The following is a 65,581-nucleotide window of genomic DNA, read 5'->3' on the forward strand; positions in this document are numbered from 1 at the left end:
TACAATTTTACATGATCTTATTATTTTGGTACTGATCGTCGACAATCCCTCCTTGGAACGCCGCCTTGTTCCTCCGGATGAATTCCTCCGCCAGCTCGTTCACGTCAGGCACCGCCGCCTTTCCACTGGCGGCGGTGGCCGGAGAACTGCGCCCTGCCATGCCCGGCGGAGGTAGGACGGTCGCCGCCGCCGTCCTCGGTGGCGGTACTTCGACTCCGGTCACGACCACCTCGATCTTCTCCACCCTCTCAACATGGACTTCGCCGTCCACGACCACCGGCGCTCCATTGTTGTTTGCACCTCGCCACATCTTGGACGACAGATTATGACTCCACTATTCTTCTCGCCCTTCTGATCGCGATCAATCGACGATGGTGCGCTCGAAAACTGCGAGATGGATACGGGTGATGCGCGATCGTGTTATTTATAGGCTCCAGCAGCTGGTTTGTGTGATGCGGCCTGTTGCTTGATCGATCGTTGCGCAACTCTTTCTAACGATCGATCATGTGAACACAGGTTCAGGTTGGCAGATGCTGCCTTATAGATGGTTAAAAAAGCTGAGTAGACTACCGCGGCTTAACAAGGACAAGGACGGCATGTGCCCGCATTAGTCATGCTTCCGTTCAAGACTTCAACTAACCAAGATCAGCACGTAAAGCTAGCTAGAGATAGACATGGTTGCAGAAAACGTGCATGCTTAGGCACGAAGCTGGTGATGAGAAGTCCAACAGTAGAGTTTGGTTTTTTTCACTTTTCAGAGCGACAGAAGTTAAAGGAAGCATGGATCTAGTGGCCGGCTGGAAATGCAGAATCATCGCTCGGTTATATTGGACAATGTGCTGGGTTTGGATTGATTCCTTCCTCAAGGAAGCAATCATATATCCGTGTGTTTGGTTGCGGGATGAGTGGGTTGGGTTGGATCCAACCCTCATTTTGAGAACGGAGCCAACCCATTCATTGTTTGGTTGTAGCTCTGATTTTAGGGATGGAGTCAACCCATTACGTGTTTGGTTGAGGGAATTGGGAATTCGGGATGGATGACAAGACTCACTCCGTTAGTGGGCCCCACATGTCAGTCTTCTCTCTCCCTCTCCTTTCTTCTTCCTACTGCCGGACCGCCCCCCGCCGCCCCGCTCCCGCCACCCCGCCACCGCCCCCGCTGCCGGACTCGTCGCCCCCGCCGCCCCCCCACAGCCGTTGACGCGCGCCCCCGACGCGGCTCCGCCCGCCGCCCCCGACGCAGGTCCGCACGCCCGCGACGCAGCTCCACCCTCGCTGCCCCCGACGCGGGCCCGCGCGCCCCCGACCAAGCTCCGCCCGCCGCCCCCGACGCGGGCCAGCGCGCCCCCGACGCGGCTCCGCCCGCCGCCCCCGACGCGGGCCCGCGCGCCCCCGACCAAGCTCCGCCCGCCGCCCCCGACGCGGGCCGGCGCGCCCCCGACGCGGCTCCGCCCTCGCCGCCCCGACGCGGGCTCGCGCGCCCCCGACCAAGCTCCACCCGCCGCCCCCGACGCGGGCCCGCGCGCCCCCGACCAAGCTCCGCCCGCCGCCCCCGATGCGGGCCCCTCCGCCTTGCCCTGCGGCCGCCGCCGTGGCCGGCCCGGCCTTGGCCTTGGCTCGCTCCGGGAGGGCGCCGGGTGGCCGGCCCGGCCTCCTCCGCCCGCCGCCACCGCGGCCGGCCCCGCCTCCGCCCACCCGCCGCCGCAGCAGCGCCCAGAGGTGCTAGGGTTGGAGAGCGCGAGCGCGGGGAGCGGGAGGAGGGACGCCATGGGGGGGAGCGTGAGGAGGGAGGCGGCGACGCGAGTGAAGACGGACCCAGACGGAGGAAACGGGGGTTGGACTCGTCCGCTGGATTTTGACGGACGAGTACAACCCGCACCTCAGCCGAATATTCCCCTTCGGGTCGAACCCAACCCTCTCCAACCTCCATCCAAACATCCGAAAAGGGGGTTCAACCCATCTGGGTTGGACCCTACCCTTCAACCAAACACACGGTATGTGAGCGCATTTCAGATCTTCAGGTATTGTTGTGGGGCAGTGTCGTACTAGCTGAATCGTGAACTGATCTCCCGGCAAAGGGCTACGGTATTGGTACCCGGTTTCCATTCCGCGTGAGAGCAACTTTCTGGATAGAAGATATTCGTGTCATATACCACGTTTATCTAACTCGATCCCTAGTCATATGTAAACGTTGATTACGTACAACTGAAGCATATATATCTAGATTTTGACTATCGTCATCCCTATTCTGTTCACATATTGAGATTATAAACATAAAAGAAATTAAAGTATGCACCATGAGCTTGACCTCTGCAGAAAGTTACAGATCACATAGGCTAATGGAAGTCATATTGTCAAACACCCAAGTGTCGGAACATTTTTTTCTTGTTAAATATATTTTCATTATTCATTGAACATTTTTTCCTGATGCAAAATTAGAAGAAGCCTTTTCCAAGTTGGAATATGGAAAGAAAAATTGTTAGAGAAAGAAGGAAAATATTTGTTCTGCTGGTTGTGGCTGGTGCTGATTTGTTGTGAAAGAAAAGTACTGCTGGCTGGCTGGTGGATGCTGTTGATTTGATGTGAGAGAAAAATACTGCTGACTGATTGGTTGACAAAAATTATTTCAATCGGGAGAACTAAAAAATATTTTATTGTATAAAATAGAAATTCAGATTTATTTCTTTTAACTTGGGCAACAGAATGACTTTCAAATAGCTTTTGCGATGTCTCGTACGGGCCATATTATGACGACGAGGAGGTGTTGGTCCCTCAGTATTGTCTCAGTATTGTGAATATATCAGGTGCAAACTAATTGTTTCGTGCAAATCCTGCAAACTTCAATCTGGGTCGCCGGATTAACATTCAAGGGCTATAGGGGATTGAGTAATTTTATAATTAACCGCCTACCTCTAATCACACTTTTACAAATCCCCCTCCCACTTCCGTTCGCACCCTCTTGAATGTTGATCCGGTGCTCCAGATCGAAGTTTGCACTTCCGTTCGCACCCTCTTGAATGTTGATCCGGTGCTCCAGATCGAAGTTTGCACGGTCCTCTCGGAATTTTCCAAAAAATAAATACTGTGGAGTACTGTACGTGTACTACAAATCGGCCCAATCTCACCATGGAAGTAGGAGGACGGCCCGGTCCGTACAACGTCTTCGTGTTGCCTTCCGTTGCCCTGTCGGAACTTGACGCCTCTGTCTGCCCGTCCTTCGCCGCCGCCGCCGCCGCTGCTGTCGCGTTCTCCTCCCGTACTCGCGCACATCTCGAGAAGGCAGCAGAAGCCCATCCAGTCGCGGATGGCTGACGCGGCGGTGCAGGACGCTGCCGAGCAGCTGCTCTACCTGAAGCTCGCGTTCCTCGCCGGGGAGCCTCCCGCCTGCGTCCTCGCACTCGCCAGGTGCGCGCCACCGCTAGCACTTAGCAGTCAAAATCGCAAAGGCACCCAGAGATCCGCCGGCTCTGCGGCGCCCTCTCCCGATTGATTCGTGGTTCGGAGAACAGTGACCGCCAACTGGTTTCAGCCTGCAAAGGATGTCTGCAGTGCTAGTATTGGTGCTCTGACATTGCTTTTTCGTTGCCTGTTCAGCGCAGACTTGGTGGATCTGCAGCAATATGCTAGTAGTAGACTAGTAGTGGGTATCTAATTGACCTGCAGGTAATGGCTAGTTTGGTTAGTAATCGGCCTCCAATGCTAGGCATGTTTGACTTTATAATTGGGCATCATATGGTTCCAGGCTTCCAGCCCTAGCAGCAAAAGTGTCACGCTCCCTAAGCACTCCACTGTCGTGGCATAGATTCAAATCCCACAACAATGAGTGACTTGCAGCCATTGTTTTTTTTTTTTAAAAAAAGGAGTGACTTGCAGCCCCTGATTTGTTGGCCATGAAAATGCCATGCAAACCACAATTGGGTGGGGGGGGGGGGGGGAGTGGAGGGGGGATATGGCGTTGGCATGACTATATGTGAATTTTCTTCAAGTTCAAAGGAAAAAATAGTTCTGTTTCTTTTATCTTTTCAAAAATGATATGTTAATACATACTTATGTAAGTGTTTTATTTGGTTTTCAGAAAAGCTGGGGGAGGCTCTATCACACCACATGTCCAAAATTTTCTTTTGGAGATTTGCACTGGAACTAATGTAAATGATTATTATTTTTTCTTGTCTTGTAAAATTTACTCTACCAACACCAAAATGTATATATTTTGTATTAGAGAAGAAATACATAATTTATTTGAGAAAAAAACTAGTATAGTGTTGTTTTAAAAGTTTCCCGTTAATCAATATCTTCCATCAGATCATGGCATTTCCGTTGTATAATGATCCAGGTAGACGGACGCCAAAACTTTACTTATACAACAACTATTTTTAAAAGGATCATATCTGAGGTTGAATTATCGTCGGGGACTGTGATTGATGGACTTTATGAGGAGTTTGCTCAGCGTATGTTGTCCAAAGCAGTATGTAGATTTTATTTTGTATTACATTCCAATAATTGATAACCATTGACGCTATACTCAGATAATTCATGTGTGCAGAAAGATTCGTTGTTAAATAAGACGAATCATATCTATAAAGAGATATCTTTTCTTTCTTCTACACGTGAGTTACCAATTCCAACTCTTTACTTTTCTTTGAGAAATATATAAAATTAGTTATAATGATCTATAATAATAACCTTATTTACATATGTAGATGATAATGTTTCCTCAAGGTTAATAAGTGTTGTTGCTCGACTATCATGTTCTTCTAATATGCTTGAAGGTGATACAGGGTATGATGTCATTAGACACTTCAGATTTCTGTCTCCAGATATTCTATCAAGCTACGTTCATTGTTACTGATTGATGCCGTGGATTTTCAGGTGCTCTCTTTGGCCATCAAGTCTATTCTTGTCAGAGTTTATTCTTTCATACCCTGAAATTTTCTCCACAAAGTGTTGCTTTGAGGTAAAGTGATTAATTTACTATTGCAGTGAGATACATTAACCTATAAACTCATGCAAGGAAATTTACATAAATATGTTCAGCTCTTGCATGGATACCCTTTCAAATAATTAAGTTCTATCAAAGATTAATGCAAGTTTATTGGGCCCTTACTTATGGTAAACCATGCTATGATTATAGCAACTTAATAGGAGCTGGTGTGGGAGCTCTGCCGAACAGGCTGCTTATAGGAGTATTAGTGTTGTTATAGGTTCTGTTATATGCTGTTTGCACCACCATATAATATAAATTCTTTATTTAAACATGTGTTAAGCAAGATGCATCCTCATTAAACTAATCTTTTATTCCTTTCATACTTTATAGTAGTACGAGCCATGTGATATTAGTGGCCAGCTTCATGAATAGGACACTTGTTCTTTCTGTGCAAAGTTACCTCAATATTTTTCTACGCACAAATAGATAGGTACTGTTGTTGCTGTTTTTCTCTGCATTTGAGTATTCTCGTGATTTCTTAAATGGCATTATTGCTCTAATATTCGCATGATAAACAGCTAGGTTCTGGTGTCGGTTTGGTGGGAATTTGTCTTAACTATGTTGGTGCCTCTAAGGTATGTAATAAGGCTACCTTCTGTTAAAAATAATAAATATCATATTATCTATGGGTCAGAAAGTGAATCATGCATTATTCCTAAATTGGTAAAGTGGGGATGCATATGTAATTTTAATTGTTCAATTCTGAATGTCTGTGTGGAGCTAAAATGAGATTAAGCATGAATTATTCAGTCCAACTGAGCTCACAAGTTTATAGAAATGAACTATTAGTTTTAAATTAAATATTTCATGTGGAATTGTAATATGCAGGTTATTCTTACTGACGGTGATACATCTACACTCACAAACATGAAGGAAAATATGGAATTGAATAACTTATGCATTGAACAGGAGAATTCTGAAGTGTTAAAAGAAAGCAAGAATAAGGTTAGTTAGTTTCCTTGCATAATTCAGAGTAACGTGTGCAGATCTTTTCTTTCTTACATAATTTTACGTGAAACAGTTGCATTATTATGCATTGTGGCATGCAGGTAGAGTGCAAATATCTTTCTTGGGAAGATGTATCTGAAAGTGATTTATGGGGCTACCAGCCAGACATAGTGTGAGTACAGAAACATATTTTTGTAATATTTCATTGTACCAGGTTATAAACACAATCATAATCATGGGAACTGGGAACCAGGACATTCATCTGAAATTAGATCTGCAGTTTTTCACATAAAGCCCCTCATACACAATAATCTTGTTTAAGGTAATCAGTAATGGTTATATGGTAAAAAAATAATAGCTGTTGAGATCATATATCTGAAGAGGCATCTTGTAAAGGTTGTGATCAAAAGTGATGCTTCCATTAAACTATTTCGTTATGATATGAAATTATAACAATATTTCTGATCAGTTTTACACCTGAAAATAATTAGTTGTTCACACTGTGGAATTCAGTAGTAGTGCCAATCAGAATTTATCAGGGGCTTTTGGGTGTGGACTTGGTGCTGTAGTTAGGCTGTTTTTATTGCATTAAGATGTTTATATCGACTTAGCCTTCCCCAAGGACACCTGCAAAACGTTATCATCTGATTTCAACGAACAACTGTTGTAGTGATAACTAAATTTGTGATCAATACTGGACAAGTTTATAGTATGTTTGATAGTATTTAACATCAATAGAAAGGAAAAAGGGCATTCGTTCCCTTTTCCAGCATTAGGCAGAAACATATTTTAGTTGGGTATGTTTTGGTTGTTGTTAGCTCAGTTTCTATTTCTTTATTTTTCCTATTATTAGGTGAACATTCCATAAACTTGTTTGCGCCTAAACAGTGTTGTCCCTTCACTGGTTTTTGTACCTGTTGAACTCATACAAATCTTGTGTTGTGGAGTTACTGGTATCCACTCCTCTGTCTCCTCTCAAAGGGAGGGCATACACTGTGAACTCCTGCGAGAGGGACGCATACATTGTGAACTGCAGTAACCTGTTTAGTCTGATATAAAAATCATCTTGTAAAGTGGGTAACAGAACGTTTCACTGCTGTTCGTGCTCCTTCCTTTCATCTGACGTTCTCTTTTCCCAGTCTTGGGGCAGATATTATGTACGATCCAGTCTGCGTGCCACACCTCGTTCGAGTACTCTCAATGCTGTTAAGCCGAGACAGCAGACAAGGGGAAAACAAAGGAAAATCTGGTGATGAATTTCAAACAGAGGGTCCCGTCGCATATGTTGCGACAGTTGTTCGAAATGCAGAGACCTTCAACTGCTTTGCAAAAGGAGCTGCTGACGCCAAGCTATCTGCTATAAACATTGCCAGCAGTGCGGCTCCTTCAAATCTTCTCCCCTATATGCTATCATATGATAGATCAAGTGTGCAACTTCTTAAAATTACTTCATTGTCATAGAATTGATAAGAAAAAAAGTTGTGTTTTTTAAGCATTCATAATCTCAACTCTCATTGTAAGAATTCATTTCAAATGGTTCCTCAGTGTTCGTTTCCGAGAGTCCATACTATCGAAGGAAATGGAATAGTGCAGTTGTTTTTCGCTATGAATTATGCTGTACAATAGAATTCATTGTTGGATTTCAAAACAACGTTCGATTCTACCAGGCATCAAAACAACTGCTAATAGAAAAATGAAATGCACCCAGTTAGGACACAACTGCTTGATAGAAATATGAATAAGCTCTGGCATTAATTATTCATCGCTCACAGAGAACAAAAATTCATCTTTCATATGCACCAAGCTCCCTGCAAAATTCTGTACAATTTACAACTTGGCTTACTTTCTACACGATCACTGAGAAACTAGAATCATGACTTGGACAGTTGGAACTTTTTTTTTAAGGATGGACAGTTGGAACTTAGCCCTACAGAAGCACTACTCCTGAAGCTGGAACTTTTTTTAAGGATGGACAGTAGGAACTTAGCCCTACAGAAGCACTACTCCTGAACCAAGTTGGAACTTCAATGCAGTTATAGCCAAGATGGTTACGGTTCTGAAAAGAATATCGTTCATGCTTTTTTGTATTCTAACTGCTACCTCATCCTCCTCGATATTCATGTTACTTGGGCTTCTGAAAATGCTGGCAATGGTGTCGCGTAAACCGTTGACTGCCCAGGAGAGCCAAAAGAACCCAAATCCAACACTGGTGCTTAACAGTCGAGCAGAAGCAAAAGGAGTCCTCATGCCGGTAGCCATCTTGCACATAACTGACAGAAGAATAGCCAAGCCAGTTCCAGCTATGCCAATAGAACACTGTGTCAAAAGTTCGGTTATCTCCGGACCAGCCTTTTTCAGTGAGAGAATTGTTGAGCTGCTTTTGTCCTTGTCCAGTAAGATGGATAGAAATGCTTCGCTAGCATGTATATAGTTTCTCTGATACAGTTCACGTTCTTTGATATTTTTCCCTCTCTGTTTCTTCTTTGATGAAGATTTTGACTTCACCTCGGCGCTGCATTTTTTTCCAAAAAAGGCATATTAATATCTTGCTATTGTCTACTAGTAAAAGGGTAAAGATAGAAATTTAATTGTACCAGAGCATAAAGCTAAATGTTCAAAAGTTCCTGTATGTAAATTTAAGAATTCATTTTGCACATTACAGATTTAAGGTTAATTGATGGTCTTCCATGCAATTGGGCCCTAAAACAATGTATCTCACATGCTACTGGCATAACCACCATACTAGTTAATGCATGAAACAGAAAAGTACTAGTTAGTTGGATAAAGCTGAATAAACTTTAGAACACTCAGTTAGCTCTATAACCTCTTAAAAAAATGTTCAAATAACAACAGGCCCCTGCTTTGGTGAGTGCCAATTTTCATAGGAAGTTTGCTTAATTTTAATATCCTCTTGTAACATGCAGCATGCATGCCTGATACTCTCTGTATCTACTATATGCTGCAAATGATAAGGTCACATCATTAGAATCAGAAGTTACTCTCTAGGATCTATACTGCGCTGCCAAGCAGCATATATAAACATGTACACAGAATTTAGACTTTTAAATAAAATAAAACAATTGAAACAAGAAAACAGCATGAAAGATGTCAGAACTACCAATATTTAGAAGCAGCAATATCTAGTCGCATATACTGAAGAGAGAAAAGAAAAAAGATCTGGAAAGAGGGAGCAAAAAGAATGCAGTACCTTTTTGAAACATTGGACACTGTGCTTGCTAAATTTGGATTGGATACTTGGCTGTTAGCCCGAGAACGCCTTTTCCTGCGTATGCAAAAATATGCATGTCATGTAAATGGCACAACTGAAAACGTAGTAGTAAAGGAGGGTACAGTAATATATTACAGAAATGAACCATAATATTTAAATGTAATAACCAAAACAATGAACACTAGTTTGTAACTTACAACCAGATCATTGACAGGTCCAGGAATTGCATCATATAGGTTGAAGGATAATTTTAAGAGACTAACATATTTCATGCGTTTCTTACTGCCTAGTTATGTATTGTTGCTGTCCATGCTTCTTGCTTGTTAATAGATGCAGGAATCTTCAGTTCTATACTAATTTATCCATGAGCTTCTTAGAGTATAATGGATATATTATGCATCATATTAACCCATGTGCAGATGGCAAAGGAAGATTTGGAATCCCGCATCTTGCTATCTTGATTCCTGACATAATTAATGATCAAGCTGTTGCAAGTTAATAGTTCTCGACAGAAAAGGAAAAAAATATTGCCAGAGAAAAGGGGAAAAATTATTGCCACAAATCAGAAGCAAAATCACCAAGAACACTCTGCATTTGCAGTCTTACTGACACTGTGTACGCTCACAACATTAGACATATTCTTAAATAGCAGTTCAGAGATAAACATTCAGTAATGATGCTTCACGATATTACCTCCCAAAGTATGGAACTAGAAATGCAGTCTTGCAGCCACTTGTTTCTCGTTTTGGCATGTTGAACTCTAGAAGAAGTGATAATAAATCTCTCATTGCATCTCCATGGCCAGCGAATAGGATCCGGCCATTTTGATCGATGGTAAAAGCAGAGCCATGGGACTGAACAAAGTCCAGAAGAGGATCAGGGATGAGAAGTTGTTTCTCCGGAAGGTACTGTTGGGGCTCATCCAAATCCAACCCAAACTCACAGATAGTTAACTTATCATCCGGTATATATGGTTGACTTCCCAAGTTGATTGCTAGAGTCTGTTGTCCAGTGAATTCAGCTAGCAAGGATTCATCAAGTTCTTTCACGTCAGAACCTGACATCAGCAACTTGAGGATTTTCTCTTGCCTTGCACATTGCTCTGCAATCCCAAGGCTAAGTCGAACTGAATCAGGGCGAGAATCTGTTTCAAAGATATTCACGAGACGTGAGATGATGAGCATCATAAGAGGCTACAAGATCATTTTAAACACGCTACTTGGTACTCGTGTAACAAAGAATCAAGCGGAAATTGCCTCCATGGCATATTTCTGAAACTCAGTTGTCAAGGTCAATCATGGCGTAGCATGAATAACAACTTTACAAGAACCCTTCTTTGTGCAAGGTGAAGAAGATTCATCGATTAGTAAGTCAATATCTGGCTAAGGCTCATGCATGTTATTGTTCTATTTGTATGAATGAGCAAGAAATGACCTTTTTGCCTCAAGTTTTCAGTTGCTTTGCGTAGAGAAGTGCAGTGTTTTATTCAAAGACCCAGGCTCGCGTATCTGTACGTGTCTGCCTGTAACAGAACAATTAAACTGTGCAAATATAGTTGTAGCAGAACCTACATGCACAGTAGTAAAGCGCAAGAACACATTGACAGGACACCGGAGACAAACACCATGAGCCGCTAGAGGCAGAATGACCCATGCGAACCGGAACCCACAAACGAACCTTGCACGTCGATGAGCGCGGCCGCGTCGGGCATGGCGAAGGCCTGGTAGGCGGCAGGCAGAGCCTGGCCCTGATGGCCGCCGGGCACCACCACCTGCACGGGCAGCCCCTCGAGGTGGTGCTGCGGATGCTGCTGCTGCTGCAGCGGCGCGCAGAGCTGCGCGGCGGCGTCCTGCGGCCTCTTCCCCTGGAACGGCAGCACGCCATGGAGCTCCTGCACCGCACACCCGCACGTGAGACACCGCACGCCGTGGCGAATCGTGCTCGGCCCGTGGCCAATTGCCCAATTCCGCGCGGGCGGAGGCTCGGGACCAGGGCCGCGTACCTTGGCCGGCGGGAGGACGACGGGCGAGGCGGCGGCGACGGCGAGGAGGGACAGGTCCCCCACCATCCCTAGTCTGCTCGAGGGCAGTGGGTGGAGGAGATAGGGGGGAGGGGGGCGACAGGGCAGCGGGCGCGAGGCGCGAGGCGCTCCGGGGTGGGGTGGGGTGGGGGGAGTGGGGAGGATAAAAGCGGGCGTTTACCGGGGCGAACGGGTGGAGGCGGCGACGCCGGGGCGGCGTGGAGCGACGGGGGCGTGGGGATTTTGCCCGGCCGTGGCGGGGGAAATCGCGGTGGATTTTGGCTGGGCCTGGGCGTGGCGCGCGAGGAAGATTCGCGAACTGGAGGCCGGGATGGGAAAAGTCGTCGTCAGAGCACACGCTGGAGCGCGGGGCCCACTGCGTGGCCCGCGTGGCTGCGGCCGCCGTGGACCACACCCGGCGCGTGATATTTTTTTTCCCCGGGCTGGGCTTGCGAATCAGACGTCTGATAACTTCTCAATTTCTCATTGTGGGCTGTCTTGTTTCTCCCTGGACTTGGCTTGAATTGCAAAAGGCCTCCGCGGTAGACAGCCGTGACGAGAACGATGGCTTTGGCTGGTCGTTCCAGAGGAATCTGGAATCGGATGCTTTGCGATTGCGGAGCATTTTTCGACAGCCAGTCATAGCATGCATCCAGACGACAGAGATCAGGAACCGAGCTGCGAGCCACAGGGGCTAGGGGCTTACTTGAATTGCTACCAAAATTTTGGCCACTATTTGGTTGGGTACCAAAATTTACCCACCTCTCACATTTATCCTACCAAAATGTGGGCAAATTTTTTACCCAAAATTTGGCTAGCCAAAACTTTGGCATGCCAAAATTTTTGTAGCAATCCAAGCAGGTCCTAAATTGTGACAGTGACTTGGGGGAGACAGCGCGACCGGATTGAAGTTGAACTGAGTTTTTTTAAAAAAAAACTGACCTTCAGCAAGCCTAGGGACAGCACGTGAGAGTTTGATTGGGCTCAACTGCTGTGCACGGGGTGTACCGGCCTATATATATATATATATATATATATATATATATATCAACAGTTTTTATTGGAGAAAAAAAGAGATTAGCAGGTCCATTAAAACCCAATAGTAATACCAATCTAGCCCATCTTGGCCTGCTGTGTTCATATGGATTCCCCAAAGCAGTCAGGTCGGTCGGGCACCAGTCACCACCACACCAGCGCCGCTCGCCAGTTTCCCGCGGTTTCCCCGCCCACGCGCCCCAAATTCCCGCCAGAAACCGCGCAGTTGTCCAGCGGCGCCCCCCGCCGCCGCCGAGTAGTCGGCTCGCTCCCCTCACGAGCTGGTAGCGAGAGGGGCAGGAGGGGAGGACATGTCTTCCTGGGACGACGACGAGTCCGCGGCGGCGTCCGCGGCCGAGGCGGCGACCACGGACGTGGAGCTGCTGAGGCGGGCCTGGCGCAACGAGAAGGACGCGCCGGAGATCCTCTGCTTCGACTCGCCCCTCGTCTCCCGCGTCCGCGAGCAGATCCAGCTCCTCGTGCGCCTTCCGCTCCTTCTCTCCTCGCCGTCCCTCCTCCTCTCCCTCTGGCCTCTGCTGCTTCCTCAGGGTCTGATGCGGATTCGCTCTCGTGATGCCACCAGGAGGAGACGCTGGACGACTTCGCCGACACCGGCGTCGACGACCTGGTGGTCTCGCTCTACCAGATGGACCTCGACCGCACGCTCTCCCTCCTGCGCTCCTACCTCCGTCTCCGCCTGCAGAAGGTTGGTCGCATCAAAACTCGATCCGCTGAAAGGGGGCCAATTCTAATTACCGAATTGTTGCCAATCGGATTGCGTTGCTGGGTACAGATCGAGAAGTACACGATGCATATCTCCAGGTCTGACGACCTCCTCAGCCGGTTGTCGCCGCAGGAGCGCCGGTTTGCCAAGAGGTATCTTCTGAGTATGCCCCAAATTTTTGTGCTACCTCCTACCTTGTGAGACTAGATGGTTCTGATGGGCACTTGTGTTTGATCTTTCGCAAGTTGCGCTGAGATCATGGAGAAGCATCTCGGGCAGTCGGTGCTGTCAAAGCTGCCTTACGGCTACGACTCGGTTACCAGGCAGTCCTTGTCGAGCACTGAGGATGACATGGGTATATATACCCTTTATTTGATCTACCAAACTTTGTTTCTGGTGCTATACTGCTTTTGTTGTTTGGAGCTTCAGTTATTACTTATTTGCAATTTTGCATAGGCTGCTGGATGTGAATAGTAGGTACTCACCATTTCATTTCAGTAAAGTTGGTACAGTGTATCTTCAGAGAATCTGATCATTAGTTGTACTCAAAAGTTCACTTCCTACATAACAAAACTTAGTTATCGAATTGATAAGCAGACCTGGTATAAGGACACCTCATGCACTCCTCATGTGATGGTACTGGTTCCATACCACTTACTGAGACTTCCATGATCAAATTATGAATATATGCTCCCACTAGGTTGCCATGAAACATGACAATTTTGTTTACTTTCAGAATTTTTAGACTGTCTTGCCCCAAATTAGGTTGAAATTTGCTGTTCAAGCAGTGTGCTTATTATCCTCCTCTGTTGATGCATAAGTGACGCTTGATTATGTAGATCACTGCATAGAAACATTCTATTGGATTTACCACATTTGGATGCTTCATAATCTTTGATTTTAGTCATTTAATGGAATGAAATGAACTGAAAATTTGTGATGCTGCCACAAAATGGTAATTTGCATTAGCATGAGATAGCAGACTCAACTGGGCACAAATGTCATAGTAAAAATTTCTAGCAGAATAACTAGGTTCTCATGTGTCCCCATTGGATCCAAAGATTAGCTATAAAGCTAATGAAAATTTGTGATGTTTGTTGCATGATGAAAATCCTCTAATGAAATGCTATGCATTTGGTTACGGATTATTTTTTAAAAAGCATTGCGTTAATAATTAACAACTTCATAAAGAGGAGAAATGACCTATCTGCAGTCACAAACAACCTACACAGAGCTTCAGCAGGAACTTAGCTTCACTTATTCTAGAAGAAGCCTTTTGCTTCACTTTCAGGCAAGGTTCAAGAGTAAAGAAAGCGTCCTTTCCTATTTCTGAAAAAGCAAAGGCTTTTGATTTCTTATTGCTTAAGATGTGGAACAAATGTGCTTTTAGGCATATCTATGTGATAGACCATCAGGGACCATCTGATTCGGTTCTCAATTGCCTTGTACAGTGCCAGAGCCTCAGCTTGACACCTTTGTCTTCTGCAAGACTAAGAGTGATGTTGGAGCCTTCCAGCTAGATGACATGTAAGTGCCCAGGCACACTTCAATTCTTGCTTTGCGCCTTCACACACTTTGCTTACCTGTGATGCTTATTTCCATATAGTGGAGAGGAGGTTGTGGACTTGGTTGCAGACGACTTGTATGTTCTTCGGTACAAGTCCATCAAGGGCCTTGTCGAGGGTGGTCGGATCGACCTGATCTGATGTGAATAACATGTCAATGCCTGCAATCGAGTGAGCATTGGAGATTCTTCTGAATTTCTGGAATTGGAGGAATCAAGGGAACGAGAATTGTTCAGATAAATGCCATCAATGTGGCTTGGGGGCATGTGGCCAGAGGTTCATCTTTTTCTTTACTACATTTACTAATGAAACCAGGATCATGTAGCCCCCCCCCCCCCCCTCTCGGTATCGTTGTCTTGTTGGCTCCATATGTGCTCCATGTTTGTTGCTGGCTTGCTGCCGAAGAAAATTGTACTTGTTCACCACAGATTCAAGCAGTTTGGTGCTTTAGAAAAGGACGTGTGCACAGCACAGTATGCCTTTTGAGACCTTACGAAAGCAAATGAAACAACCAAAGAAAGCGTGTGGCCTTAGTGGCTTAATCTGTTTGCCCTGTGAGACCGTAATGTGTCATCAGTCCTATAGTTTGGCATTTGCATGTCAGGTTTGTCAATCGGTGATAGCAAGGAACGGTGGAAGTGGTTGTTAGAGGAACTCCAGCACGGTTTTTATTTGGGTGACTAAACCCACATTTTAGTCATTTTGCTGAAATTTTAATCTCCAGCAGGGTCCTTATTTGGGTGACTAAAATAAGGGGGTGACTAAATTTCCTCTCCGACCCCCTCAATTTGGTCACTCTCAGGCTACCAAAAGTAGAGTCCACCATTTTTTAGTTTATTTAGTCGGTGCTGCTGGAGTAGAGATTATATTTTGGGCGACTAAACTTGGAAAGTGGGTGGCTAAAATGAGTACACATGATCGCCATCTGCAATCATGCCTGATGCGATCCAACAGATTCCCCTGATTACACATGAAGAGGCTGGGAGTATGCCCATAGCCATGTTCAGATAATTGTCTTATATCTTTTTTTAAGAAAAAAACATGTACTCCCTCCGTATTGGTAAAAGAAGTCGTTTTGGACAAGATTTGGGTCAAACATTGGGAATATAAATCATCAATAATTTTTAAGTTGTTGAGTTTACAAATGTGAAAATTATATGAATAGATTTGTCTTGAAAAATACTTTCATAAAAGTTTACGTACATCACTTTTCTATAAATATTTTTTAAAAAATAAGAGGTCAAAATTGTGTTTTGGAGACTGTGTCGCTGTCCTAAACGACTTCTTTTACCAATACGGAGGGAGTATTAGTATCTTCCTTACAAAAAGAGGTGCAGCTGAATTCTGGTTTTGATTTTTGAAAGGTATGTTGAAGGCGCACTCACTTGAGATATGAATATGACCAGATTTAGAGCAACTCCAGCAGGGCTTCTATTTGGGTGATTAAACTCACATTTTAGTCATTTTGCTCAAAAATTTTCATCTCCAGCAGGGCCCCTACTTGGGTGACTAAATTTCCTCTCTCACCCCTTCAATTTGGTCACCCTCTACTTAGGCTACCAAAAGTAGGGCCCACCATTTTTTCTCCTTTTAGTTCATTTAGAAGTCTATTTAGTCGGTGTTGCTGGAGTAGAGACTACATTTTAAGTGACTAAACTTAGAAAATAGGTGACTAAAATGAGTTTTAGTCACTTAAATTTAGTCACTCCACTGGAGTTGCACCTCACGTGTGCCTTACAAAGCCACTACCTCCATTTAGCTAAGTTTGCTGCCTTGCCGTAACATATGCGTAACCTCTGCGCGTCAATTGGTAGCGCGGAAGTAGCTGTTAGTGGTCCGCATGGACCACTTTTGCATTGAAGTTATCCGACAAGTTCATCTGGTCACATGAAGAGGCCATTGCTGGGATGATCATCATCAGTTATGAGATTGAAGGATGGCATAACTTAGCATCCGGATAAGCTTTGAATGCAATAACCCTTTCTTTCTCATACTATAACCGTACCCAATTCTTCTGTGCCCATAAATCTTTCACCAGATTCCCATGGCCAGCATGGAGTGGAGGAAATAGGAAAATAATTGAGGTAGATGCCTTTTGTGGTCATACTTGAGTTGGTTTTGCTAACTTGGGTGGTGTTGTTAGGTATCTGTATCTTTCCATCAGAAACAGATGGTACCATTCAATCCCAACGGTTTGCTTGAATGTTCTCTTTTGGGAGGATATCTGGGATCTGGGCTTCCTCAAGTTATCTTTCCCTCAGTCGTTCTCCTTTGCTAAAAATGACATAGTTTCTCTCTTCAACTCATCTGGATCTTGTAGAAAATTTCCATCTGCCACGGTCCTTGGGTTACCTCAAGCCAGCTAGTTCTTCAACTCAATAACTTACTAGAGGACATGATGGCAAATATTAATTTGCATTGCACTACCTTACTTTTTGTGTCGGTGCTTAATAATGCAATAACATTCTCTCCATAAGCACCCTGCTTCTAATCACCTTTGCATTCTACACGCCCTAACGACAAAAGACAGTAAATAAAAAGTAAAAGAAATCAAGCCAATATACTACTCGAGTTCGGTAATAAACCAACCAAACCAGAATAGCTCCAAATCCTTCCAACACAACGATGTTCACCAATCGACAAAGCCTTGACTTATCCAAAGCGCTCGCTCACTCACAGCCTGCACACACAAAAAAAAGCGTCCAACTTTACTAGGGAGGATCACCGTCCACAAGACCACAACGAAGGCCCAAAGCGCCGTCCAGAATTAGTTTATCCGTCGAGAGACGCCTCCTAAAAACTCGTAAAAATCGGCGCGGCCCTCGCTCCAACTGCGCGCGACGGCGACAGTTGCAGGTGGCTCCATGCGCCCCCGATCCTTTCGCCATCGGGGGGCGGCGGGGGCCTTGCTGCCTCAACCTCAGACTCCCTCAGGATCATACCAGCCAAGCGAATCCCCGGCGAAAATGTGAAGGGGAAAAAATGAAATGAAGAAGAAGCGAAGCCCGTAGGGAAACAGCTCTTGGCAGCTGAAGCCCCGATATAATTGGGAAACCAGGGCCACGGGTGGTGGCGGTCTCTCTCCCTTGACTCGTCAGCTTCCACCTTCCTGGCTTCCCCTCTCTGGCTCCCCCCTCCCCCTCCCCTTCGGCCTTTCCCATGTGGGCGGCCTCGAGCTCTGCTTAGATCACAGCTGTGCTCGTTGGTTGGGTGATCCGCCCCTTGTCGGCTCGGCTCCTTTCAGTTCAGCTCCGAGCTCGGGGACAGGGAGGTCTGCGCTGTCGCCGCCTCGGCTCCTTTTTTTGTGTCGTGCGCCTAGGGGCACTGAGCAGTGAGCTCCTTTTCTCCCCGGCCTTTGTTGCCCCCGTTCTTGCTGTATCTGGCTTGCAAGATCCGACCTTTCCTGCCCCCTTTGGCCAAAGATCTATCGCTTGGGTGGTTCGTGCAGATTGCTGGGAGGATGCAGCACGACCTGAAGAAGAAGGTCGGGGTCTTCTGTCTGATTCCGTGGTTCTGGCGGCTCGAAATCTTGGTGCTTTTGTTTGATTTTTTGTTTCTAGCTGCGTCCTTGCTGTGATTTTATGACGTTTTAGTGATCACGCCAGTTCTGCATATAAATCTCCATGATGTTTAGCATCTGATGTAGCCGTTTTGGTCTAACTCACGACGAGGCGACTCGAGGGCGACCCCGCCGAACTTCGCTCCTCCCACAGACCGCGCGCGGCGGCTACCCGTCGGCAACGGCGGCCACAGCGGCGGCGGCCGGCAGGTGGTGCTAAGTGGCTACCCCTTGCGAGTCTGCTCCTCACCTCTCCCTCTCATCGCAGCCCCCACCCTCCTCCAAGATCCCTTCTATCTGTCTCTCCCCTGGCCAATCTAGGTGCGCGGTGGCTGGATCTGTGAGCATAGTGGCAGGATCTGTTGCTGCTCCACCGCAGAGGCCTGCGGCGTCGGCCCTCACGACCGCAGGCTGCTTGGGACCACGGGTCGGCGACAAGCTGCTGGGGGTCCAACGCCGGTAGCGCGGGGCCTCGGCTGAGCGCCGCCGCGGGCATGTTGTCGGTGGGCGCATCCCCCACGGCGCCGGATCTGCCGGCCCTCTCGGTGCGCGCCGTCAGAGGCTCGTCAGGCGCGCGAGCCCTAGATAGCTTAAGGGCCGTGCTGCTCGACGTTGAAGCCATGGCTGTCTTTGATTTTTTTTTTGACAAATGGCTTTGTCTTTGATTTGTTCGCGATTTGTATCTCTTACTCCTTTGTTATGTCTTGGTTGTACCCTGGTGTGCTCTCCTCTCGCCCCTAGCTTTGTATCTCTAGGTCTGTTCCCTGACTCATATCTGCCGGTATGAGTGGAAACCCTGGTGACTTATCAAAAAAGATGTAGCCATTTTCCTTTTCTGGGATAATTAAAAAGCTTCTAAGCGTCACATTGTCCACAGCCTGAGTCATTTACTATTTTACCAATGCAGGCACCTTCAGAAATGGATTTTTTCACGGAATATGGTGAGGGCAGCAGGTACAAGATAGAAGAGGTCATAGGGAAAGGGAGCTATGGTGTGGTTTGCTCTGCCCTGGACACCCATACTGGCGAAAAGGTTGCTATAAAGAAGATAAATGACATCTTCGAGCATGTGTCTGATGCGACAAGGATACTCCGTGAGATCAAGTTGCTTAGACTACTGCGACATCCAGATATTGTGGAAATAAAACATATTCTACTTCCTCCATCAAGGAGAGAATTCAGGGATATATATGTAGTTTTTGAACTCATGGAGTCTGATTTGCACCAAGTTATAAAGGCTAATGATGACTTGACCCCAGAGCACTATCAGTTTTTCTTGTATCAGTTGCTTCGAGGATTGAAATACATACATACAGGTAATTGATTCACATGCATTTGTTCTTTTATTTTAATATTCTAATAGCCAGTAGCTTGCTGTTTGGAGTTCTATATTTACTATTTGCAATGTATAACCACTGGAGTGGTGTAGATGTCACTAGACAATAATCCAAACTGTGTGCTAGTAGCTGTTACACTAGTGTAAACTGTGCGAAAAATTGAAATGTAAAAACTATTTGCTCATGAGAAACATGAGATTCTGGATTAGTTTGATACACATAAAAACCATTCATATAGCAATCTGTCTACTTTCTTAATGGCAGATCTTTCTTTGTGGTAATGAAGTATCCCATGCACAGTTCTTGCTGTTGATTTTCTGTATCTTAAATAAATGATGAAATGGGACTTTGCATCTGATTTGGTGCAAATCAAGCTATGCTGTGGGTTGTATGAAACTAAGCATTTGCTGCTTCATTATCTCACCCGGCCTACCTGTTCAATTGAGAAATTAACATTTTTTTTTGCTTGTCTTGACATACTAAAGTAATAAAGTATAAATGTCGACTGCTTACTGCCTAGATAAGATTCTTTGCTCTTCAATTCTTCATAGCCACACTATTTTGTGAATCTGCTGTATGTGTGAGTGAGAGTTGTGCATTTTACGATGGCCATGGAAAACATGTTTGTGATCAAGAATATTTTTTGCAACTTGTCTTTTATTCTTAAAAATATAAACATTAGCGACACTGTTTTTGTGAATCTGCTGTATGTGTAAGAGATAGCTCTGCATTTTATGATGATCATGAAGGACATGCTTGTGATCAATTATATCTTTTGCAACCTGCCTTATCTCTACTATATATATCTCTAAAGCAAGCAATGTTTCATTGGTCCGTCAATCCGAATCCTAATCGGAACCTAGGCAAATCAATCCTTATCGGAACCCGGACAAATCAATCGAATCCCAATGGGAAACTGGGTAATCAATACCTCACGTGGTCGCGGCACGCGCACCTGTAGCAACGCACGGGCATCATGCTAGTTTGCTAAAAGATATGAATATTTTTCTTTACTGATTAGGCAACTCCCGATATGGTTAGTTTAGGATTGATTGTTATCCCAGGATAACCTTTCTTATCTCTAGGAGAGGCTACTTGCCCTCCAAGCCATGTACTCCTATATAATCAGCCCAAGGGGCTCAAGAAATATATCCCATGCATTATACCCAATCTTACAATCTATAATATATCTAGTGACAGTTATATATCAAATTACTTTGTAATCAATGAAATGGACAATTCTATTTGAGCAAACACATAGCAATGTTTTTGATATAGAAGAAGGCTGAAAATACAAATATGGAAATAAGGGTTAAACAATAAGTCATCGGGGAAATTATAAACATGCATGATATGACTGATACATCTTGCAATAGTTTTGCCTTTGATAAACATTAATGTTTTTGCTCCTGATTAGGTGCTTTGTATTTTTTTTTGTGTGTGATTCTTATGAAAGTCACTAACATGCCTGATATGACTGATGCATCTTTCAATAGCTTATTGCAGCAAATGTATTTCATCGAGATCTGAAACCAAAAAATATTCTGGCAAATGCTGATTGCAAGCTCAAAATATGTGACTTCGGCCTGGCCAGAGTAGCTTTCAACGATACTCCAACTGCCATCTTTTGGACGGTATACCATCTTTTCTCCAATATGCTGTTCAATTCTTGTGGCTAGTCTAGTTTTCTAGCATTAGTTAATTATTTTTTACTCTATTTTTAGGATTATGTTGCAACTAGGTGGTACCGAGCACCTGAGCTGTGCGGATCTTTTTTCTCCAAGGTTGGTCTTCTGAACATGCATTTTGATTTGATGTCAACCATGATACCAGCAAAAGTATTCATTATCTATTTTTCTCTTTGTTATTTGTATAATCTAATTTAATGTGGTTAGCAATTACTTTCCAATAATGCTGCAGTTCTGGATCAGGAAACAAACATGCATGCCATTTCCTTAGTAGTTCAATTATAGTAGCTTTATATTAAGGGACGTAATTAGCTTTGTGTCAATGAGTACTAGTCCGAGTGTCCGACAACTAAAAGCAAGTTCTTGCACGATGTATTGTTAGTGAGTCTGCTACACTTGCTTTTTATCATAGACTGTTCAATGTAATTACGGTAAGGACTACCCAGCTGTGCTCACGGTACCTATTTATTTCATTACATGACTGCAAGATAAAACTATACTTGGCTGAAACAATAGTTGAGTTTGATGAACCTCATGATTACCAGTCACAGAGAATTAAAAAAAAAATAGAATCTCCTCATGCATAGGATGTTTAAGCTCAGCATATTAATTCACCACAGTTTAAGTAGGAACATAAACACCTTGTATGACCACTTTGCAATACAAATATTTCCTAGAAAAGGAAAACACAAAAAATCCTTTGTTAGTGACAGATGTAGTTTGTGCAGTATATGGAGCATTGTTGAACCTTTTTTATTTCTTGCAGTATACACCAGCGATAGATATATGGAGTATTGGCTGTATATTTGCAGAGCTATTAACTGGAAAACCTCTTTTCCCTGGGAAAAATGTGGTACATCAACTCGATATAATTACAGATCTCCTGGGAACACCTTCTCCAGAAGCAATATCTAGGGTAGGTACTGTTTGGCATCAAAATGTTCATTACATTGTAATGAATAGTCTAATGCTTCTAGCTACATGTAATCATGCTGTAGATTCGAAATGAGAAGGCTAGGCGCTACTTGAGCAGTATGAGGCGGAAAAAGCCTATACCGTTCACACAGAAGTTCCCAAATGCAGATCCACTCGCACTAAATTTGCTGGAGCGAATGCTAGCTTTTGAGCCAAAAGACAGGCCAAGTGCTGAAGAGGTGATTTTACTGAACACAATTTTTAGTACTGTATTATAGAGTGTTATCAACTTTTCATGCTAGTAACCTGAAGTGCCAGTACCAACAACTAACGTCTCATACACATTGCAGGCTCTTGCTGATCCTTATTTCAAGAATATAGCCAATGTGGATAGAGAACCTTCTGCACAGGCTGTCACAAAGCTTGAATTTGAGTTTGAGAGGCGGAGAGTTACAAAGGATGACATAAGGGAACTCATATATAGAGAGATTCTTGAGTATCATCCAAAGATGTTGAGAGAATTTCTTGAGGGAACTGAGTCAAGTGGTTTCATGTACCCAAGGTGTGTACCTATGCAATTCTTTACAATCTTTTGACTGAAATGTTCCTAATTTAGTTGATTTTATGATTCTATTGTTAGTAACCTGGCTACTCTATATGTTTGTTTATAGTGTTCTTGCTTGATTACCTGCCCAGGTTTATGAATCAAATAATATAATTTTTTGCATGATAACATGCCTTGTCATTTTTTCTGCTCTATTAATATTGATTAGTGGTACGTGAAGCATGATTTAAATGGTTTTGTTAGATTGGTATTGAGTAGTGTTTCCTTATTTTATTGAACAAGAATTAATTTTGATTAACATAACTTGCCAGTCAATAAATAAATTGAGACTAAATTTTTGGTAGAACTGAAATGAGTTGCTCTGTATGTTTTCAGTGCAGTAGATCATTTTAAAAAGCAGTTCGCGTTTCTTGAGGAACATTATGCCAAGGGTTCTACAGGAACCCCACCTGAGAGGCAACATAACTCATTGCCACGGTAAGATATCAATCTTTGTTCCTGTGATTGTCTCGAATTAACTGACAACAGTTTTAGCCATGACAGAATATCTTGTTCCTGACTATCTCGTGTATTGTAATAGGCCTTCTGTTATCTATTCGGATAACCGACAACAAAGCACAGCCAACATCACCGAGGATCTTTCCAAGTGTTTAATCAGAGAAAATACACAAAAGACACAGCAACATTCTGCTTCAGTTGCTGCAAATAAATTTCCACTCCATGCTCCTCATGGTAAACACCTGCAACTCCAAAGAGGACACGGTGGTTAACTGTATAAAACAAATGTGTTGTTACTGCACCTCAATCTAGTTACACAAATACTTCTATTTGATTTAGTAAAAAAACATGCATCCACATTATAAATATCAGTTAAGTAGCAAGTTTCTGGTTTATTATCTCTATGTTCCTATCTACTTTACCTGCATCTGTTTAACTGGTTACTAAATGTTATCTCTACTTATCTCTTACATCTGACAGGTGCTGCCACGAGGCCTGGTAAAGCAGTTGGTTCAGTGCTGCAGTACAACCCCGGTCCAGCATCTGCTGCTGAACAGTATGACCAACGAAGGGTCGCTAGGCACCCAGCAATTGCACCAAACAATATCCCTTCTGGAAGCTCATACCCTAGAAGAAATCAGACCTGCAAGAGTGAGACGGGTGATGCAGAAAGGATGGACGTGAACCAAGCTGGACAGTCAAAGGCATACACAGCAAACAAGTTACCTGCTACCGTGGATGGTCGCAGTGGCCACTGGTAGATTTCCGCTGTGCACCAGCAAACTATTTCCTGACTTGCTATCAGCATCAGTTACTTATGCTAAGTGCTACATCATTCTGACAAATTCAGAAATGTAGTCCTGTACAGATTTGTATTCTTTGTCCTGATGCCTAAATTCTGAAAGATCGTAGAACTGAAAGATTCTCTAAATTCCGGATTCTTTGTACTTGAAGTTCCTGGGTTTCAATCTGTCGCGATCACTAAAATCTGGTGAAGATTTGTCAGACTGATTTACGGTGGAAACTCACTGCCAGAGTGCCAGTAGGTGGGCTTGGCTGCAGAGTTCGAGATTGAAGCTGTTCATGAACTTCAACCTGGTTGCTCTGGAGCCAAACTGAAAGGTTAGTAGTTGCTGTTAAGCATGTACACGTCAGGTGCAGAATGTTCATTTGGGGATCGGGACCACGAACTGCAACTATGTACACTTTCTTAATATCGTATCATTGTAATCTGCACGTTTCTGAGTTCTAACATCTGAGAGTGGCCATTGTATTTTAATTTATTAATTGACTGTAATATTGAACAATTTGTTTACTATTATATAACTCATGTGAAAATTCCTATAATGTGGAGGTTACATGCCTGTTTGATTGGGGGATATGTGATATAGTGGAAGTGTTGGAACCTGCCTTCAGAATTGTTTTGACTAGGGTTACTTATTTGGGAAATTCTTTTTTTTGTTGAGATTTTTTTACTAGGGGTTCTTGCCCTCGTGAAAGCTGCTTGTGCTTGTTAGCTCACGAAGTCTTGTTAGCTGGCTCAGTAAGACCTACACGCAGTTGGGCAGAAAGTAATTCCCTGGTGGACGACCCTTACTCGACGCCAAGAAGCTCATGAAGATAGCTGCGGTCAATGATTATGTAAATTTACATAAAAAATAGGGATATTTGGTCATATAAGAGGACACTATAACAAAAAATTGGTGGTTGTAATATTGATTCAGACATGGTCGATATATAAACGACGACATATATGATGAGAAACCATAATATAATTAACACTAATTGTCCTACATATATTCGGAAAACATCGGATACTCGTTCATTGCATTGTGCATCGCAATGAATTATTGATACCATGTTTAGGAAAATTCTAGGCCAATACCACTTAACCTGCATATAATGTCATCAACGAGCGAGCTAACAAGTCGCCATGCATCTTAGGAAACTAAACCATAGATAAAAACTAGTTACTACTGCATGTTATCTATATCCATCCAATGCCCAGGAAGTCCCGGCTGATCACCAATCGAGGCCGTTTGGATTTTAGGCCCCTCTGGTGCAACAGTTGCAGAAGAACTAGACCCGATCTGTTGCACAGTCCAAGTGGTCGCCTGACTGCTGCTCGCCTGGCCATCCTGTACAGGAAGAGTGACCAAATCTATGCAAGGTTGTTCATGGTGGCAAGCTGGCTGCAGGATCCATAGCTGTTTTGATTATTTGCACCACCAGCAAAGGCGAGTGCCTCCAAGCTGGAAGAGTTGCTCTGTGCCGCCAAACGTTCAGCATCATAGAGGCCAACATCATTAATATTGTAGCGTTGCTTCTCGGTGGTGTGCTCTATCCTACGGAAATACTTCTGCGCATGGCTGGAGACCTGCATTGGTGTCTTAGTGGTGACAAAGTGCCTAGAGATGTTCGTCCAATCGCCGCGGCCATACATGTGCAAACCACAGAGGAACTGCCTACAGTGAGAAATATTGGGTGGTTAGGATGAACCATTTAGATAAAAATTTAGATCTATTAATAATTTTATACCTATCTCATCATAATCTTAAGACTAGCTAGTGGAAAACAAAAATTAGATCTCTGCACCCAATCATAATCAGTGCCCTACACCACTTTCTTATAATAACTGTTCTAATCCAAAAAATATATGTGCCATGAATTTTAAAAAAAAATTGAAAATAATGTGAGGATAAACATATATAAAACTTATTAACCTGTGCTCTTCTATGGTCCAAAATAACCTCTTATGCCGCCTTTCTTGCTCAGGAATGATTATTACTTGCGTCTGAGACAGTTCATCCACCATCCTTAAAAAGGGCTGTTGGAATGTTCACTACCCAATAATAGATAGTAAGAGAACTACGATAGAGCTGTTTGAATGGGGGAGAATGGCAACCATAAGGCTTGTATTTATAGGCCTTGTAGTGTATCCATTTGTTCATCTCCCAATTTATTGTATGAGTGACTTTGATACTCAGACAATATTTTTTTAATAATAACTAATTAAAGATATAAAGTTATGCATATTCATATCTTAAAGATATATATTGTTCAATCACATCTCTTGGCAGCATATGCAACAATTAATTGTACATGCATATTCTATACTTGGCAGCACAAAGACTGCTCTCTCGCAGGCCACAATGGACACGTACATGTAAGCAGTATTACTATATATTTACACTGCAGCCTAGCCATTTGTGACTGCATGTCTATCTAGTATCTACAGGGTCGAATATGTGGATATGCACAGATTTGCCACTGTACTTGAGCGCATTGGAATGCAAAAACGGGTTTGGCTAGATGAATCCATCGTTAGTGAAGTTTTAATATCTAAAGTGTTTAACCACATGATATATGTAAAAGGCGACATGTCCAGCAACTGAGTGTAGCAGAGATGCGGATGTTGCGGTGGTTTTGCGGGCACACAAGGAGGGATAGAGTCCGGAACGAATTTATTCGGGATATGGTCGGAGTGGCACCAATTGAGGAGAAACTTACCCAGCATCGGCTGAGATGGTTTGGACATGTCCAACGAAGGCCTCCTGAGGCGCCGGTGCATAATGGGGTTTTTGAGCGGGTCGATAATGTAAAGAGGGGTAGAGGTAGACCTAAACTGACGTGGGATGAGTCGGTTAAGAGAGACCTTAAGGATTGGAATATCTCTAAAGAGATAGCTTTGGATAGGAGCGCTTGGAGACTAGCTATCAATGTGCCTGAACCTTGAACTTATTTCTTTTGGGTTTCATCTCTAGCCTACCCCAACTTGCTCGGGAAAAAATGCTATGTTGTTGTTGTTGTATATATGTATCTCTTTCTAATAAAATGTATTGTTAGTTTATTTGTTGATATGCATATGCAAATCTATTGTTAGTTTATTTGTTGGTATGCTACATAAATGGTCCTCCAGTATTCAAATCTATATACATATGCAAATCTTCCCTTGTGATATGACACTTATTAGATTTGTCTTATTTATAGATTGAGAGTGAAGTTAATTAACTTTTCATAATATGGGTAGTTAAAACTACTCCCTCCGTTTCAAATTATAAGTCATTCCAAGAATCTTGAAGAGTTAAATTTTTCTAAGTCTGACCAAATTTATGTAACAAGATAATAACATTTACTATACCAATTAAGTATCATTAGATTTTTTATTAATTATATTTTTATAGTATATCTATTTGATGTCATAAATCTTTGTATTTCTATCTATAATTTTAGTTAAACTTTGAAATGGTTTGACTCTCCAAGATTCTTGGAATGACTTATAATTTGGAACGGAGGGAGTATATATGCTATGGTCCAAGTATTTCTATTTGATGGTTTTGGTATTCTCTCTTCTTGAACGGTTGGTGTAGGTAATTCAAGAAATAATGATGATACAAATCGGCCAGTTCTCTAGCATACAGCATGGTGGAAAAGCATTATTGGTTGGCTACTACCAGCTGACTATGTCCTTGGTAATGAGATTTCATATCTGTAAGGCTTATTAATCACATGATATAGGGGTATATCTCTTTCTAATCTAATGGCAATGTGTAACTACCTATATATGTGCATATCTCCTCTATGACACACACACACACACACACACACTATGAGCTTGAGAGTGAATGTCAGCTTTTGACAATGGGTAGTTAGAACTGTATATATTTACGATGTAAATATAATTCTTGCTAGAAGATTTTGGTATTCCTGTTTCTCAATAGATCAGTCTAGGGGATTGATGTGTGCTACGAGAATAGTGTCGGTGCATGATCTTCGACCAGAAGCAACAAAACTTCCTCCAACTTTCTCTAGACTCTTAGGAAAATGAATTTTGAAAAATAAGTGGTGGTGGCACATGATATTTAACTAAGCAACAAAAACGCCCTTGTGCTAGCTCCGGAAGCGACAAAATCCAACCTTTTTCCATCCTTCCTTTCAAGAGCATGATCCCTGGCCAGAAGCGACGAGACCTCGTGCTAGCTTTAGCCTCTTTTAACTTTCATTTAAGTAGCACGAATGGCCACATCAGCACATGAGTTCCGACCAGAAGCACGAAGTTCCTTCATCCTAGATCCGGGCTTCACTGCTTCAGCTTTCCTTTTAGGAGCACAAGCTGTGGCACATGACCTCTGGCCAGCGATAAAATTCGCTCATGTTAGCTCGAACCTTTTCCTATTTTCTTATTTGGAGCACGAGCGGCGGAGCATGATTTCTGATGGGAAGCAATAAAATTGTTTAATGCTACCTCTAGTCTCTTCTGATATTCCTTTTTGTCACTTTTTCCACTACAACTTTCTATTTTAGGTACTTTTTAATAATTTTTCACTACATTATGGGAATTTTTCCCCCTAAAAGCTCATCTAAATAGCTTTTGACGAAAACTTTCCAGTTAGGAAACATTTTAAAGAGAACTTTATTTTGAGGAGATTTCTAGAAAGTATTCTAGGATATAAATAAATTTTCTTCGAAATCGTTATTATATCACCTGTATGATAATAAAACAAGATGATCAGATTTTAATTTTTCTCATAAAAAGGACCCCATAACTTGTATCTTCTACGATAATATGGTACATGATGACAACATAAGGATACACATAACTTCGCCACTTTTTATTATTAGTGATTTATTTTTTTAAAAAAATATTAGCTAGTGATTTGCACCATAGGCCAAAAAAGGCAGGAAACACTATTACAGGTATACATTGGCCGTTATAGGTACGGTATGGACAAGTTAGTTATTTTTCTCTACTAGCGCTAGTAAAGTGTGCGTGTGGCACGCATGTGTTTTAAATAAAATTTAGAGGCTTTGGATTCGAGATCATAGTTGTCATTCGCATATTAAAAAACACTTTACTTAATATAGTTAGTTAGTGAAGGCACATAACCATACAGGTCACCAATCATTATACCAATTAAATAACCGCTCGGAACAATTGTAAAAATACTCACATTTTGTGTCATAAGGATTCAAAACTTCAAAGGTACCTGCGCATTACCTTTGCACTATCACCTTCACATGAGAACAAAAAATTTGAGAATCTGCAAATATGTCTATCTTGGACTGAGTGAATTCTCTAAATTATTAGGCAGACTTCGAAGGTCCTTAACCCATTCACTGAAAATTAACAATGATTCCATGAAATCTCATAAAGATGCAGCTACAAAACCATAAAGCTTGACATATTTTCCTCAGCAATGATAACTACATTTCCTATATCACTCTCATAAGTTGACTTCCAAACTATCCAGTTCCAACACTTTGACCAAAACACAAATCCTCTAATATGCACTTTAAACTTATGTGGTATGCATCCTATTTGTAAAACCCTGCTTAGACCCCATGCTGGGTATCCAACTTTTGTAGAGAAACATAGTACACAACGGGAGTTGCATGAACTAATATATGATCATTAATTCACTGAGTCCATTAACATATCAAAGCTTTTCCATGGCAAAACTACAGAACCCTGGAGCACAATATTTTTTATATGGAACAGGAGGGGAAAGCCCTACTGGTTATATATTTAAAAATTCATATACAACAAGAAAAGAAGAAGGAAGAACAAAATTACAACATGGAGTCTATCCATTCTACAGTTGTCACAAAATACTTCTTTTTTCTTTTTGCTCCATGAGTAACCACGGCAAGTTCACACTTGAAGAAATCTTGACATCTTTGCCTGATGGCGTCTCATTATATATAAAAAAAGAGTGCATTCCTTATTGACCATATGCTCCAACACACCATAATGATTAGCTCCATGAAGAAAGGGGCTGATAGATACTTGCCTTTTTTAATATCCAAATAATCTATTATGAGTCCGCAAAAGGGTGGAAGAAGAATATATGTAAAACTAATTGCCCCAAATGTAAGACCATTTATCTTCTGAATTTGGCATGTGCCTTATCTGAAGGTGATCAAGCAGTAGGCAGTATTGTTCATGTGCTTGGACTCATAGAGGCAGGTGGAAGAGTGAATGAAATGTTGAGGTGAAGCTACATTCATCAGAGAGATATTCTCGTTCCATGCAAAGGAAGAGAGCTGTGGGTAAGCAAGTTTTGGCACAATATCACGCCAGGGATCATCCATAGAGAAATTGAGATTCCATTGCTTGGAGCACAATATATATAAGCCTGAACCATATGGAAATACTTGGAAAATTTTGGTTTCAGCTAACAATCCATCAATTCATCCAGCGGATCCTCATTCGTTCAACAAGCAAGCAGCAGGTTAAGTGAAAATTCTGAGAAAGGAGCATAACAGAAGTCATGAACGATGACATTGCCATCATGTGTACTTTGATTCACTAACATGTACCCAACCAAGCATTTTTACAAACTACCATCAGATTATGAACGGACAAGAGGTTTAACTTTCCCCAGAATCAAAATCTTCATGGGCGCGTATAATATCGTGAGCAAAATTAATATTTATCTGCATTGCACAAATGCATAGGCAACAAATGATATTTTGGATCCATATTTCCAGTTCTAACTACTCTTCTTCTCAGTTTAATGATTTTAGTACTGGCAACAAATTATATTACCTTGTTCCACAGATCAAAGATGATCAAGAATGTGACATATGTTAATAACTGAGCGTGGAGGAATAAAATCAGAACCAATGCAATCGAATGTGCCAGAAGTTAATAACCTGTTGTGTGGTAGTATTTTACAGCTCCTTGCTAAGTGCGGTAGCAAACCTTGCCATTTACAGTCGCTGGCCGGGGACAACCGGACAAGCACATGCATTGCATGAGAATTGTGCTCTTGCGCAGCATGAATAGACTTACGATAGTGCGCACTGTATGACAAGCACAAAAGCCCATTTTAAATAAGTTTGAACCATGAAAAAATTCAGCGTCCTCACAAAGCTCATATAAGTTGATACTCAAGCTATGTTTAGAAAAACACATTTGACCATTATTTAGGTAGACACTCATTTAAGGCAATTCATAGCAGCCTCGATGTATTCTTATATACTAGTGACCATTGGATGATCGAGTGTGTAAGTGATAGGTCTTGCCCATCAAAAACACATAATCAATATATAGCTGGTTAACAGTGAAAGAAATTTTAATCTACAAACTACCTTGTGACAACACTTTGAAATAAAAATGTTATGTTATTTTGGTTGGTCCTTGCAAAATAAATTTAGTCACTAATTGGTTTACTGTTAGGCTGTCAGCTATGCCATGATTAGAACATTTTCAATGTGCTGCATTCAGTGATTCTTAACTTTTAGATTGGAATTGGATGTGAGGAACATATTAAGTAATCAAAGCACAGCTATATATAACAATATCAAGAATATAGTTATATAACAGTATCAAGAATGTAGTTATCATAACACCCAAATACCAGGAGTCAAGCGTGTGTGCTGACAAGAATTGCAGCTAGTCTCTTATTCACTATCCTCAGAAACAAACGGACTAATTATGTCTGCCTAAGAAAACCTAATAAGATCCTTCTTTTGGTGATTAGTGATTCCATTGTCGAGAGAAAGAAACAGAAGAACGAACTGTAATATATGGTGCCGGAGTGCCGAGGGCCTGAGTCTGGTGCAAGTGACTTGCCTAGTGCTGGCACGCAGCCTCAACAAGACATCTACCTTTTTTCTGGCTTGGCTAGCTGTGAATGTGATTTACAAATTAGGAATTTGACAATGGAGTGCAGAGGGATGCGGACACTAGGATCCATGGTGAGCGCGGAGTCCCGTGCCCCCGCCCACCGCCAAGGATGGGGACAACTGCCCCAGCTTGTGCAGCGTGCCTAGTGAGGATGCGGACAACGATCCCCCTGCCCCCCCCCCCCCCCCCCCCGGTGGATGGGGGCGTGTCGTATCAGATGGGGAAGGGAGGCGTGGCCAAGTTTTCACATGCAAAGAGAAGGGGATGGGTACGACGACCGGTACACGGGAGGACGAGGCGAGCAAAAAAAATAGTTTTCAGCAGAAACATCTCCTAACTCACAATTTCTATGGGTCTACACTTTGTTTCACCTCCCTCCACCTCGATAGGTGGGTTCAAATGTGAGAGGTATGGTGGACCTGATTCGGGTAAGAAACATTTTCAATTTTTTCGATATTTACAGTAATATGCTCAAAATACACTAGAGAACAATTCATGACGCAACCAATAACAATGATCACATGTATCCAGTATAATCATAGCCATGTGCAATAGGTGTTAGTGTGTGCCGAATGACCTTCTAGGCTTCTAGCGTCATCTGATTCTACATGTTGGGATCGGAGGACCGTCCACATTAGATAGTAGTTATAATCATGAGGCACCGAAAGGGCGACCAGAGGGGGACTGAATGGGAACCGATTAAAAATTCTTACAATCGGAAAGATCGGCTTAGTCCCGAAATACACGCCCAACCCTAGAGTTCTAGGCACAGTGTGGAGTAGCTATGGAGAAGCTACACCAACACAAGAAAGCCCTAAGAACAAACAAGATCCAACGCGGAAGCAATCACCGAAAAACAGCGCGAGAAATAGCACGTTATAACTCACCGGTTGATCCGACGCACTGATTTGAACAGCGTTGGTTCAACTGATGAGCAGAGCCGGCAGCAGAGAGAAAAGTGAGCACCGGTTGATCCGACGTAATGGTTTGAACTGCGTCAGTTCAACCGACGTTACACATCGGATGATCCGGTAAAATCCAATTTAAACGCCGGTGCAGTTGTCTAGAGAGGCAATAAAACTGAGATTTCAACGCACCGGTTAAACCGACGAAGTCAAAGGCTTGGCGTCGGTGCAATTGACCAGAGAAGCTCCAAATCAAAACGTTCTGATCACCAGATGAACCGATGTCGGCCAAAGTCTATACGCCGGTCAAACGATCAAAATCAGCACGCTGGAAACATGCACCGGTTCAACCGATGCTCATGGAGAGCTAAAACACCGGTGCAACAAGTGAGCAACAGAAAACCCTAACGCAGGAAAAACCCACTCACCGGTTGAACCAACGCCAATGAGCACAAGCGTCGGTTTAACCGGTGCTCGGAAGAACTCTATCCAGAAACGTTTTTCAGCCCGCGTTCTTCCAAGAACTTGATGATCGAGTGGCTAAATCAAGTCCAAATATCACCAAATTTTGCAGGCATGATCACAAGGGACTTGTGAACATGTCCACGGAAGGAATCGACGAATTACTCCATGGTTTGGGAGATATCGAAGAAATTCCGAGCAAGATTGGGGTTTTCTCTAGAACTCAAAAACTTCGATTCAAGAAAGCTCGTGGATCCTAGGAGTCATGTACCAAATAAAAGGGTAGGGAATCACCACAAGGAGTTCAGAGAAGTACTACGATCTTGTGCTTCATGATCAAACAAACGGAATAAAAAAACGTCACAAACAAAGGCACGAAACGTAAGAGATTGAACACGAATTAAAAGCCCGGAGGGCACAAGGAGGGAAGGGCCCCCTTTCCCAGTTAATCACAGTACAAAACGTCTCAAGAAATCATCCTCCAAAAACTACTCCTAGAGATGAGAAGGAGAGAACCAGAGAGGAGGAGAGCAGGGAGATGGCGCCAGGAGAAGAAGTGGGCGGCTTGGTCTGGCTGTCTGGCGCGAGGGAGAGAGGAGAGGGGTGAAGGGTATTTAAGGTGCCCACGCAGGGGTCCAAAATACCCCTAGACTCAAACTAGAGAGTAAAACGCCCGTAGGGGCAAAACCAGAAATATGTACACGATCTCATCCGACGTCGGAGTTTCTTTCTTCGACTCGAAGCCTTCTCCGCGATGCCGCCATGTCGATGAAAATCCGGTTCGCGGTTTTGGGGGGTCCGCGAAACCCGGATAGGTGGCCGGTTTTGAGAAAACCGCCAAAACTCCACGCGCGGGAAGATTCCCGCCTCCACGCCGTGGCCCTAGACGCCATTTCTGCCTCGGCCTTCTGACGGCCCTAGACGCCACCCGACGCCCGTCACCTCCTCACCCGCAGCGAGGCCCTAGACGCCGTCGACGCCATCGCCTCCGTCAGTCCCGAGACCGACGCCCGTGCCTCCACGACTTGGCGTCTTCAACCGCCGTCCGCCTCCTTGGTTTTGTGGCGCAAACCAAGAAACCTGCCTTCCGTCGCCGCTTGCGTCCTCGATCCAGGAGTGGACGCCACAGCTGCCGCCCGGCCCGAGCTCCTCCACGGCAACTCTCCGTCGACACTCGACGCCCGTGTACCTGCAATCCAAAGATCAAGCGCACGATCACACCGCACGGTTGACAATTCACTCATCACAAGCAGGATAGAGTACTCTCATTCCTCAATCTCCCCCTTGATGAGTGCACTGTCAACACACCACAAACGAACCAAGATTGAAACAAAAACAGTGAAGAACAAAGAAGCAAGAGAGAATTTGAACAAGTGACAAAAGCTCGAAATAAGCAAGAACAAATCACTTGACCAAGCAAAAATCGATTCCCTCAGACAAGGGCAACGGCTCGACGCAATCGATCAAACACAAGCATGACCCCTCAAAGACAGAGGCAGGGCTCCCACTGAATGCATTTCCCCCTTACCAGTGCAACTCTCACCAAATGTATACACTCTCAAATCCCTGTGCACAACAAGTTTCCCTCTTGTTTAATCACTAACTTCTCCCCCTTGTTGGCACATGCACACATCAAGGCTTAGACCTAAAGCTCCCCCTGAAACTGAGACTCCCCCTGAACATATGATATGCAATGAATGCAATGCAGGAGGTGTAAGTGAAAGCATTCAGAAATACAATGATATGAGCAACAACTAGTCACAAGCACGTGTGCATCCATAAACAGGACCTGCATCTAGCTCAACAGGGTATATCAAAACAGTCTAGAGCTAGGCAAGTTCCAGTTTAGGAGAAATAAAAGCATCACCCCTGATCTAGCACTAACAAGTAGGGAATGGCGATCAGTGCTAAACATACTCATACAGGTGAGCTAAAAATAGCCATAGCAAGTTGCAAACATTCATTTTTCAATCAAATTATCAATGTCAGGGGTTGAAAGCTTGTCATGCTTTACTTAGCAACGAGGCCAAGCCTATGCCAAAAGCAGTCAGAAGCTTAAGACACTCGTTTCAGTCATGCACAGCCTTGCCCGGGTTCTCACATGTGCAAAGTGAGCCGTCCCGAAAGCTCGATCAGTGCGACAAGCAATCCCACCTGGATCTTTTCATTCCATTTCAAGCACAATTCAAGCAATTTTATCAATTTTAGATCATGTCAAGTATGAATTGCTGAACGAAAGACTACACTAGCATGAATGAGATAGCAAAGCATATCAACACGCCCTAACATGCTAGTAGCCAAGATAGGGTGACCATGTTTTCAAATTTTCAAAACAAAATAGCTTAACTCAGATGAAGTCATATACACAGTGTAGCAAGCTATACATGATCACATTTATAAACTCACACTAGCAAGCACTAGGAGATCATAGCAATGTATACAAGAATGCTAGTGCAAGTGAAGCAATGCAAAATGCATAAATGTACAATGCAACTACCAAACCTAGAAAACGAAGAGAAGAACAAATAAACCCTACAAAGCTAACCAAAGAAAAATCAGCGATCAAAAGGGGTAACAAACCCCAAGCTCCCCTCGCAAGCGAGCAAAGGTGTCCTGCTCAAGTGGTTTAGTTAGGATATCTGCGGTTTGCCTCTCTGAAGGGACATGGATCAAGTCTATGTGGCATCTCTCGTGGTTATTTCGCAGGAAGTGGAACCGGATATCTATTTGTTTGGTTCTAGAGTGTCGGATAGGGTTCTTTACAATGCTAATAGCGGACATGTTGTCTATGAAAATGGGAACCCTATCATAACTTAATCCATAATCCTGCAAGATTTGTTTCATCCATAGGATCTGGGAGCAACAGCTAGCAGCGGCAACATACTCAGCTTCTGTGGAAGAAAGCGCTATGCTAGCCTGCTTGCGAGAGGACCAAGACACCAAAGATGTACCGAGAAATTGATAAGTGCCGGATGTCGACTTGTGATCCAACCGACACCCACTGAAATCGGCATCAGAAAAGCCCACCAAAACCAGAGAAGAATCCGCAGAGTACCAGAGACCAAACTCAGGGGTGAATTTCAGATACCTGAAGATGCGTTTCACCACCTGCCTGTGGGAGGTGCGCGGCGAAGCCTGATACCGCGCACAGAGGCCGACACCGAACTGAATGTCTGGCTGCGTCGCCGTCAGGTACAGGAGAGAGCCGATCATGCTCCTGTACTCCTTCTGGTCCACCGCCTCGCCGTCCAAGTCCTCATCAAGCGCCGTCGATGTGCTGATCGGAGTTGGCTGAGGAGACAAGTCATTCATGTCGAACTTCCGCAGCAAGTCCTTGGTGTATTTGGCTTGATGGACGAACGTGCCCTGAGGAGTTTGCTTGATCTGCAGCCCGTGGAAGAACTGCAGCTCACCCATCATGCTCATCTCGAACTCCCTGGACATCTGCTCAGAAAACTTGGAGACAAGAGCATGAGAAGAGCCACCAAAGATAATATCATCCACGTATATTTGAACTAATAGAAAATCAGTGCCAGACCGCATGAGGAACAAAATTTTAACCACACATCCCATTTTAAAACCCTGAGCCAGCAAAAATATTTTCAGTCTATCATACCAAGCTCTAGGTGCCTGTTTCAAACCATAAAGTGCTTTCTAAAGTTTATAAATACGGTTTGGAAGTTTGGGATTTTCGAAACCAGGAGGTTGTTTCACATAAACTTCTTCTTCGATAAAACCATTTAAGAAGGCAGATTTAACGTCCATTTGGAAGACTTTAAAACTCTTGGAAGCAGCAAATGCAAGAAAAATCCGAATCGCTTCCAAACGAGCAACAGGGGCAAAAGTTTCCTCAAAATCAATCCCTTCTTTTTGGCAAAACTCCTGGGCAACAAGACGAGCCTTGTTTCGAACAACCAACTCATCCTCACCCTGCTTGTTTTTGAAAACCCACTTCGTTCCGATGGGATTACAAGCAGGTGGAGGCTCGACTAAAACCCAAACTTGGTTTCTTTCAAAATTTTCGAGTTCCTCATGCAGGGCATTGACCCAATTAGAATCAGAAAGATCGTGTCCAATATCTTTGGGCTCAAAAGAGGCAACAAACGCTGAATGAGCAAAGCCAGCGATACTTGTTACCTTGGACCGTATGACTCGCTCATTGAGGTCACCTAGCATCTGTTGAGGTGGATGACGACGCTGAATGTGTCACGTTGCTTCCCTTGTCGAAGTCGCCTCCTCCTCAACCAAAGCTGGTGCCTCCTCAGGTGCAGCTGGTGAAAGCTAAGTCACCTGCTCGACTGGCCCTCGGGAAGTAGACGTAGTAGGATCAGGGTCGTAATCATCGTCCGAGCTCGTGGCGGAGGCGACTGGGTCCACAGCACGCGTGGTAGCCTCAGCATCACCCTCCGCAGCTTCTTCCTCCTCATCTTCAAAGATGGAGGTGTCGAGCTCATCTTCTCCTGCAACTTCAAAGACAGAAGCATTGCACGGTGCAGTCTCGTCGAAAGTGACTTCACAAGTCTCTCTGACGATGTTAGAATCAATAAGCAACACACGGTATGCTCTGGAATGAGATGCATAACCAAGAAAAATGCCGTCAGACGAGCGAGACTCAAACTTATCAAGATTTCCTTCTTTCAGCACAAAACACCCTATGGAAGAGTTGTTAGGTACCCAAGGTTTAGCATCATTAAGGCCTATATCATTAATACTATAGCGTTGCTTCTCGGTGGTGCGCTCCACCCTATGGAAGTACTTCTGCGCATGTCTGGAGACCTGCGCTGGCGTCTTAGTGGTGACGAAGTGCCTAGAGATGTTCTTCCAGTCGCCGCGGCCGTACATGTGCAAACCACGGAGGAACTGCCTGTAGTAGGAAATATTGAGGAGGTTAGGATGAATACGATAGATAAAAAGTTCTATCTAATAATAATCTATTATTTTATTATTTGGCTAACAAACGGAGCCTCCACGTTCGCTCTCAAGGTCTAGAAATTCTCACGTTAATTGGAGAGAAAAAATTAAAATTACCTACCACTGCCATTATGAAAAAAAATAGCCTAAAATACCCATATACATATTTATAAATTACCCACTAGTGCCATTAAAATATATTTTTATTTATAAATATAAATCTATCCATCGTTTTGCATATCAAGCTACATATCGTGCATACCTATAGGATACTAGCAGCAGAGAAGCACTCTTAATTACTGAAGCAAGTAGCATGTGATAAGAAAGATTTAAGTTTATGAATAATAATTAGATAAAAAATATGAAATATATTTAAAATATCAATACTAGCCGTGCAAATGCGCGGGTCACCCCGCTTGTTTATATCTATCTTATCAGAATCTTTGCACATGATTATAATAAATACCCCACACCGCATTCGTAATAAGTATTCTAGTCCACAAAAATTATGTGTCATGATTTTTCTTTCAAAATTGAAAATAACGTGTGCATGCAAGGATAAACTTATGTCTAAAATTATTAACCTGTGCTCTTCTGTGGTCCAACACAACCTCTTGTGCCGCCTCTCTTGCTGAGGAATGATTACTTGCTGATGAGGCACTTCCTCCACCATCCTTGTGGCCTCTAATTTCTTACCTGTCAGAGAGGCACGTGACATATCCATGTTGTCCATGGTTGGATCCTCCACTGCAATTCCATAGTTGTTGTTCACAAGGTTGTTAATTGCCACCATAGATTGGTTTCCAATCTGTCCTGCCTGCATCGTCATCTCCACCACGAGCTCAACATACAATTTAATTACCTGATGCTTCTCCTTCAATGGAAACCATGCCTGGAGTTGGTTCACAATGCTATTATGTTTCCGGTTTGTGTCATCGGCATAGTTGTTGTTGGGATTGTGACTAGCAATTAGTGATTTCACCATATTGATCTCGAAGGCACTCCATTCACCATTGAACTTGGGGTCCATGGGTTGTGGGGATTGAGTACGCACTACAAAGTAAGAACTACGAATAGGGTTGTTGCATTGGGGAGAATGGCAACCATAGGACCGGGTATTTATAGGCCTTGTGGTGAATCTAATTGTGCTAGCCTCAATTAATTGTATGAGTAACTTTGATAGTCAAAAACTGATATTTTAGTGATAAGATAAAGATATATGGACACAGACATATTCATATCGCAATGATATTGTATCTAGCCAGTTTTGTGTCTAGGGACACGTGGATGCATGTCTATCTGCAAGATCAATATGCGTGGATGTACAGGATATACCACCAGTATTTGCCACCAGACTTGAGCACATAGGATTTGCAAAATTTGGTCTGGGTAGTTGAATCCATCTTTAATGGTGCAGTTTCACGATTAAAATGTTTAGCCACAAGATATATATCTCTTTCTAATAGAAAATATTATTAGTTTATTTGTTGATGCTACATAAATTATCATGCACTATATTCAATACTATATACATATGTAAGTCTTTTCATGTGATATGTCACTTGTTAGTTTTGTCTTATTTATAATATGTAGCTTTAGAGTGAAGTTAATTAACTTTTCATAATATGGGTTGTTAGAACTATATATAATATGGTCCAAGTATTCCTGCTGGATGGTTTTGGTATTCTCTCTTCTTAAGAGGCTGTTCTTGCATTGGTAATCCTAGAAATAATGGCAGAAGTGGGCCAGTTCTCTAGCACACTGGATGGTATGAAGCCATGTCTGGGTTGGCTACTATTAGTGTTAGTGCTTTGCTGGTTACAAGGCATGGTATATATATCTCTTTGTAACCTAGTGTTAGTGCTTTGCTGGTTCATAAATGATGGAGAACTAATCAGATCATGTATGCACATCTCCTCTGTGATATGGCTCTCATGTACATGTACACTATAAGATTGGGAGTGAATGCCAACTTCTGATAATGAGTAGTTCAAACAGTATATATTTATAACGTAAACATAATTCTTATCAGAAGGTGTTGGTATTCTTGTTTCTCAATAGTTAATTCTATAGGTGGCGGATGATCTTCGGTTAGAACCGGCGAAACTCTATCCAACTAGCTTTGGATTTTTGGGAAAATGAATTTTAAAAAATAAGCCGTGGCACATGATCTTCTTTTAGAAGCGACAAAACTCCTTTGCGCTAGCACCGGCCTTTTGGAGAATGAGACGCCTGGTCTCCAATTAGAAGCGACAAAACACTACTAGAAAACAAGGTCCACTCCAAAAGTATCAGTACGAAGATGAACCGGTACCTTTGCGGTGGATGGAATCTATTAATGAGCCTTAGGTACCGGTTGATAATATTATCAACCGGTACCTAAGGCTCTCCATAGGCACCGGGTGGTAATTTTTACATTAGTACCATATTGTACCACCAACTGGTACCTATAGACGAGCCTTAGGTACCGGTTGGTAACATCAACCGGTACCTTAGGAGGCTTAGGTACCGGTTTGTATTATCAACTGTTACCTTAGGCTCATTCATGGGTTACTTTAAAAGAAAAATATCTCCTTCTCAATTAGAACTGCTGTATAGTTGAGATGGTAAAGTAGCAGCGCGTGAGGCTAGAGGTCGTGAGTTCAAATCCCAACCAAGCAATATTTTGCGTGAATTTTGGGGGCCTTAGGTACCGGTTATTTAACCCGGTACGTAAGGCTCGATGCGTGAATTTTAGGGGTCGTAGGTACCGGTTATTTTACCCGGTAGCAAAGACTCGAGCCTTAGGTACCGCTTTCAGGGTACCGGTTCAAGAACTGGTACCAAATGGCACTTTCAACCGGTGCCTTAAACCATTTTTCGCTATTTTTCTAGTAGTGAAATTCTCTCATGGTGGCTCCGATCTTTTCCAACTTTTCTTTAGGAGTACAGAAGCGCGGCAAGATTTCCTTATGCTAGCTTCAGCCTTTTTTTTTTACTTCCCTTTTAGTAGCACGAATGGCGACATCAGCACATGAGAAGCAACATAGTTGTTTCATCCTAGATCCGGCCTTCTCCTATTTTTCTTTTAGGAGCACAAGCGTGGGCGCATGATCTGTGAAAAGCAACAAAATTCCCTCATGATCTTGGGCTCTTGAGATGCACCGGCATAATGCGCTAGAGTATACTTGTTTATGCATTGACAATTTAACTTGCATATTACTCATGTAAAGGCTTCATGGCCAGGTCGAGGTCGGTGACTCCCCGTACACGCATGACACTTACGGAGCCAAGGCCCCCAAGATCACTACTGGGCACTTTAAATAATCGGGTCGAGGTCACCAGCCACTACGGTGTCCGATATAAAGCACACGGCAAACTATTGAATACATGGCAAATAACCAGATTTCGGTAGTGAACCCCTCACCGAGGCACACGGCAAATAGCAGGTTCCCGAATGTAGGCCGAGGTCAGTAGCACTAGTAGTAGCACCCCTCGTGCGCATGCACATGACGCTTCCGGAGCCAAGGCTCCCCAAGGCGGGCTGATCGAGATCACAGGTAGTTCCATGCGTGGCTTCGGCGTTCGACATGCGGTCTGAAGGAAGAATCCTGCTAGCTCCACACATTCTCTGGGACGTACGGCATGTTCTTTCAGATGCAGAATTCAGGAGCAAACCGAACCAGAGAGAACCACGCTACTAGACTAATATTATTATCCTCAACTGGAAATTAATTAAACTCATCTGCTGGTACTAGCAACTCGGCTTCGAAACTATTCCCTGGAGGCTGGCTGGGTAATGGTTTGTCAGTATGTCACTAGTCATTACGGATGCACGTAGACACCGACGGCATCCAGCAGCCCACCGGACCTCCCGAAGAACCCGACGATGCGGCCGCCGTCCTGCACCGGGACGCTGAAGGGCGTGCCCTGCCCCGGCTCGCCGAACGGCCCGTGCTTCTTGCCGAGGTTGGTGACGAACGTGAGCGACCTCACGATGCCGGCGTAGTCGCCGTACGGACCGTACGCCCCGGAGACCTCCTTGATGACCTCCGTCGCGCCGAACATGACCTGCTTGCCACGCCAAGAAAGGGAAAAAAGAACTTGCTGATCATGAGAAATTTTCATTCTCAGACATGAAGCGTCGTGCAGTGGATTTACAACGCATAGCGTGCTGTGTGCAAAGATGCGAAATGAAGAGCTGCAAGATGATGCGCAAGGTTTTCGATATCGGAAATAAATTTTATCGGAGGAGGTCATGGATAAATAGAATAAACAGGATATATCAGAAATATCGGAATCAAATTTAAAAAAAAAATCAAATTGTTTCGGCCTGATGATGCGTGCGTAGTGACAAATGGCTTGATGAAGAACTGTAGTTCGTACCTTGTACTTCCGGCCGCCGGAGCCGCCCCACGGCCCCGCCTTGCGCGGCACCCCGTCGACGCCGGCGTAGGTGAAGGAGATCGCGTCCACGGCTCCCTCGCAGCGGATGACGATGCTCTCGAGGCGGTGCGGCGCGACGCCGGCGGCGACGACAATGTCCCGCTGGTCGCCGCCGCGGCCGCCCCACGGCCCGATCTTGACGAGCCCCTCCATATTCGCTGCCGCGCGCAGCAAGCTCAGGCGAGAGGTGACCGATCGAGAGTTCGAGACAGGCCGGTGCTCAGCTCGGTGTATGCTGTGCTTCAAGTTGTGCAGGGATTATATCAGACGACGACCGTGGGGCCGGGTGTGGTGGCTTGGCTTGGCTTGATCGTCGGACGAGCACGATCGGGAGCGCTATATATGCGTAGTGGAGGCGTGGAGCTCCTGATCTCCCTCGGCCGGCCTTTGGCGTTTCGACGCTCGAGACCACGGATCCCTTGAGGGCTCGTGTTGGAATTCGCCAGGCTTTCCTATGGTTGGATCATGTGAACTGAAGGCAGAGCGCTGTAAATGTTGCGCACGAATGCCAAAGGGGTCAACACGACTCTACACATACTACCAGAAGAAGAAAAGCAAAATAAAGGAGCGCTACTTCTCTCCGGCCTATTGAAATTTTTATTGCAGTAATAATGAAAGGAAGAAAGAAATGTTTACTGGTGCAGCACCAAAGCGTCAAAGATCATCCATGGTGGAGGCCAAACCACCAAGACTAATCGGATGGTAATTGCCAAAGCAGCATAAACTTATTATCCACTCTTATTCTCGTGCTGGCTGCAGTAGTACAAAAGCCAGTCGACTCCTTTGAAGATGGCGAGTCAGTGCCTTCACCAGAATGTGTACAGATCCGTGGCTTTTTGAGTCTGCAAGAAATCCATGATGAAGCAACTTACGGAATCTCCACTTGAAAAAAAATTCAGAATCGATCTGGAACCAAATTTAATCTTGTTTCCAGCTCTAGCTTATATTTTTATCTTGAATTTGGAATCGATCTGGAACAAAATTCAATCTTGTTTCCTAGCTAACTCTAGCTTATATTTATACCTTGAATTCGGAATCGATCTGGAACCAAATTCAATCTTGTTTCCAGCGCTCTAACTAATATTTTTTACCGTTGTCAAGTCCACTCCACCTAAGTTCCAACACAAGTTCCAGCTACAAAAGATTCGTTTCAAGTGGTTTAACAACACATTCATTTCCAAATTCATAATAAATCATCCAAGTGAGACACATCGCCAATCTATTTTCAAACAGAAATCATGATAAGAACTTGGCGTATGCAAGTTGCCACTCAGCAGGCTAGTCAGTAAGCCCTCGACTCTATTCTAAAGCAAAATCACATATCCACGCTTACAGGAAATAATTGAGGTATAGTAGGAATTAGGAGTAAAACATGGGCAATGCTAGGGTACTCTATTTACCTCTTAGGAGGTAAGAGATCAAATAAATCTGAGCCATTAAATTTTCAAGGATTAAATCCATCTTAAACATAAAAAAATATCCATACTTAATTATCCTGCATGCATGCATGTAGAATTGCATATCCGAAAATCATAGAACTGCAAATCTTGTTTTCTAATCATGCGTGCAAGCTGTTTCACCTAAATCATGCATGCACGTACGTGTATGGAAAAAGCAATATTAGTCTCGTTGGAGTGTAGAAAATTTTTCTAAAAGTTAAAATAACATGTGCACATGTATTTATGTCACACTATAGAAAATAAACGCCTACCTCTAAGCTACATACATCTCTCTCTCTCTCTCTTTTTTCAAGTCATTCGTTACAATCATGTCACGTTAGACCAAGTCCTACCACTAGATTATTATGTCACGATACATATGTGCAGCTGTCATATGCTATATGGTTGTAAAAATATTTTTTCTGATCAAGTTTGTCACGTATACATGTTATTGTCATGAACATGTTTTTTTTTCAAAGTGACCACACACCTCACGTTGCTTGTTCACGTTAAAACAAATCTGAGATCTCATCAACTAATGCTTATGACCGCACATCACGTGGAAAAACAGAAATATAAGATCTCAACTAATCTGCATGCAAGTTAGTTCTGATTCTCTATTTTCTAATTTAAAATATATAAACTAAATATTAAAACTATTACCTCCTAAGAGGTAATATGGCATTAGAACAACGGTCCACAGTCATTAGTGACGTTATGATCTTGTACTTCTCATCTTTTGTTGGTTTCTTTGGTATGTGTATCCCTCTCGTGAATTAATCAGACATTCTTACAGCCAAATGTACACATATATCAGAAAAAATAACATGTCCAGCAATAAGAATACATAAGACTATATGACAATAAATATAGTAGTTGTAATATTGAAACAGATGATATATAAACGACATACATGATGAGAAACCACAATATAATTAACACAAACTGTCATACATTTATTCGGAAAACATCGGACACTCTTTCATTGCAGTGTGCATCGCAATGAATTATTTATACCTTATAACCAAGTCAAAAACACTTAACCTGCATAACCATAGATAACAGTTACTTATAGTACTATATATCATCAAAGTCCATCCACTGCTCAGGAATAAAATCTCCCTGCTGATCACCAGTCCAGGCGATCTGGCTTCCAGCCCCCTCTGGTGCTAGAGCCGTAGAAGAACTAGCCCCTAGCTGCTGGCCAGTCCAAGTGGTTGCCTGGCTGCTGCTTGCCTGCCCGTCACTGTACAGGAAGGGTGATGACCAAGCGTGTGCAAGGTTGTTCATGGTTGGAAGCGGTGATGACCAAGCGTGTGCAAGGTTGTTCATGGTTGGAAGCGGTGATGACCAAGCGTGTGCAAGGTTGTTCATGGTTGGAAGCTCGTTGCTGGATCCATAGCCATTTGGATTATTCGCACCAGCAAAGGTGAGTGGCTTCCAACTGGAAGAGTTGTTTGGGGCCCGAGGTTCATCATCATAGAGACCAACATCATTAATACTGTAGCGTTGTTTCTCGTTGGTGCGCTGCTCCATCCTACGAAAGTACTTCTGCGCATGGCTGGAGACCTGCACCGGTGTCCTAGTGGTGACGAAGTGCCTGGAGATGTTCTTCCAATCACCACGGCCATACACGCACAAACCACGGAGGAACTGCCTGTAGTGATAAATATAGGTGAGATTAGGATAAACTAGTTATAAGATAATATATAATTTAGATCAATCTGATCATAATCTCAAGATCAGTGAAAACAAAAATCATATCTTAGCACTTGATCATAATCTATACCCACACATGCTTAATAAGTGTTCTAATTCACAAAAAAAATATGTGCCATGAATTTTCAAAAACAATTGAAATAATATGTGTGCGTGATGAGGATCAACTCATATCTAAAAAAAAATATTAACCTGTGCTCAAGTTTGGTCCAAAGCCTCCCCTTTTGCCGCCTCTCTTGCTGAGGAACGATTACTTGCCTCTGAGGCGCTTCCTCCACCACCCTCATGGCCTCTGGTTTCTTACCAGTTAGAGAGGCAAGTGGCATATTCATGATGTTCATGGTTGAATCCTCCACCGGAATTCCATAGTTGTCGTTCACAAGGTTGTTGACTGCCACCATAGATTGGTTTCCACTCTGTCCTGGCTGCCTCATCATCTCCACCACAAGCTCAACATATAATGTAATTACCTGATGCTTCTCCTTCAAGGGAAACCATGCCTGGAGTTGATTCACAATGTTATTGTGTTTCTTGTTCATGTCATTGGAGTTATTGCTAGCATTGTGACTAGCAATGAATGATTTCACCATCCTGATCTCGGAGGCACTCCACTCACCATTGAACTTGGGATCCATGGGTTCCGGGTATTGTGTGCCTACTACAAATTAATTGATAGTAAGAACTATGAATAGGGCTGTTGGAATGGGGAGAATGGCAAGCATAAGGCCAGGTATTTATAGGCCTTGTGGTGAATCTATTTGTGCTGCTCTCAATTAATTGTATGAGTAACTTTGATAGTCAGACAATGATTTTTTAATGATAGGTTAAAGATATCAAATCTTGCATATTCATATATCAAAGATATTGTATATATCTAGCACATCTCTCACACGTGTGATAACACATGCATATATTATAAACTTGGCAGCACAAACACTACACTCTCGCAGGCCATAATGGATATGTACATGTAAGTAGTATGATTACATACATATTTACACCAGTGCAGCCTAGCCAGTTTTGTTTCTAGGGACACATGGATGCATGTCTATCTACAGGGTTAAAATATATGGATGTACATGGATATACCACCAGTTGCTGCCAACGTACTTGAGCACATAGGATAGAAAAAAAAAACTAATTTGGCTATTTGAATCCATATGTATATATATATTTCCAATAGAAGGTATTGTTAGTTTAATTGTTGATGCTACATAATTAAATGATCCTGCATTATTCAAATATATAGATATATGCAAATCTTTTCTTATTATATGATACTTATTAGTTTCGTCTTATTCATATATATGCAAATCTTTTCTTATGATATGATACTTATTAGTTTCGTCTTTATATTATGTAGCTTTAAAGTGAAGTTAATTAAGTTCTTATTATAAAATAGGTAGTTAGTACTATATATACTATGGTACAAATATTTCTGTTCGATGGTTTTGGTATTCTCTCTCTTCTTGAGAGGTTCTAGGTATCCTAAGTAACGGCGCAAATCAGCTAGTTCTCTAGCGCACTGCATGGTAGAAAACCATGTCTAGGTTGGCTACTGTTAACTCTATCCTTGGTAATGAGGTTTCATATCTACAAGGTTTATTAACACATGATATATCTACAAAGAGTATATATCTCTTTGTAATCTAATGTTAGTGTTTTGCTACTTCATAAATGATCAGAAACTAATGAGATCATGTATGCATATCTCCTTTGTGATATGACACTTATTCATTTGTCTCATATACATGTATACTACGAGAAGAGTGAATTCTAGCTTTTGATAATCGGTAGTTATTAAAAGGGTATATATTTATTGTACAAATATTCTTGCTAGAAGGTGTTGGTATTCTTGTATCTTAGTAGTTAATTCTTGGTGGTGGATGATACGGGACTCCCTCCAACTAGCTTTAGACGTTAAGGGAAACGAGTTCTATAAGAGCTACGACAACTGATCTTTAATTAGAAGGGACAACTCCCTTGCGTTAGCACCCGCCTTTTCGTAGCATGAGCGGCAATGCATGATCTACAATGAGAATGACAAAATTCTCTCATGATAGCTTCGATCTTTTCCGACTTTTCTTTTAGGAGTACGATCCCTGAACAGAGCTTCAGCCCTTTTACTTTTCATTTAATAGCTCGAATGACTTGTGTCAGGACACGAGAAGCAAATAATTCTTTCGGAATCTGGAACCAAATAGAAACTTGTTTCCAGCTCTAGCTTATATTTTTACAGTGTCAAGTACATTCCACCCGAGTTCCGACACAAGTTCCAGCCACGAAACATTCATTTTGAGTTGGTTTAACAACACATTCATTACCAAATTCAGAAATCATCCAAGCGTGTCACATCATGAATATATTTTCAAACAGAAATCATGAACAGAACTTGGCATATGCAAGTTGCTAGCAGGCTAATCAGTAAGCCCTTGCCTCTTTTCTAAATAAAAATCATATATCAGCGCATACAGGAACTAATTGCCTCTCGAATGCGTGATGTGTCTAGAGCAAATACAACAAATAAAAAGGAAAAGGAAAAGGAAAAGGAAAAGAAAGAATAGCTTCCTTGAGTGTGTCCTACATGTGAGTCAAAACTGAATTCATGAACTCCAGCTCCATCACCTCTCTGCTAGCTTCACAATGAAACATCAGCTGCAGGGCACAATGTCACCAGCTATGAGCAGAAGTGCACAAAAGTTGAGCGAAATTGTATTGCAAGCAATCAATCACCTGACCCATGTAGAATGTAGTAAATATGAAAGCAAGGGCAGGCAGGGCTGCAAAATGAGAACATGTATTAGCTAACAGAGATCATCAGACAATTTATGCCTGACTGAATAAAATCCGTCACACGTGATGGGTATGATTTCACAACTCACCTTCCTTCCCAGCCATTTTTGAGATCAGAACTTTAATCCCGGATGGTCCCACGATGTAACCAACAAGGTTTGCCACCTGTGTGCATGAAACATCTCAGAAATAGCATTCACAACTTATGAATGACCAATCTAATGTACCTCTGAAATTCCTTTATGTCCACAATTGAGAAATGATCATGGCACATTCAAGACCATCTGAATTTTCCATTAAATACAGCTAGATAAATGGTTTCATGTAGTCTCGTAGTACTTTTCTTGGATATCAGTTGTTCAATATCTTTGATACTTTTACCAATCCGTTATAAGGAGAAAATAACTGCATTCTTTTAGCAGTGCATTCAAAATACATATGGCACATACCATGTCACAGCACCGGCAATTGCTTTAAATTCTCGCTGAACAAGCATCCCAAGGGAGCTACTTGGCTGGCAATAAATATTTTAAATGCATATTAGCCTTGTTAAATTTCCATGAAGCATCTTGCAAGAATGCCAAAATATTTAAGCATTTTAGAAACTTCATCCCTGCAGATATCTTCAATCTTTTCTTTATATCATACTGGCATGGAGTTATTTGGATCCTCAATTAGTATGCCTTAACTCAAATTTACAAATTGGATTTTCTCAAATAAAGACAATTTGATAGGTTTTAAGTAAATTTATATCTTGCCATAGCTGTTCTGCAACCTTTTGAAACCAGATTCTATTAACTTCTAAGAAAAGCAGATAAGCTTCCAACACTGCAAATCTACTGAACCACAGTTGTCTGAAAAACTATACCTGAAATTTGTTGGACAGAGATTTGACCAATATCTCTGGAACGAAAAATAACCAAGTTAACCATGGCCATGAAACAAGTTTCCTGTTTAGACAATCAAATAGAAGAATCCAAGTCATCGCCAATGGATCTGGAAACAAGTAAGCAAGGCTGGCGATTGTAGGGATTTGAAGAAGCTACCATTCCAGATCATGCCACACTACTCAGTAGCTTTCTTCGAGAACCACCAAGAGGAATGTATAAGTACCTACAATAATCATGTGGCTGATCAAAAAAAGCAAGACAGATGTAACTTAGTATAAACATGTACCAACTCTATATACAGTTTCATTTATGGGATACAAAGAAAACGATGTATCAAGTAAGAAATTTCTGCAACTTTCATATGCATAAAATCGAAGGTGGCAAAGAAAACAAGTAAGACGTGTGGTAGCACAGAAGAGATTTAAACCAGATCTGACCAACCATCTGTTAGACACATCTGCCACATGCAGATTAGCAATGACCAAAAGCACAAGAATAGATCCTCAATATTATTACAACAATAAGCATAGCATATACAGAAGTCAACCAAGAAAATCTTCTAGGCGCTAAACTTCTCTCTGTCGTGTAGAGCATTATAGTCGATGTTTGGGCCCGCAGGGATAATCCCGTATGGATTTATGGGTGAGTAGCCTCCATAGTAGCTCTTTCGTATGTGCTCCATGTTAACCGTGCTGCTAATGCCAGGAATTTGGTATATGTCCTTGGTGTAATTGAACAGATTTGGGTATTCCCTGATGAGCTTCTTGTTGCATTTGAAGTAAACAGAGTAAACCTGCAGGGGGGGGGGGGGGGGAGCACTCAGTATTATAAGGAAATATTTGTAAATTACAAACCAAAAATGTAAAGTTCTTATGAAAATAAAAAAGAATAGGTGTAGATAGAAATTATAGTATTATACTGTTGTGCCAACAAAATATGCACATATTTTTCTACTATGAAGAAAATAAATTCACACCTCATCAAATCTTATGAGAGTCGTAAACAAGCGAACATCTGCCTCTGTAAGTTGATTCCCGCATAGAAAGCGTTGCTGGCTTAGAATATCCTCACATTTATCCAGAGCCTCAAATAATTTCGTGACAGCCTGCAAATTTGGAGCGAAAGAAGCCCTGGTCAAACGTAGGAAACCTATCGAATTTGAACAAACCTTCTTCCAAGAAACCATGAAGCAATTTACCTCATCGTATGGCCCCTGTTGCTTTGCAAAGCCACATTTGTACACACCAATGTTTATAGCTTCGTACACCAACTCATTGATCCCATCTATGCAGGCCTGTAGATGAGCAGGGTAGAGATCCAGGTCAGGATTCTCCGCGAACTCGTTGAACTCGGTGTTGAGCATTCGGATGATCTCCGAGCTCTCGTTGTTGACAATGGTCTTGAGCTGTTTGTCCCACAGAACCTGCAACACAAACACAAGGAGATCGATCCAATTGTTTAACAAGAACTAAGAAGAGGAGGAGTATCTCTGACGCCCCGGGTTCTTATTAGAGACCTCACCGGGACACTTGGTTTCCCGGCATAATTTCCGCTGGCGATCTCGTAGAGCTCCCTGATGCTCTTGGCTCCGTTGAAAGGATCGGGCTCGGCGCCGGGCTCCTCGTCTCCGGTGGCAGGAAACACCCACCCCATATGGTCGTCGGTCTCCTTGGTCCTCTCAAAGATGGGCTTCACCGACTACAGTATCCACGCACAGAGAGAGAAGAATCAACAATCGATGGATTTATTCCCCCCACATGGGCTGCGAATCGAGCTAAGATTTCTCACGGTGAAGCCGATGGCGTGGTCGAGGCCCTTGAGCTTGAGGTAGGCGAGGCACCTGCACGCCCAGGGGCAGGAGTAGGAGATGTAGAGGTGGTACCTCCCCGGCGCCGCGGGGAAGCGGGCGGTGCTGTCCCTGGACACGAAGTTCCGGAAGGTGGACGGCGACGGGTCGAAGGCCCCGGAGTCGGTGACCTCGTCGTGCGCCGACCGCGCCATCTGACGCACGCCAAGCACCAAGAGAGCAGAGCACTGAGCGTCGCGCGCGCGTACGGGTCTAAATCCAAGAGGCAGCGAGCTGGCTGGTTGCCAAGATCACGCACCTCGATGCCGACGAAGGTGGTGGAGAGCGTCCCGGCGGGCGGCGGCGGAGGTGGAGGAGCGGCGACTGGGGGAATCGTCCTGGTGCCTACGGGCCTACTGATAGTCACTCTGCTGTGTCAGCATCGACGGATGCAGCATGAAGCAGAAGTAGGGAGTGGCGTAGTATACCATTTACGTATTCATCAAGTGTTGGCGTATTTTCTATTAAGTAATAGAGAGCTCGCTTAAGGGGCCCATGTGGCAGCAGGTGTGTATGATCACTTGATCAGGGGTTGAAGACAGTCGAGCTATCGATGGAACAAGGAAAACACAACATTACGAGGGAAACATCTTCCTCCTCCGTTATCTCTGTGATTCCTCGCAAAAAAAAAGAAAAAAAACTATCTTTGTGATTATCTCTACGTCATTGTAAAAAAAAAACTGATGGGTAAGACTCTTGCCGTATTTTATTAAGAAGATATTATTAGTTGGAGCTGTTGCTTTGTGCTGGGCTATTTGGCTAATACGAAACGATGCAGTTTACAACCAAAGATTTCCTAATTCTTACTTACATGTGCTTTTCAGGGGGGACGTCCTGGGAAGACTTTGGTCTCAGCTCTCTGAACAGGAAGCGGGAACTTTTCTTAGCTGGGCACTGCAAGTTTGTCTGAATTTCAGAAGGCGAATTGAATACTAATTCTTCAGTTAGCTGTTTTTTGCTAGTGTTCTAGCTTTGGTGTGTTGGATGATAGTTAGCTGGGCACTGCAAGTTTGTCTGTTTTAGTTTGTTTCTGCAGCTGCGCAGCCTGCGTGCTGCTGGTTTCTTTTTGTTGGCTGCAGACTCTCGCTCGCATTCACTTTTGTGATTGTTTGAGGCCGGAATTTTCCTCAATCTAAAAAAGAAGAAGCAATTTCGACTTTCAGGTTGAGAAAATTCTTCAAATCCTAGCTTCTCTAACTGGTGAGGAAAATTTTCTAACTTCAATCTGAAATTAGCTTCCATAAGAAATGGAACCTAGAACTTGAGAAATACTACTGGAGTATCTAACCAAATTAGCTCGAGAGCCATTAAGCTGCATCACTTCTCACACTTGCCGATTCTTACGGGCGCCAATTCGAGTTCCAGAGCATGGTACATGATGGTATTCGATTCACATGTATTGTAAACTTTTCGCACATGGGCAGCCACCTGCACAGTGGCAAACCCAGGAAAGTTCTTTTCTTTGTATTTTCAAAGCGTGGGAATTCAAAACAGTCTGTAGGTATTTTGGTACCCTAAGTACCCTACCAAATTTGGCAACGTGATCTCTTTGTTTTTGAGAGGAAGGTAGGAATTCATTAATTGCAACTAGAAACATTTACTTCGAGGAAATCAGGAGGATAACCAAGCCAAACATGACGTCCAGGTCCAAAAGTACAAGCATATTTTGCAAGATAATGGGCCTCCCTATTTGATTCCCTACCTTCATGTGTAAAACACACATAATCAAAATATTTCGACATCACATCTATGGTCGGAATAATCATCATGTAAGAGCATCTAGTCATTTCTTTAATATTTCTAATGACATTTTGACAATCTAAAGCCACCGTCATTTTCCTTATGCCACAATCTTTAGCAAGTGCTAATGCCTCTTTACACGTCATTGCTTCCAAAGTTTCAGGTTCAATTATATTCGGAATCACCAAAGCACTTACAGCAATGAAGCCTCCTTTGTCATCTCAGCATATAACTCCAACACATCTTTTATAATCAGCCTTGGCAATTGCAGCATCTGCATTTATCTTGCATCGACCACTTCCAGGTAGTATCCAGTATGTAGATTTTGCTCTTGGTTGTGACAGGCTGAAGCGTACCCTCATAAGAGGTGACTCAAATGTGATACAAATATCAGTCCCAAGAGACTGATAATACATTTATTACATCAGATGGTACATCACCGTACAACTCTATGCGGTAATGGGCAATGAAGCACCACTATCGCGAGGACAACAACTAAAACCCAAACAAGAACGTGAACCACGAAGAGGTCATCAGAGTCTTGAGCCATACGAAACTTCCTGCGGTTGATCATATCCACAGGCAAGGTTGGGTGCAGAACGGAACCCCTACTCAATGTCCTCGGGAATAAAATCTGGGTCTTCCTCTGTAAAAATTAAGCAAGCGTGAGTACAAACGTACTCAGCAAGTCCAACCACACCCACGGACGGAGTATAAACAGAATACATGCACAGAATAGATCAAGGATAAGACTAGGGTTTAATTTGTGAAAAACTAATTTTTATACATAGGTTTATTTGAAAGAAAAGATTTTCTGAATAATTATTTTGTACCGAGTAACACGTAGGATTAATCCACCCAGAATCCAATTTTATGAGTTGCTACCGAACTCCTCATCAGCCGTAGCACACGGCATAGCTGCCGGACACTATTCCAAAATAACTCACGCCAACCCATCCATTCCCAGAAGAAGTACTAGTTGTGTGACCAAACCGTAACTCACCCAGTACCGTGGGCACGGCTATTCGAATAAATTTTATACTCTACAGAGGTGTGCAACTTTACCCACAAGCGGGGTACCACAGCACGATCACCTTAGTGTCGGTGCAGATCCCAACAAAGCCATTACCCACCTTAGCTAGACCTGACTAGCCACCACAGAATCCATCAAGGGGTCATTGACCTATCACCGAGATTTAACCGAGACATAAGTCACCGCGATCTTATCCCTTCTCCTTGATCACCCGTTGCTCTCAGCTCTCCTAATGGCTATCAGACTAACTAGTGGGATTTATGCTAAGCCGTTGTCACATACAACGGTCGAGTGGTTTGCACGATAGTTGAGTTAAGCAAGATGACACATCAACTCGGTCTTTAGTTGTGACAAGATGGATATCTCCCAACCTTGCTCAACCACACAGGTACGAGCACACCTTTTGGCAATTCACACAGAAGTGACATCCATCTCATCTAAACTCATCTTTCTTTTAGTTTCCAAAAATTCAACATTCCTCCTTCCCACACACTTACACATTTTCTTTTTATAAAACAAGTTGTATCAGGTTCAATGTCCTAAGCATTCTAGCAGTGATTAACATCCAAATGAAATAAATCATATTTAGACATTAATCTAGGTGGTCAAGGAATGGTTATAACAAATCAAGATGTGGCTATCCAACCATGTTTTCAGTAGTCAAAACATATGCAGTTTTGTAAAATAGGCTAATAGGTTGTATTTATAAAACTGGGACAAAATATGCATCAAAGGGTGAGATTGAACTTGCCGTCTTCGAAATCTTCCAGGAGTTACTGCTCGCGGTACTTGTTCTCGGGCTCGGGGTCGCGGTACTAGTCGGCAAACTCCTCGATGGGTTCTTCCTCGTTCACGCCGTGATCTACGGTACACACAAACAATCACACAAGCCTAACAATAAAATAAGCTAAAAGAGGAGAATGAATGTAGGGAGAAATTGATGGAATGATTTAACAAGAATTTAGGAAAGGAAAAAGTGGTTCGGAGCTTTGATGGGTGAAACGTGTGTAGGCTAGTGATTAAGCATGAAATAAAATAAAGTGGGCTCTTTGCTTGCACGTGATGGGTTTGAGTTGGGCTGGACTGTGTGATTAGTATTTGGGCTTTTGGACATGATTAGTGTTGTGGGCCTGTTGGAAGACAGAAACGGAAGAGACTCGTGCACCCAGGGGCTTCGTGCTCCTCATGCACGGTCACCATGGGAGTCAAGCCAAGCTTCTGCAGTTTACCGTACGTCAGCACGAGCCACCATGGGAGGCAAGAGGGATTAAGAAATAAAGGTGCTAATTGCATTTGGCTAGTGTGTGTGCGAGATATGATGATGGAGTCGGAAGATGAATTAGAGTCACAAGGAGTTGAGCTCAAAAAAGAATTTATGCAATTAGATTTAAAAAAGTTTTGAATTTGAATGATTTTTAATATAAATTTTCGGGCTGTTACAAACCTACCCCACTTAAAAGGAATCCCGTCCTTGAGATTCGGCTGACTTCTAAAGAGATGGGGAAACTCCTTCTTCAGAGCATCTTCGCATTCCCACGTAGCTTCTTCTACTCCATGTCTGCTCCATTGCACTCTACAAATCCATACTTCTGAGTTCCTCGTCCTTTTAGTGATAGTGTCCAGAATTTTGACCGGTATCTCCTGGTATCGCAAGTCGGGCTGCAAATCTATTGCCTCTACTGGCACGTGTTCTGCCTCGGGTACCCTCAAACACCTTCTTAATTGTGAGAAATGGAACACCGGGTGTATATATGATATTCCTTCTGGTAGTTGGAGTCGGTAGGCTACTTTTCCGATTTTCTTTAGCACTTGGTACGGTCCAATGTACCGATGGGCTAATTTTCCGTGTACTTGAAACCTTCGGGTCCCTCGAATAGGTGAAACCTTAAGATAGACGAAGTCTCCTGGATTGAAACTTATTTCTCTTCTCTTCTTGTCCGCGTAGCTCTTCTATCTGGACTGGGCTGCTTTCAACTTTTCACGGATTTCTGCCACTCTTTCTTCTGTTTCCTTTATGATGGCTGGTCCAACTAATGAACGCTCTCCTACTTCTGACCACATTAGAGGGGTTCTGCACTTTCTCCCATAGAGAGCCTCAAATGGCGACATGTCTAAGCTTGCCTGATAACTGTTGTTGTATGAGAACTCTGCATAGGACAAATTATGTTCCCAATCTTTACCATAGATAAGGACACATGCCCTTAACATATCCTCCATAATTTGGTTTACCCTCTCAGTCTGTCCATCAGTCTGCGGGTGATAGGCCGAACTAAAATCCAATTTGGTCCCCATGGCCTTATGCAGACTTTTCCAAAACTTGGAGGTGAATTGGGTCCCTCGATCTGAAACAATTCTACTAGATACACCATGCAGCTTTACTATATTATTCACATAGAGCTGGGCTAGCTTTTCTCCTCCATAGTTGGTCCGTACGGGTAGAAAGTTAGCGACTTTGGTGAGCCGGTCCACTATTACCCAAATGAAATCGTAATCTTTCTGGGTCTTGGGCAATCCTACCACAAAATCCATTCCTATCTCGTCCCATTTCTAAACTGAGATAGGTAGGGGTTGTAGTAATCCTGCTGACTTCTGATGCTCAGCCTTGATCCTTTGACATGTGTCGCAATGGGCAACAAACTGGGCAATGTCTGACTTCATTCCATTCCACCAGTACTTTTATTTTAAATCCAAATACATTTTGGTGGACCCTGGGTGAATGAAATATGCCAAGTTATGAGCCTCGTCCATGATCACTTGCCGGAAGTTCCCTTCTTTGGGCACACAAATTCTATCCTTATACCATAAAATTCCCTTATCATCTACTCGGAAATCCGGTGCTTTGTTTTCTCCAGTATGTTTGCGGATTTTCATTAAATCCTTATCCGAATCTTGGGCCTTTCTGATTCTGTCCTCTAGTGTGGGTTGGATGTTCAGTGTATGGCGGGAGCCTCGTGGGACAATGTGCACATTCAATCGTGTCATTTTCTCTCGCAGATGAGCATCCTTGGGTCCATAAGATTTCCGGCTTAAGGCATCGGCTACCACGTTAGCTTTGCCAGGGTGGTAGTGAATTTCCACATTATAATCCTTGAGTAGGTCTAACCATCTTCTCTGTCTGAGGTTTAGATCTGGTTAGGTGAAAATATACTTCAGACTCTTATGATCCGTGTATATCTCACACTTATTTCCAATCAGGTAGTGCCCATAAATCTTGAAGGCATGCACTATGGCTGCAAACTTCAAGTCATGGGTTGGGTAATTTTGCTCATGAGGCTTGAGCTGACGGGAAGAATATGCCACTACTTTCCCATCTTGCATAAGGACACACCCTAAAATTTGTCGGGATGCATCACAATAGATGACAAAGTCCCGATGAATATCCGGTAGGGTCAGCACTGGGGCGGTCGTCAATCTACTCTTCAATTTTTGAAAACTTCTTTCACATGACTCTGTCCAGGTGAATTTCTTATCCTTCTTGAGTAGTTATGTCATGGGCCGGGCTATCTTGGAAAATCCTTCAATGAACCTCCGATAATACCCAGCTAATCCAAGAAAGCTTCTGATTTCACTAACATTGGTTGGCTGCTGCCAATTGGAAACTGCCTCAACTTTCTCGGGGTCAACTGCTACTCCTTCTGCGGTCAAAATATGACCAAGGAAAGCTACTTTCTCAAGCCAAAATTCACACTTGCTGAATTTGGCATATAGCTTATGTGCTCTTAGCTTTTCCAGAACCACTCTTAGATGTTGTTCATGCTCTTGAGCACTTTTGGAGTAGATGAGTATGTCGTACGTCAATAAAGACTACGACAAACTTATCTAACTCATCCATAAATACCTTGTTCATGAGGTTCATGAAATAAGCAGGTACATTAGTGAGTCCAAAAGACATCACAGTAAACTCAAATTGCCCATAACGGGTGACAAAAGCTGTCTTTGGGATGTCACTTTCTTTAATCTTGAGCTGGTGATATCCTGATCTCAGATCAATCTTGGAGAAGTACTTGGCTCCTTTTAGCTGATCGAAGAGATCATCAATTCTGGAGAGAGGGTACTAATTTTTTATGGTAACCTCATTCAGTGCACGATAATCTACACACATCCTCATACTCCCGTCCTTCTTTTTGACAAATAGGACTGGGGCTCCCCATGGGGATGAACTTGGTCTGATAAAACCACTTTGTTGTAACTCTTCTAATTGCTTCTTCAGCTCTGCTAGTTCTGAGCCTGCCATCCTATAGGGTCTCTTTGCTATGGGAGAGATCCCTGCGATAAGGTCAATGGAGAACTCTATGTCCCGGTCTGGTGGCATTCTAGGGAGTTCGTCGGGGAAAACATCAGGGTATTCATTCACAACTGGAACTCCTTCTAAGGATTTCACATCCATACTGAAAACCATTGGGTCTGGTCCACTTCCTCGAGTATGGCAAGTCACTTGCATCCCATCTGAGTTGGTTAGATGTACTACCTTGTCAGCACAACCTATGAGGCCATTGTGTAGGCTTAACCAGTCCATTCCAAGGATCACGTCTATTCCCTTGGACTTAAGTACTACTAGGTCTGCTAGGAATTCTATCCCACTTAAATTGATCCTTACCCGTAAACAGCCTAGTTGACACTTGATGTCACCTCCAGGCGTCAGGATTAATAGGGGTATTTTAATAGTATCGTAGGTATTTTATGCTTATCCATGAAGTTTGACGATATGAATGAGTGTGATGCTCCAGAATCAAATAATAATGTTGCCAGAGTTGAGCTGACTAGGAACTCACCAAGTACCACTCCTTGTGCACCCTGAGCCTCCTGCGCATTGATGTGGTTGACGCGGGCTCGTCCATAAGGCTGCTGGCTGTTATTGTTGCCCTTGTTGTTGCTGCCGATGGGGACACGGTTGGCTCCGGATATAGGTGGTCTAGACCATGGAAAACAAAACCGCTCGATAATCGCGATTATCGGTAAAATTTATCGTTATTGATGCTAACTGAAAACGTAAACCGACTGAAATTTCGCTGGATTTCAATAGAAAATTCAAAAATTTAAAAAAATTCATAAAAAGTAGAGAACTTATTTTTATAAAAAACTAGACATTCTCTTGATTCCAGAATGTTGTCACATGTTGAAAGGAACAATTGTTTGCTCAGGAAAAAAATATTTTTATCTAACTTAAGTCAGACATATGCTGCCAACTTAAGTCAAAAAAATCCGACTCGTTTTGAACATATCATGGAGATAATAGATAGGAGGATGTCCACTGTCATGCTAGGGATTTATGTGCAAGGTGCTTGTGTTTTGAATCCGATGGTGAATTATACCATGGGGACAACAGATTCCTTAATGACAAATCTTCGCAAATGTTTAGAAAGGATGTGTGATACAAACACAGCGGCTGCTGCACTTCAGGAAGCTGTGTTTTTTAAGCAAAAGCGAGGAGATTTTGCTGGAGAGCTAGCTAGGAGGATGGCCACTGATCATGCTACTTCACCGGCTAGTTGGTGGTCTATGTTTGGTATTGATACTCCAACACTTCAACGCCTTGCAATGAAGCTTCTCTCTCAATGTGCCTCATCAAGTGAATGTGAGAGGAATTGGAGTACTTTTGCCTTCATCCACACAAAATTGCGAAATCGGCTGGGACACAAGAAGTTGCATCAGTTGGTTTTTGCGAACTACAACCTTCGACTTCGTATCCAGCGAGCAAGAAGCACAGTTGAGCCTAGTGACTTTGTCCTGTGAGTAGAATGATGGATCTTTCATTCTATCGCCAACAAAGTGCTATTCAAGATTGGATGGAGCACGGCAGATCCAATGCCCCTCCAACATTGGATGAGGACTCTGATATTAGTGATGTTCCCCTTCCTAATCCAATGTTCACTTCTTTGGCAGAGGACAATGAAAATTTAGAGCAATGGGCAGGTGAGAATGTTGGTGATACACATCTTGGCAAGAGGAAGACAAAAGTTCTCTGACCTGGGCCACCAGAAAAGAAGGGAAAAATGATTAGGAGCCCTCAAGAGGAAGAGCTTGCGAGCAATGAGACAACACCTGAGCCTAGTGGTGGTGGTGATGAAGGCAACACCGATGATGACGATGATGATGACAATGATGATGGAGGGAGTGGTTATCCTGTGAACTATGAAGTTTGTATGGACTATGCACTCGTTTATTTATATGAACTATGCACTTCGTGGTTTGTATACATGTGCAAATTCATGTGCTTTATGCAATTTCATGGGCAAAATATGTAAACATATTTATTTCTTAGGCAATTCCATATGCAAAATTATGCATGTATGTGTAATTTATCTAATATAATATAATACATAACCTAAAAAATTAAATGCTATCAAACCTTTATATTTTTTCCAATGCCAAAACACATTTTCAGTAGGCGAAGCGATAAATCGTTCGGTTCGCATCGATTATCGACGATAAATTGTCGATTTTCATTTTTTGAATTTGGGTCCCTTTACCAATTGGTTTTGGCGATTTTTCACCGATTTTCAATCGATTATCGTTACCGGAGCTCACTGATAAATGTTGTATCACTGGTAATGTAATCCTTGGTCTAGACCCATTCACCAAGTTGGAGAAGGCTGATGCAGCAGGCTTGTTTTTGGCATATGGGCAGTTGGCAATGTAATGCCCTGTCTCACGGCAGTTGAAACAGACCCTAGCATTGTTGTTGTTGGTGTTGACTTAGCTGGCATTGCTCTGCGGGGCTTTCATGGTGGTCTGGCTCCTGAACTGTGTGTTAGGGGCCTGAAGGCCTGTCACTTAGGACTGGGTCCTATACTGCAATGGGGCCTGAGATCTTGGTGCAGTATAGCTGGAACTTCTTGGTTTCTGGAAGCGGTTCTGCTGGCGGGCCTTACTTTCCAGGAACTTACGCTTGTTTTCCTTCCTTTCTTCAGCTTTGGCCCTTTATGTGAGGATGGCTATGTTCATCAGCGTATTGAAGTCCGGGTAGATCTGAGGGGTAAGCAGGGTCCAAAGTTCTGGGTTCAGTCCCTTCTTGAACATGTCATACTTCTTTTCATCCTTGTCCACTTCCTCTGGTGCATAGCGGGCAAGCTCCATGAACTGGTAGGTGTACTCTTCCACTGACTGGCTCCCTTGCTGCAGTTCACGGAACTCATCCGCCTTGCGCTTCATGGTGGCTGTGGGGATATGGTAGCGACAGAAATCCTTCACAAATTCATTCCAAGTGATGGTGGAGGCATCTTCGGCAGTGGCACAGTAATTTTCCCACCAAGTTAAGGCAGTTCCGGTGAGTTGGTGAGCTGCCAGAAGAACTTTGTCTCGATCTTGGCACTCGAACGGCTCGAGCTTCCTCTAAATCACACGCAGCCAGTCATCTGCCTCCAAAGGGTTGCTGGATCCGGCAAAGGTGGGTGGCTTGGTTCTCAGGAAAGCTGTCAGCTTGTCATTCATGGTATGCTCTCGTGGCCGCTTGTTGATGAGGGCATTGGCCAGAGTTTCCAGTATGAGGGTCTGATTGCTTATTGCCTGTGCCAGGTCCCCGAAAGGTGGAGGTGGTGGCAGTGGCGCTTCTCCTTGGTTTCCTCCTCCGTTCTGGCTCACTTCCTGTTCTCCCTGACGAGGGTCCTGTCCGTTAGGCGGTCCTCCCGCGCCAGAGGCTGCAGGGGTCCGACTGTGGGAGGCTCCTGAACCGCGTCAGGAAGCCATCTGTAGATTGGGTAGAGTCTTTGAGAGACTGGGATTAAAATTAAATGATATTTAAGTTATTTAGTTCGTATTTTTGAAAAGGCAGAATCCACCTTCTGCCGAAAAGCACACAGTTTAACAAACACACAGACTAGCAAACAACAAGCACAAACATCTTCATTACTACAAGGGAGGTACAACACTGGGACGAGGCCAAAACGCGTACTAGACGTCCGAGTACAAAGACCAATTAAGGGTACAACTTAAGCCAAAGGGGCTGGGAGGGCTTTTTCTAGGGTGTTTTCGGGACATGCTACTCGTGGGGCGAGCCTTCTTCTGGGACGGAGTGTGCTTCTAGAGGAATCATTAGTCCTTGCTCGCCGTGCTCTAGGTTTCCATTTTCTAGGAGTTGCCCAGCAGCTTCTCCTTCAACGGCGGCAGTAGGCCCTTCAGGGTTCTCGGGTGGGGCTTGTGGGGTCCCTAAAAGTGGTCCCCATCCTATAATCGGCATCCCAAGTAGGACATGGTTTTCCCCAATTGCTGGGACTGGCATTCCACTTCTAGTCCATTCTTGCATACGCCGGTCCCGGGCCTGCCTGAGGCTCTCCTGGGCAACTGCTTCACTACTGACCGAGACTGCGGCTCTTGTCTCGGCTTGAGCCACCCGGATCTGATGCATTCTTACCGCGAGCTCTGCTTGCTCGGCCCGATGGGTCTGCTCCCTCAGGATGCTGGCTTGCTCGTCAAAGAGCTGATCCAAGGAGGCTAGGTAAGTAGCCACTTGATACAGGGGGTCCTCTTCATGGCGGCACTGTTCCAGGCTTCTCATGTGAGCCTCCCAAATTGGGGTTCTGATGGCTGGAGGAAAGAACCTCATCGGTGTGGGGGCGAGGTGTCCCTCAAAAATTCGGCACAAATAACGGAGCGCCTTCCTGACGACCAAGGGATAGGTGTCTTGGTACCTAAACCCCGTGGCGGTCACTTGCCATAGCTGGATGTCGGGGTAGCGGTCACTTTTGGTGATGATTAGGATCACCCTGCCGCGGAGGGTACCATGGTGCTCGTACTTCCTGCTGTAGTACATTGGGCGTTCCGAAACACCAAGACTCTCCAGGGCATTGATCAAAAGGCTGGAGAAGCCAGGTGCAGCTTGGCAAATGCCCTGGGTCCATCCTTCCTCAGCCATCTGAAAATAAAAAAAAAGGCGAACAAGCTTTGCACATATATTTGGGTACAAAGGGGATATATGGTCCTTATTATTACAACAGGGTGGGGTACATTTACCATAGATACACGATTATTAGGATAGAGGCTCAAGCTTAGGTGTACTACTCTCCTATCATGGGAACTCTTCCTCGATCTGGATAGGGCGTTTCTTTGGTGAAAGACACTGCTCTAACACCTCATCTTCAGTCTAAGTACCCTTATTCCAATGGGTTTCTTCGGGTTCTTCTTCTAACAACCCAGCTTCTGTCCTGTACGCCTCGTAGTTTTGCCATTGGGTTTGGAGAGCGCCTAGGGAGTTCTCGGCTTGTATGGCTCTTATCCGTTGTACTTCCATCTCTTGGATTACCTTTTCTGCCCTGCGGATTTGGTATTTCAGTTGTGCCGCCTGTTCGCGGTAGAGTTGGTCCAAGCCGGTGAGGTAGATGGATAGGTGGGAGACCGTATCTTCTAGTTCTTCTTCTTCCCTCCCAAGTCCTCTCATCCGGGCAAACCACGAGCGTCCTCTTCCTTTAGTAGGTGGGAAAATCCCATAGGAGTCCGCTGAAGATGATGTTTGTAAACCACACGCAGGCGTCGCAGAGCTTTTCGGGCGGCCTTTCGGTAGGTGTCCGGGAAGCAAAAGCTAGTGGTGGAGATGAACCAGGGTTCCACGTCAGGATAACGGGTACTCTTTCCCACGAAGATCATCAAGTCACACCGAAGGGTGCCCCTGGAGTCATACTCCCGGTAGGTGTACTCCAGTGGGTCCACAACTCCGACGCGTTACAGGCTGAGTAGCAATAACTTAGGGAGGCCAGGCTCTGCGGGGCAAATTCCGCCACTCCATTCATTGTCAGCCATCTGGAATAGGGCAAGAGTCAGCGGTGAGTGTTTGTGTGGAAAAAAAGTTAAGTAAGGAAAGTCCTAATGTGGAAAGGCTTAGAAAAAGGATCTCGATCCTAGGGTTCATGTCCTACGGCTAACCTACGGCTCTGATACCACCTGAAGCATCCCTCATAAGAGATGACTCAAATATGATACAAATATCAGTCCCATGAGGCTGATAACACATTTATTACATCAGATGGTACATCACCGTACAACTCTACGCGGTAATGGGCAATGAAGCGCCACTATCGCGAGGACAACAACTAAAACCCAAACAAGAACGTGAACCACGAAGAGGTCATCAGAGTCTTGTGCCATACGAAGTTTCCTGCGGTTGACCCTATCCACAGGCAAGGTTGGGTGCAGAACGGAACCACTACTCAATATCCTCGGGAATAAAGTCTGGGTCTTCCTCTGTAAAAATTAAGCAAGGGTGAGTACAAACGTACTCAGCAAGTCCAACCACACCCACGGAAGGGGTATAAACAGAATACATGTATAGGATAGATCAACGATAAGGCTACGGTTTAATTTGCGGAAAGCTAATTTTTATGCTTGGGTTTATTTGAAAGAAAAGATTTTTTGAACAATTATTTTGTACTGAGTAGCACGTAGGATTAATCCACCCAGAATCCAAGTTTATGAGTTGCTACCGGACTCCTCGTCCACCGTAGCACACGGCACAACTGCCGGACACTTTTCCAAAACAACTCACGCCAACCCATCCATTCCCAGAATAAGTACTAGTTGTGTGACCAAATCGTAACTCGCCCAGTACCGTAGGCACAGTTATTCGAATAAATTTTATACTCTGCAGAGGTGTGCTACTTTATCCACAAGCGAGGTACCACAACACGATCATTTTAGTGTCGGTGCAGATCCCAACAAAGTCATTACCCACCTTTGCTAGACCTGACTAGCCACCACGGAATCCACCAAGGGGTCATTGACCTATCACCGAGGTTTAACCGAGGCATAAGTCACCGCGATCTTATCCCTTCTCCTTGATCACCCGTTGCTCTCAGCTCTCCTGATGGCTATCAGACTAACTAGTGGGGTTTATGCTAAGTCGTTTCCACATACAACGGTCGAGTGGTTTGCACGATAGTTGAGTTAGGCAAGACGACACATCAACTCGGTCCTTAGTTGTGACAAGATGGATATCTCCCAACCTTGCTCAACCACACAGGTACGAGCACATCTTTTGGCAATTCACACAGAAGTGCCATCCATCTCATCTAAACTCATCTTTCTTTTAGTTTCCAAAAATTCCACATTCTCCCTTCCCACACACTCACACATTTTCTTTTTATAAAACAAGTTGTACCAGGTTCAAGGTCCTAATAAGCATTCTAGCAGCGATTAACATACAAATGGAATAAGTCATATTTACACATTAATCTAGGTGGTCAAGGAATGGTTATAACAAATCAAGGGGTGGCTATCCAACCATATTTTCAGCAATCAAAGCATATCAAAGCATATGCAGTTTTGTAAAACAGGCCAATATGTTGTGTTTATAAAACTGAGACAAAATATGCATCAAAGGGTGAGATTGAACTTGTTGTCTTCGAAACCTTCCGAGAGTTCCTGCTCGCGGTACTTGTTCTCGGGCTCGAGGTCGCGGTACTGGTCGGCAAACTCCTTGATGGGTTCTCCCTCGTTCACGCCGTGATCTACGGCGCACACAAACAAGCACACAAGCATAATAATAAAATGAGCTAAAAGAGGAGAAGGAAAGTAGGGAGAAATTGATGGAATGATTTAACAAGAATTTAGGAAATGAAAAAGTGGTTCGGAGCTTTGATGGGTGAAACGTGTGGTGTAGGCTAGTGATTAAGCATGAAATAAAATAAAGTGGACTCTTTGCTTGCACGTGATGGGTTTGAGTTGGGCTGGACTGTGTGATTAGTATTTTGGCTTTTGGGCTTGATTAGTGTTGTGGGCCTGCTGGAAGACA

General features: G+C 43.4%; 7 protein-coding genes across 13 annotated transcripts; 3 read left to right on the forward strand and 4 right to left on the reverse strand.

Annotated features, from left to right (window-relative positions):
* Positions 1 to 3,126: 3,126 nt before the first annotated feature.
* On the forward strand, positions 3,127 to 7,538 carry LOC120664216 (putative uncharacterized protein DDB_G0277003). 2 transcript variants are annotated; one of them, XM_039943306.1, is made up of 10 exons: positions 3,127 to 3,405; positions 4,076 to 4,145; positions 4,334 to 4,465; positions 4,544 to 4,607; positions 4,701 to 4,779; positions 4,870 to 4,954; positions 5,503 to 5,559; positions 5,813 to 5,929; positions 6,034 to 6,104; positions 7,072 to 7,538. In XM_039943306.1, exons 1-10 carry the CDS (start codon positions 3,305 to 3,307, stop codon positions 7,391 to 7,393), a joined length of 1,098 nt encoding a protein of 365 aa, XP_039799240.1. In that variant the 5' UTR covers positions 3,127 to 3,304; the 3' UTR covers positions 7,394 to 7,538. The 2 variants fall into 2 exon arrangements, with proteins under 2 accessions (XP_039799240.1, XP_039799241.1); XM_039943307.1 differs by having other exon boundaries at positions 4,334 to 4,448; positions 4,527 to 4,607.
* A 117-nt stretch (positions 7,539 to 7,655) lies between these two features.
* On the reverse strand, positions 7,656 to 11,419 carry LOC120664215. 3 transcript variants are annotated; one of them, XR_005670806.1, is made up of 6 exons: positions 11,164 to 11,313; positions 10,839 to 11,052; positions 10,596 to 10,683; positions 9,855 to 10,305; positions 9,141 to 9,215; positions 7,656 to 8,444 (listed from the first exon to the last, which is right to left on the reverse strand). XR_005670806.1 is itself a non-coding variant. In XM_039943304.1 (5 exons), the coding sequence occupies exons 1-5, from the start codon at positions 11,227 to 11,229 to the stop codon at positions 7,922 to 7,924; spliced, it is 1,329 nt and encodes a 442-aa protein (XP_039799238.1). In that variant the 5' UTR covers positions 11,230 to 11,417; the 3' UTR covers positions 7,656 to 7,921. The 3 variants fall into 3 exon arrangements, 2 of the variants coding, with proteins under 2 accessions (XP_039799238.1, XP_039799239.1); XM_039943304.1 differs by lacking the exon at positions 10,596 to 10,683 and having other exon boundaries at positions 11,164 to 11,417; XM_039943305.1 differs by lacking the exons at positions 7,656 to 8,444; positions 10,596 to 10,683 and adding an exon at positions 8,725 to 8,891 and having other exon boundaries at positions 11,164 to 11,419.
* Positions 11,420 to 12,347: 928 nt separating this feature from the next.
* Positions 12,348 to 15,047, forward strand: LOC120664218 (DNA replication complex GINS protein SLD5-like). The gene is made up of 6 exons (XM_039943312.1): positions 12,348 to 12,695; positions 12,800 to 12,922; positions 13,010 to 13,092; positions 13,186 to 13,295; positions 14,392 to 14,467; positions 14,547 to 15,047. Exons 1-6 carry the CDS (start codon positions 12,528 to 12,530, stop codon positions 14,644 to 14,646), a joined length of 660 nt encoding a protein of 219 aa, XP_039799246.1. The 5' UTR covers positions 12,348 to 12,527; the 3' UTR covers positions 14,647 to 15,047.
* A 2,508-nt stretch (positions 15,048 to 17,555) lies between these two features.
* On the forward strand, positions 17,556 to 24,419 carry LOC120664217 (mitogen-activated protein kinase 14). Of its 3 annotated transcripts, XM_039943310.1 has the most exons (11): positions 17,556 to 17,836; positions 17,954 to 17,989; positions 18,972 to 19,380; positions 20,908 to 21,035; positions 21,126 to 21,185; positions 21,856 to 22,005; positions 22,088 to 22,243; positions 22,355 to 22,566; positions 22,945 to 23,046; positions 23,150 to 23,301; positions 23,548 to 24,419. In XM_039943310.1, exons 2-11 carry the CDS (start codon positions 17,966 to 17,968, stop codon positions 23,826 to 23,828), a joined length of 1,674 nt encoding a protein of 557 aa, XP_039799244.1. In that variant the 5' UTR covers positions 17,556 to 17,836; positions 17,954 to 17,965; the 3' UTR covers positions 23,829 to 24,419. The 3 variants fall into 3 exon arrangements, with proteins under 3 accessions (XP_039799244.1, XP_039799242.1, XP_039799245.1); XM_039943308.1 differs by having other exon boundaries at positions 17,558 to 17,989; XM_039943311.1 differs by lacking the exon at positions 17,954 to 17,989 and having other exon boundaries at positions 17,558 to 17,836.
* A 17,204-nt stretch (positions 24,420 to 41,623) lies between these two features.
* On the reverse strand, positions 41,624 to 42,687 carry LOC120663312 (salt stress-induced protein-like). The gene is made up of 2 exons (XM_039942125.1): positions 42,343 to 42,687; positions 41,624 to 42,027 (listed from the first exon to the last, which is right to left on the reverse strand). Exons 1-2 carry the CDS (start codon positions 42,553 to 42,555, stop codon positions 41,782 to 41,784), a joined length of 459 nt encoding a protein of 152 aa, XP_039798059.1. The 5' UTR covers positions 42,556 to 42,687; the 3' UTR covers positions 41,624 to 41,781.
* A 2,231-nt stretch (positions 42,688 to 44,918) lies between these two features.
* On the reverse strand, positions 44,919 to 46,195 carry LOC120667520 (myb-like protein H). Its single transcript, XM_039947581.1, has 3 exons — positions 45,909 to 46,195; positions 45,753 to 45,803; positions 44,919 to 45,498 (listed from the first exon to the last, which is right to left on the reverse strand). The coding sequence occupies exons 1-3, from the start codon at positions 46,193 to 46,195 to the stop codon at positions 44,919 to 44,921; spliced, it is 918 nt and encodes a 305-aa protein (XP_039803515.1).
* Positions 46,196 to 47,894: 1,699 nt separating this feature from the next.
* On the reverse strand, positions 47,895 to 51,507 carry LOC120664219 (glutathionyl-hydroquinone reductase YqjG-like). 2 transcript variants are annotated; one of them, XM_039943313.1, is made up of 11 exons: positions 51,349 to 51,507; positions 51,032 to 51,244; positions 50,765 to 50,941; positions 50,442 to 50,666; positions 50,220 to 50,348; positions 49,400 to 50,036; positions 49,222 to 49,303; positions 48,803 to 48,867; positions 48,443 to 48,518; positions 48,294 to 48,340; positions 47,895 to 48,215 (listed from the first exon to the last, which is right to left on the reverse strand). In XM_039943313.1, the coding sequence occupies exons 2-6, from the start codon at positions 51,242 to 51,244 to the stop codon at positions 49,803 to 49,805; spliced, it is 978 nt and encodes a 325-aa protein (XP_039799247.1). In that variant the 5' UTR covers positions 51,349 to 51,507; the 3' UTR covers positions 47,895 to 48,215; positions 48,294 to 48,340; positions 48,443 to 48,518; positions 48,803 to 48,867; positions 49,222 to 49,303; positions 49,400 to 49,802. The 2 variants fall into 2 exon arrangements, with proteins under 2 accessions (XP_039799247.1, XP_039799248.1); XM_039943314.1 differs by lacking the exon at positions 48,803 to 48,867.
* Positions 51,508 to 65,581: the final 14,074 nt, after the last annotated feature.

The sequence above is a fragment of the Panicum virgatum genome, chromosome 3N (assembly GCF_016808335.1).
Source record: "Panicum virgatum strain AP13 chromosome 3N, P.virgatum_v5, whole genome shotgun sequence".
Lineage (NCBI taxonomy): Eukaryota > Viridiplantae > Streptophyta > Magnoliopsida > Poales > Poaceae > Panicum > Panicum virgatum.

Coding starts and splice junctions, on each gene's coding strand:
- LOC120663312 (XM_039942125.1), bottom strand. CDS start 42,555: ATGGAGGGGCTCGTCAAGATCGGGCCGTGGGGCGGCCGCGGCGGCGAC. Junction 42,028..42,342: donor CCGGCGGCCGGAAGTACAAG/GTACGAACTACA, acceptor CGTGGCAAGCAG/GTCATGTTCGGCGCGACGGA.
- LOC120664215 (XM_039943304.1), bottom strand. CDS start 11,229: ATGGTGGGGGACCTGTCCCTCCTCGCCGTCGCCGCCGCCTCGCCCGTC. Junction 10,306..10,838: donor CGCGCTCATCGACGTGCAAG/GTTCGTTTGTGG, acceptor TCTTTGAAACAG/ATTCTCGCCCTGATTCAGTT. Junction 8,445..9,140: donor GTGTCCAATGTTTCAAAAAG/GTACTGCATTCT, acceptor AAAAAAATGCAG/CGCCGAGGTGAAGTCAAAAT.
- LOC120664219 (XM_039943314.1), bottom strand. CDS start 51,244: ATGGCGCGGTCGGCGCACGACGAGGTCACCGACTCCGGGGCCTTCGAC. Junction 50,349..50,441: donor AACAGGGGCCATACGATGAG/GTAAATTGCTTC, acceptor CCAAATTTGCAG/GCTGTCACGAAATTATTTGA. Junction 50,037..50,219: donor CTCTCATAAGATTTGATGAG/GTGTGAATTTAT, acceptor CCCCCCCTGCAG/GTTTACTCTGTTTACTTCAA.
- LOC120664217 (XM_039943310.1), top strand. CDS start 17,966: ATGCAGCACGACCTGAAGAAGAAG. Junction 21,186..21,855: donor GCGGATCTTTTTTCTCCAAG/GTTGGTCTTCTG, acceptor TATTTCTTGCAG/TATACACCAGCGATAGATAT. Junction 23,302..23,547: donor TCCACTCCATGCTCCTCATG/GTAAACACCTGC, acceptor TACATCTGACAG/GTGCTGCCACGAGGCCTGGT.
- LOC120667520 (XM_039947581.1), bottom strand. CDS start 46,195: ATGGATCCCAAGTTCAATGGTGAGTGGAGTGCCTCCGAGATCAGGATG. Junction 45,804..45,908: donor TATGGAATTCCGGTGGAGGA/TTCAACCATGAA, acceptor AGTAATCGTTCC/TCAGCAAGAGAGGCGGCAAA. Junction 45,499..45,752: donor TGGACCAAACTTGAGCACAG/GTTAATATTTTT, acceptor TTATCACTACAG/GCAGTTCCTCCGTGGTTTGT.
- LOC120664216 (XM_039943306.1), top strand. CDS start 3,305: ATGGCTGACGCGGCGGTGCAGGACGCTGCCGAGCAGCTGCTCTACCTG. Junction 4,608..4,700: donor ATCTTTTCTTTCTTCTACAC/GTGAGTTACCAA, acceptor TTACATATGTAG/ATGATAATGTTTCCTCAAGG. Junction 6,105..7,071: donor GGCTACCAGCCAGACATAGT/GTGAGTACAGAA, acceptor CTCTTTTCCCAG/TCTTGGGGCAGATATTATGT.
- LOC120664218 (XM_039943312.1), top strand. CDS start 12,528: ATGTCTTCCTGGGACGACGACGAGTCCGCGGCGGCGTCCGCGGCCGAG. Junction 13,093..13,185: donor GAGCGCCGGTTTGCCAAGAG/GTATCTTCTGAG, acceptor ATCTTTCGCAAG/TTGCGCTGAGATCATGGAGA. Junction 14,468..14,546: donor GCCTTCCAGCTAGATGACAT/GTAAGTGCCCAG, acceptor ATTTCCATATAG/TGGAGAGGAGGTTGTGGACT.